This window comes from Pteropus medius, unplaced genomic scaffold (assembly GCF_902729225.1).
Source record: "Pteropus medius unplaced genomic scaffold, Ma_sr-lr_union100, whole genome shotgun sequence".
NCBI lineage: Eukaryota > Metazoa > Chordata > Mammalia > Chiroptera > Pteropodidae > Pteropus > Pteropus medius.
In genome coordinates this window covers 5,716,707-5,777,654 of record NW_024350325.1, presented here as the reverse complement: position 1 = coordinate 5,777,654, position 60,948 = coordinate 5,716,707, and the positions used below count along the sequence as shown (strand labels likewise).

At 36.8% G+C, this 60,948-nt stretch overlaps 2 protein-coding genes across 3 annotated transcripts in view; one reads left to right on the top strand and one right to left on the bottom strand.

The window, feature by feature from the left end:
* The first annotated feature begins 2,502 nt into the window (after positions 1-2,502).
* Positions 2,503-30,007, top strand: ESD (esterase D). Of its 2 annotated transcripts, none has more exons than XM_039839341.1 (10): positions 2,503-2,615; positions 4,120-4,167; positions 6,158-6,232; positions 6,804-6,892; positions 12,226-12,324; positions 13,759-13,883; positions 14,931-15,050; positions 16,446-16,544; positions 20,299-20,466; positions 29,792-30,007. In XM_039839341.1, the coding sequence occupies exons 3-10, from the start codon at positions 6,165-6,167 to the stop codon at positions 29,870-29,872; spliced, it is 849 nt and encodes a 282-aa protein (XP_039695275.1). In that variant the 5' UTR covers positions 2,503-2,615; positions 4,120-4,167; positions 6,158-6,164; the 3' UTR covers positions 29,873-30,007. The 2 variants fall into 2 exon arrangements, with proteins under 2 accessions (XP_039695275.1, XP_039695274.1); XM_039839340.1 differs by having other exon boundaries at positions 2,525-2,721.
* Positions 30,008-44,062: 14,055 nt separating this feature from the next.
* LRCH1 (leucine rich repeats and calponin homology domain containing 1) overlaps positions 44,063-60,948 on the bottom strand; it is a 179,489-nt gene continuing 162,603 nt past the window's right edge. Inside the window, exon 19 of the mRNA XM_039839339.1 lies at positions 44,063-46,528. Within this exon, the coding sequence (XP_039695273.1) occupies positions 46,418-46,528 (111 nt within the window). The 3' untranslated portion in view covers positions 44,063-46,417. The remainder of the gene's footprint in view (positions 46,529-60,948) is intronic.

Here is a 60,948-nt window from a genome sequence, read left to right as displayed (position 1 = left end):
CTATAGTGTGATAAAGACAGTCTCTTCAACAAATCGTGCTGAGAAAACTGGACAGAGAGATGCAAAAAATGAAACTGGATTACTTTCTTATACCACATACACGAATAAACTCAAAATAGATTAAAGACTTAAATGTAAGACCCCAAACCATAAAACTTCTAGAAGAAAATATAGGCAGTAAGCTCTTTGACATCAGTTCTAGTAATAAATTTTTTTAATGTCTCCTCAGACAAAGGCAACAAACAAACCAAAAAAATGGGACCACATCAAACTAAAGAGGTTTTGTACAGTGAAGTAAACCATTGACAAACTGAAAAGACAACCTACTGAATAGGGGGAGATATTCACCAATGATACATTTGAGATGGGTTATTATTCAAAATACGTAAGGAACTCATACAACTTAACACAAAAAAGACAAACAATGTGACTTAAAAATGAGCAGAAGACCTGAATAAACATTTCTCCAAAGAGGTCATACAGATGGGCAATAGACATATGAAAATATGTTCAACATCAGGAAAATGCAAATTAAAACCACAATGAGATACCGCCTCACACCTATCAGAATGGCTGTCATAAATAAATCAACAAATAACAAGTGTTAGTGAGGATGAGGAGAAAAGAAACACTTGTGCACTACTGATGGGACTGTAAATTGTTGCAGGCTATGGAAAACAGTTTGGAGATTCCAAAAAGTTAAAAATAGAACTAGCATATGACCCAGCAATTCCACTTCTGAGTATTCATTTGAAGAAACACAAAATGCTAATTTGAAAAGACATGTGCACTGCAAAGTTCATTGCAGCATTATTTACTATAGTCAAGAAATGGAGGCAACCTAAATGTTCATCAACAGACAAATAGATAAAGAAGAGATGGTATATACATACAATGGAATATTACTCAGCCATTAAAAATAAAATGTTGTCATTCGGGACAACATCGATGCACCTAGACTGCATTATGCTAAGTGAAATCAAGTCGGGCAGCAGAGAAAGAGAAATACTATATGATTTAATTTATATGTGGAATCTAAAAAACAAATGAACAAACAAAACAGAATGCCACTTACAAACATAGAGAACATTGATGGTTGCCAGATGGGAGGGGGGTTGGAGGGATGGGTGAAAAAGGGGAAGGGATTTAGATGTGCAAATTACCAGTTATAAAAACAGTCATGAGGGAATATAGTCACCAATATTGTAATAACTGCATATTGTGTCAAATGAGTAGTAGACTCATCAAGGTGATCACTTCATGTTATATAAATGTCTAATTATTATGTTATATACCTAAAACTAATACAATATTGTATGTCAACTGTAATCGAAAAACATTTTTAATTATTAATGAAAAGGAAAAAATACATATTTCCCATTAGTTCTAAACTATTTGTAAAGTTGGTTGGATATTTTCTTTTAGTTGTGAAACTCAGTTTGAAGAAAATGTTCGGTGGCTTATATTTTAAAATAGTAGAAAGTTAAAAAAAAGTTTTTCATTTCAATATTTTCTCAGAATAAAAACATTTTAATTACATAAATATTATCTTCAGGCTGAGTCCCAAATGATCTTCAGGGCTACAGGTTCAGTCCACAGGTTAGTTCATTCTGGGCCACAGGACTGATTCTAGCAGGTAATCTTCTGTAGTATTCATATTTCTTATATCAGCTCTCATAAAGGTTATTTTACAAACCAGTCTTTTGAGCAGGATCAGTCATATAATTTGCAGGGTCCAGTGCAAATGAAAATATGGTTTCCTTGTTCAAAAATTATTAATAAGACAGAAAAGAATTCAATCGAGCAGAGAATTAAACCAAATGCATGCCCTTCTGAGTCAGGAACCCTATTCTACTGTACAGGTTGAATCATCCTGCCACTTCAAACATCATTGCAATCTGTCAGTTTAGCTGTTGGTTAAAAAAAAAAAAGTTTTTTGTAATCAGAATCTTCTCAACAGGCATAGCACACTGACAATCAATTTGGTTAAATCAAGCAAAGGAAGCAAAAGGTCAAAGGAAGATTTGTTTTAAGTTATCAATTAACGACTATTACTCAATTCAACTAACCTTCATTGAGAGAAGGGAGAAAAGAGGACATGAGGGGAGCTCCTACAGCTCTGGAGATTTTAAAAACGGCCCTTCTTTAATTCTAGCTACCAAGTTTGTGAACTGGAAATTTCGGGGGTGGAGAGGAGACTTGAAATTACGTCCTGGTTTCTAAATAATCTGAGATTTACGTGGAAACCTCGTCTACTAGTGAAGTAGGGCCTGGGCCTCCACCTGCTGCTTCCAGCCAGCGAGGTGCGTCCACTGTCACTAGCTTGCAGCAACAGGAGGAACCTCCCCACTGGGCGAAGGGCGAGTTGAGGGAGTGGACGGGACCGTGGGGGAGGTGCTGTGGCGCGGGGCCGTGCGAGGGCGGGAACGAGGAGACATCTTAGGAATTAGGACCTGAAAGCCGGCAACTCCTTTGGAGGGCGGGGCCGAGGGTGGGCGGGTTCCGAAGGGGGCGGGGCCGAGACTTGGCTCGCGCGGCCATGTTGAGGTTCCGCCTTTCGGGTCCTACGAATTCTGTCCACGCCGCCGACGTCGCCGACGTCGCCGCCGCTCCTGGTAAGACTGGGTGTACGCAGAGGCCCAGAGGTCCTAGGCCTGCCCGGGTGTCGGTCTGCACAGGCGACACGGCGGGGCCTGGTCTGGGCGGACGCAGACTCTGGCGGTGAGTCCCGGAGGAGGGAGCGCGGAAACTGTGGCGCGGGATCCCTCACACGACCGAGCTGTGGCAGGAGGGCGAGGACCTTGTCGCGAGGCGCCGCGCCTCGTCCCGAATTCCTTTTCCTGCACTGAGCTTCGAAAAAAATGTGTAACCCAGGGCGCTTGGAGGGGAAAAGGAAAGGCCCACGGGAGGAGAAAGAGACAGAGTGGAAGAGAAAACGCCAGATCCTGAGTTTTCACTGAGGAGAGGATTTGAGTAAAGCGTTGCTCAGCAGTGTCATAAAACAGTGATATTGGGGAGACCTGTGCAGGTTGTTAATAGCCGGTGGAGTGGGACACACTGAAAATGAAGAAATCAAAATCCAAAGGAATGAGAGCAAAAACACAGGTTTTGGGGACTCATGGGAAGAAGGAAAGAATGGGTAAAAATACAGAGAACAGAGTTCTGAAGGTGGTTGATATGTAGCTTCAGTAAGTAATGGGAAGAAAAATAAGATTTGACAATTGGACCTTTTCAGGATTTTGTGCTTTGTGAATAAAGACCACTTCCTCTAGGTTTTACCTCATGATTTGGCATGTACAATGCACTGAGAGAAGCTTTCCTAAGAATATTGATGTTCATTTTATTGACTTTCTAGGAAAATTGTGTAACTCCCACCGGCACTGTGAAATTGTTTTTTGTTTTGGGGTTTATCTTAGGAAGGGAGTTGTTAACGTTTTTTGTTATTCTGTCCTACTCTATCACCCTATTTCACCCACAAAAGCTGTTCTAAAACCTAAATGAAATGTTTATAAGACAGATGACACTTAGTATGTCAGTTTTATCTGTTTGTTTGTATCGATCACTTGAGCATCATTCATAAGCCCTGTCAGTTTCTCACAAGTTCCTTTCTTTCTAGTCAACCCCAGTAGTCCTTAAGTCTTTATCCCTTCCCTCCGTTTTCCTCCCTGCATTGCAAGTTCCACTTACACCCCTTGGTCATACAGATCCAGGCTTTTTATCTTTCTCTACTTTTCCAGTCCCCACTCCTGTTTACTCTTGGGAGCTGACTACATGTCATACTTCCAAATGACACTTAAATTTTTTAAAAATTATTTGAAAGTTTTTAAAAAACTTTATAGGATTCTTATTCTTACTCCAGCAAAAGTTTTTGACCAAACACCAGGCCTTGTGGCAAAACAAATATTAAGGTAATTCTATTAAAAGGCCAAGGTGAAATACTGGTGCTGTTCCATGAGCTGTATTTTCTGGGCTGCTCATATCCAAGGTAGACAGTCACCTACCTCAGGAGAAGAAAATGTCTCTGTTGAGAACGTGTAGTCTATGCATGTCTGTATAACCTTTGCTGTGAAAAGTATGTCCCATTTATAAACCACTTGGTCTTTTTTTTTTTTTTTTCAGAATCATCCACCCTTTGGTACAGACAAAAAAGCAAGTAGTATTGGACAGGTAAATTTAAGTTTTATTTCTCATATATAACTCAGAAAGTTAAATGAGAAATCTAATAACTTGGTTTGAAACATTATTTTCCCAAAAAATTTTAATAAAAAATGTAAATCGTGGTGTAGAATATCATAAAAATCATGATACATCATATCTAGTTCTTATGTTATATTTCTTATTGAGCCTAATTTTTCTGGATTTATAATTAAAGCTGGTTTCTAAAATGGGTGGTTGATGAAAAAAAACTTTAAAAGCTTTTATTTTCTTAATTTATTCTACGATTTGAAAAACAGTATTTTAACTTTGTTTTCTCTGGCCAAATGAAAAGTATTTGATTTTGAATTTTAATTAAAGAACATTCAAAGAATAGAGGAAACAGATTAGTTGTAGTTTAATAAAACAGATGAATAACAAAGTATCGAATAATAGAGATAAAGGAAGAGCTAATTTTTAAAACTTTCACATGATTGGTAATTCAACAAATGATTATTAGGTACTTCCTATGTACTAGATATAGGCTCAATGTACCATGTTTTGGAAAAGCAGACATAGTAGTCCCAGCTAGGTTGAAGAAAATAGGATTTCCTTGTAGAATAATTCACGAAATAAATTTTATTCCTTGGTCTCATGTATATGTTAAACTTATGCATTTATCTCTGTTCATTATTGAAGATAGGATCTTAAATAATAGCTGAAGTTAATATTCAATAATAACATCTAATGAGCAGTTTGTTTAAGAATTTATCTTTTACATATTAAAATCATAAACCTATGAGTAAAAGATGAATTCTCTGTAAGTATAGTACTTCAGTCAATCTTAGAGTATTTCAAAACTCTGGGGAGGCAGAAGAACATAGCAGCAAAGAGTATGGGCTCTGATGTCACAATTTGTGGTTCAAATACCAGCTTTCCAACGCAAAGCTAAGTGTATTTATTGAGGAGATTACTTAAAGGTAGGATCGAAACTAATCTTATTTAAAATTTTGCAAAGATATCTCCAAAGTACGCTTTTTAAGATTATTGTTATATATCCTTGAGGAGTAACCCAAACACTACAACTGATCGGCTAATAGTAGAACATTTTACTGAGAAGACCACCAGAATGGTAATATCTATTCCTGATATTTTTTATTTAGTGTACACAGCTTACTGATTTATAATGAGGGGAAGGGAATCTTTCTTTGAGAGATACAAATCAGAATCAATCCTCTTTACTCAGTAGGCACTTATGATAAAGATGGTTTTACAATTTTTTTGTATTAAGAATACTGTGTGGTAGTTTAACATTTAAGTTTTAAATTATTTATGAAAATTTAAAAGATCTGTTTGAGAAAAAAAATTACCAAACTTCATAATTTCTTATTGACAAGCTGCACTTTTAATTCACCTAGAATAGCCTTATGTTTTACTTGTTTTTTTCAAAAGGGAAACTGATTTAAAAGTTGTGTATAAGTTTCTTAAAAAAATTCATAGGTTGAGTAATTTGATCTTGTTTAGCATATAGAAAAGTGCCTATCACGCTGTAAATGTTCAATAAATGTTACCTGTTATTATCAAAATCATTATTGTTTCATCACTTTTCTCCCATTTACAGTCAACCATAATCAGTCATACCAATTCCTTGACTCTTTTATTACAGTTAATAGGCAAGCAATTAACAATTTTTAATTTTCTAATGTAATAAATTAGTAACTTATTCTGCCTCTTTCTAAAAAGACTTTGGGACATTCCACACACACACACACACACACACACAGCTTGTTAATAAATTGGTAATGACATACCAAAGTACTAAAGTTTTTTAAAGTGAGTAACAAGTGAAAATGTGTGAATGAAAGTTAGTCTCTTAATATTTATTAGAAATAATTAGTATGCGAAGAAAAATTCTAGGTGAAATACATTTGTATGTTTGGATAGTTTATCTGAAATTAGTTTTATTTCAAAATTTTCAAGAACTAATTCTCTAGAAATTAATGAGATTAATCTTCACTAATAGGAAAAGAATGGCATTGAAACAGATTTCCAGCAACAAGTGCTTTGGGGGATTGCAGAAGGTTTTTGAACATGACAGGTAACTAAGAAGATACTATTTTCTCTCATTCTGCTTCCATCTTTCTGATTTTTTAAATAAGCCCATGAAGATCATTGTTGCATGAATTATTGTTTACATGTAAAATACCTGTGTTTTCTATCAAAATTATCTAGCCATGATGTTGGTGATTCTAATAAAATATTAGTGATGAAGAGCAACTTAAGGATGTAGTAGTACATTTCAGTGCCTATGAGCAAACATGTAATTTAAGACCTTTATAATTTATTTTTTTATAAAATTTCATACATTGTTTAAGAAATAGAAGCAGTTTTTCTTTTAATAATATTGGTGCTACATTGAGGATATTACATTTATTCTTTTAATTTATTCTGCCGAGAATGACTATGTTTTGTGCACAGCATAGGCTCAGATTGGTTAATAGATAACAATGCTGAGTTGGCCCCATTCTTTCTTTAAGGTCTAAGATATATTCCTTAAATGTTGGTAGGATCACTTATTTTGGACATTAAGTCATTTATTTTATCTTTCTGTCTTGACAAATAAGGAGCGTTGATTTTGTTGTTGTTGTCGTTGTGACTTAAAATTACAGTGTTGAACTGAACTGCAAAATGAAATTTGCTGTCTACTTACCACCAAAGGCAGAAACTGGAAAATGCCCTGCTCTATACTGGCTGTCTGGTAGGTGTTATGCATTTGAGTTTTATAAAGGAATTTCTTTTTCTTTTTAACTGGCTTATCTTACTCTTCTATCTTGACTTATTGGTGTGCTTTCTGGGCCATTTATAAAAGACTTTAGGAGCCTGTCATAGTCTCTTCTTACTTGATCTTGAGAATAATTTTAGACTTATTGAATTACATTTATTTCACTTCTTTTTCAATGAGAGTAAGTAATTTAACAGAGAATGTAAAGTTCTGGACTCAATAGCAAAATCTTAGAAAAGTTATTTACGTAGTTTATACCTACCCAAGCATTTCTTATAGAGATTTTACCACTCAGAACAATATTAAGTAAAACCAGGACACTCATGATACGCTAATTTGAAACCACAGACAAATAACTTTTTATAGTATTGTCTGGAATACTTTAATTGTGCTACATTGATCTTCTCTGGCAAGTCTGGAAAGTCAGAAATAACAGTAATGCTTCTCAATTAGTGGTAAATAATAAAGGCTGTAGAATGGATAATAAGAAAGTAAAGTTTTGCCACCAGTAGTGTTGAACCTCTATGATAACATTTCTTTCACAACATGTTGGCACTTCATCTTTGGAAGCAAACATTACAAGGAGAGGCTCAGAGAAACCAAATTATGTCATAGAGTGCTATCTTTGTTTCCTTAAAATTGCTTCGTATGACTTGATTTAATAAATTCTCCCTTATCTATGTTCATCAAGGATAAGCCAGTCTTTAAACATGAGAATAGATATTACATTTTAAAAGGTAAAAACTAAATGCCGATCTGATTTTAACTCAACAACCCATTTCTATGATTGAAAAAAAGCAAAACAATTTTGCTAGAAGAACATTGGGTATTAAAATACCCAGGCATAAATGTGAAGGACCTTTTTACTGAAAACTATAAGACATTATTAAAAGAAATTGAAAAGACATAAAGAAATGAAAAGATATTCCATGTTCTTGGATTGAAAGAATCAACATAGTTAAAATGACCTTATTAGCTAAAGCATTATACAGATTGAATGCAGTCCCCATCAAAATAGAACCAAAAATCAGATTTGTGTGGAAGCATACCCCTAATAGCCAAAGCCATCCTGAGAAAAAAGAACACGCTAGAGATATCACTCTGCCTGACTTCAGATTACACTGTAAAGTGACTAATCAAAATGGCATGGTATTGACAGAAAAACAGTATTGAGAGTCCAGAAGTCAACTCCCACAGATAGGGGCAAATAATTTTCGACAAAGGAACCAAAAACACACAATGGAGATAGGAGAGCATCTTTGATATATAGTGCTGGGAAAACTGAAAAGCCACATGCCAAAAATGAACCTAGATTGTTGTCTAGTACCACACACCAAAATTAACTCAAAATAGATTAAGGACCTAAATATAAGACCTGAAACAATAAGTTGCATAGAAGAAAACATAGGTACTAAACTCATGGACCTTGGATTTAGAGAGGATTTTATGAATTTGACCTCAAAGGCAAGGCAAGTAAAAACAAAAATAAATGAATGGGACCATATCAAACTAAAAAGCTTTTGCACAGCAAAAGAAACTCAACAAGGCAAAAAGGAACCGTCTGAAAGAATGTATTTGCAAATGCCTCTGATAAGGGCCTAGTATCCAAAATATACAAAGAACTCATATAACTCAACAATAAAACAATCCAATTAAAAAATGGGCAAAGGATCTGAACAGACACTTCTCCCAAGAAGATATGCAAATGGTCACAGACATGTAAAGATGCTTACCCTCACTAGCTCTTAGGGAAATGCAGATCAAAACCATAATGAGATACCACTTCACACCTGTTAGAATGTCTATTATCAACAGGACATGTAATAAATGTTGGAGGGGTTGTAGGCAAAAACAACCCTCATACAGTACTGGCGGGAATGTAGATTGGCACAACCACTATGGAAAACAGTATGGAGGTTCCTCAAAAAACTAAGAATCGATCTACCATCGGATCCAGCAATCTATTTCCTGGATATTTACCCCAAAAAGCTGAAGACATTTATCCACAAAGATAAATGCACCCCAGTGTTCATAGCATTATTCACAGTAGCCAGGACATGGAAGCAACCGAAGTGTCCTACAATAAGTGATTGGATAAAAAAGATGCAGTACGCATATACAACGGAATATTACTGAGCCATGAGAACAGATAAAATACTGGCATTTGTGACAACATGAATGGATCTTGAGATAATCATGCTAAGTGAAATAAGTCAGAAAACATTGAAAACCATATGATTTCACTCATACGTGGGATATAAAACTGAAAGGAACAAACGATAAACAAACAGACTCATAGACACAGACTACAGTTTAGTGATTACCAGAGGGAAGGAGGAGAGAGGGGAGGTAGGAGCAAAAGGGGTCAAATATTCGGTGACAGAAGGAAATCTAACTATGGGTGGTGAATACACAATGCAGTATATATACAACATACTGTTGAATTGTACACTTGAAACTCATTTGATTTTATTAATATCACCCTAATTTTAATTAAAAAAAGCATTTGGGTATTGCAGAAGCAGCAATACCAAAATTACATATTTAATTGTTTTAGAAACAATATTTTATAGGTAAAAAGTTCTTAGAAATCATATAAAATATATTATAAGCCCAGAGAAATTATATATTGCCCAAGATTACATTATGGGGTGAACAAGTCTTCTGACTCATAGCCCAGAGGTGTATTTAGTCTTTTCTCCTGTTCTTTTTGCTTTTTGTTTCTGGACAGAGCTACTTAAGTCCTATCTCTTGGTTAAAAGAATAATAACCCAGATCAGAACTACCATAGTATTGTGTAATACTAAGACCCTAAATTCCTAACCAAAATTGAAATCTATTAAGACATATTGAGCTTTATGAGTATAAAAAATAGAATGATTATTTACATCAAATGACAGGACAGTTTCCTTAGATGATGATGAACAGATTGGAAATTAAGTCTTGATTTTCTAAGAAAAGGTAAAAATGACCAGTACACTTGAGAAATAACAACAAAAGAATTTTAGGTTTCCTTCCCTAAAGTTGAAGGAAAACAATAACAAAGGTTATATCATTTGTTATATTTTTAAAATTAATAAATTAACTGAAATCAAAACGTTCAAACTGAAATTCTAGAAGATGGTCTGGATGTAGTGTTTTGCATCTTTCCCAGATCAGGGTAATCTTCAAAACAGTCCTTTATTAGCCAAAACTCACACACAAATGTTTGTATATTATACATTATTTATAATAGCAAAAAAAGTGAAAACAGACCAAGGTTCATCAGTTGATGAAATGATAATTAAAATGTGATATATCCAGATAATCTAACATGCAACATAAAAAGTAATGAAGTCCTCAAAGATGCTACAGATGACATAATGAACCTTGAGAACTTTATGCTAAGTGAAAAAAGCCAATCACAAAAGACTGTTAAATTTCATTTATATGAAATGCCCGTAATAGGCAAATTTATAAAGACAAAAGTAGACTAGTGGACTAAAGGGAAGGAGGTAGGAGAAAATGAGGAGTGTCTGCTAACTGGGTATGGGATTTCTTTTGGGGGTGATGAAAATGTCTTAAAATTAGATAGTGGTGATGGTTGCCTAATTATCAGTATACTAACTCATTGAGGTATACACTTTAAATAGTTGAATTGTATGGCATCTTATACCTCAATAAAGTTCTTAAAAAAAAAAATAACAGCTCTTCATATGGAATAAGTATAGTCGATCAAGTAGATATTAATTAATAACCATTTCCATACTCTTAAGAGTAATCCTACTAGTAGAATTATGTTCATTTCTATAAGTCTGCAATTTACTCCTTACTACCTTAATCAGAGAATTTGTATTCTTTGATTTGTATTCTAACTAGAAAAAAAAAATTTGTTTTCTCTGGTCTCCAAACAGCGTCGTCACCTTCCCCAAGTTCAAGACATTGTACTATATCCCAGACACAATTAGAAGCTCTTTATATGTTATCACATTTAATCTTCACAGCCATCTTAGAAGGTAAAAATAGACAATATTATGCCCATTTTTCAAATGAAAGAACTGAGGCTCAGAATATTTGAGTTGCTTGCCTAATTTTGTTTAGCTAATAAGTGACTGAGTGACATTTAGAACCAGATCCTGTCTGAAATCCAAAACCCATGTTCTCTATACTATTACCCTGCCTCCTTTGAACATATTTATGTTAAGGTCAGCAAAATTACTGACCTTTTATCAATATTTGGGGCAGTTCTCCACCATGATATGGCTCTAGTATCTCTGGAAGATGTACTGGAAAGGAACATGGTGGACAAACCAGGACCTTGTTCTCTTGCCATATCTAGTGAAAGTGTACATCTTAACAGTTTATTTAACCATAAACTCCCATAACACTTTATCCAGTGATACTTATAACTTTATATTTTATAATTATTAATTTAACAGTTCTTTCTTGGGAAATCATTTCATAAGTGTCTGTGCTGACTGTTAGGGGATAGATAGGAACTGTAAAAGTGTTCTGTAGCTAATTCATATTGCATCATACATATCAGTAAGCTTTGACATTGCTAATTATTAGATGTAGTGGGATATCTATCATTAGCCACTGGAAAAGGGCTGTTGGGTTAGGTGCTGTTTAGCTCAGGCATCTATTGCTAGTATATTCTTGGCCATTCTCACATTGTTATAGTGTTAGACTCCTAGAATTAAGTCGTTTCTATCACACAACTAAAAAGCATAGTGGTAGGAAAAATGACAGAAACAGTTGTAAAAACTGGGGCTAAAACTCAATTTAAGGAGGGTATATGATGACCATTACTCTCTCAGTACATTGAGGAATACTAAGATGAGTAGGGTGAATTTTGTTGCTGTGAACTACTTGTATATAAAAATATTAAATTATGTGTATTATGATGGCCATTATAATATTACCTCACTTATTGTCAATATCTTTGTTTTGATATAGGAATAGTAACATGTTTCAGATTAGCATGTTTGATGACACCTCACTAGGGTTTAATAACATTTGTTTTATGTTCCATATTGCTGTTCTACAACTTGAGAAATTCTGAATTCCTAAACACATATGGTCCTGAGGATTTTGAAACTTTAGTGAGTGATTTTTAAAGGACAGCTGTGGGAGCATTTAACCTATGACAGATCTTAGATTAATATTGTTATAAATTTTATAACAGGAACCTTAGTGTCTTCTTCAGAATTGTTTCCAAAAAATAAGATTTTTGATAATATCAAGTGAGATTGTTTTCCTGTATTTTAAAAAGGTTAAAGTTTATAACTCTTTGCAATATAGCATGACATAATATTTTTTATTTTCAGGTTTAACTTGTACAGAACAGAACTTTATATCAAAATCCGGTTATCATCAGGCTGCCTCAGAACATGGCCTTGTTGTCATTGCTCCAGATACCAGCCCTCGTAAGTGTTCTTGTTCCGGAGATCTTTGTAAAAATATAAATCTTTAAGACTAAGTTACAAGTGGATTAATACGTACTCTATAATATCCGTTTCATATTTTTGCTATTATCTTTATCTTTCAAGTGGCATCATGACTCAAATGCCATGCTATACACATTTTCCTGTGAATTTTACTCCTGACATCATTCTGATGAGGGGCAATAGTTTTTCTGTTCTAATTTTACAAGTTAAGAGGCTTCAGAACAATTTGATTAATATTTATTGACACTGGTATCAAAATGACATGCAGGTGCATAGATTTTTTGTTTCATAGGTAAATTTTTGTCATATGATAATTATGTCTCATCTCAGTTAACAAATAATCACATAGTTAAACAAGTATTAGTTTTAATATAAATATTAGAATGTTTACATTAGAGAAATGAGAATATCAAACATGGGAGAACTTAATCCATCAGATAGTTAAAACTCGTTTTGTGACCTTAGAAGTGTCAGGCAATGGAATATAAATGGCAGCTAAAACTATCCAGAAATTAAATCAATGGCTGACCTTGCAAAGTAGTGCATTTCCTTTCACAGGCCATGTTACACAAAAACAAGACATGTCTGGTTAAAAATGTAATAAAAATTTTAATCCAAAATAGCATCAAAAATACAAAAATCCTTAGGAATAAACTTTAAAAATATGCAGGTTTATTTTTTATAAATCAAAATTTGCTAAAGATAATAAATAAAGATTTTAATAGATGTAAAAATCTCATGTTCCTGGATGGGTAGACTGAACATTATGAAGAGGTCATTTCCTTCAAATTACTCTGCATATTACTATAATTCTATTCAAAATCCCAGTAGTTGACTTTTTAACTACATGCAAGTATATAAAATAAAACCTAATAAAAAAGAATACAAGAAAATCCCAGCGAGGAATGGATAAATAGAGGAAACATGATAGAATAATTTCAAAGAATATAAGGAGACATTTTCAGTTCATGATAGTGAATTGAGCACAAGCATTTGTCTCTCTCTCCTTCTAAGACCACAGTGACAAAGAGAATTACCTAAGTTGGTAATGGGGGAGGATCATCAGATAAGGAATCTCAACATTTCTGAAAGATAAAAAGAAGATATAATCCCTTTGACAGATAAAACAAAGTAAGGAAGTATATGTTCAAAAACATAGGAGGAAAGCCGGTGTACTCACCTTGGCAGTGAATACCCCAGGCTGGTAGGGCATTCCCTCTTTCACCTCATTGGCTAGAACTAGTCACAGGGCCCAAGAGGGCCAGGATGTACGTGCCCTAAAAGGCAGAGAAAGAGCCCACGATATTTGGTGAACAGCTTTAATACAAATGAACTTTTAGATTCATTTAAAAATATATTAAATATGGGCCATTATGACACAGTAGATGAAACCACAAGGTTTTTCCTTGATAGGCGGCTGCAATATTAAAGGAGAAGATGAGAGCTGGGACTTTGGCACTGGTGCTGGGTTTTATGTGGATGCCACTGAAGATCCTTGGAAAACTAACTACAGAATGTACTCTTATGTAACAGAGGAGGTAATTTAATTTATATTGTAATTATTAATTGATGACTGCCAAAAGCTTGATTTTGGACACAAAGTCCTTTTAGTCCTGAGAATTTTAAACTAGAGTACAGTATTGTTGAATCTACTTAGTACATATTTATTAACTATGTAATAATAATTATGAAAATTCCAAAGTTTACTAGTACTATAATCCTATTTACAGCCATTTTAATTAACGCTAAGTTAATTAAATTTGAAAGAGTTTAACTTTAAAGAATTTAATAATTATATTGATTCCTATGTGCACTTTTTATTTCTCTGGCAGCTGGTTCATTCAGACACATTTTATAGTGATTAATCAAGGCTTAATTAGAAAGTATAAAGTGGTAAAGCATTACTTTTATTAATAATATTCATGTGCAGTTTATGCATTTTAAAAATTTTACATGATTTTAATTGTTAATATATACTATATTATAAAAATTCAGAAACAATAATATAGAAGTTTAGTCATCCATAGTTCCAAGCAATAACTATGTTTTGGTATATTCCAGATTTTTTTATATCATATAATTGTAAAACTTATTTTATCTTGTTTTTTTTAGTTTCAAAATATTTTCCAAAATTCTGATCTATTTGTAACATAATTTTAATAATTGTATAATATTCTGTCATATGCCATAATTTACTTTTTCCTAATGTAAGCTATTTATGTTTTTATATATTTTTTTTTACTATAATACATATTACTACATTTATTATTTTTGTATAATTCTTTCCCTTAAGGACTTTTCCCTTAGAATAGATTCCAAGAAGTGAAACTATTAGAACAAAAGTTTAGGACATTTTAAAGATTCTTTCTGCATCTTGCCAAAGTTGCTTTCTGATGAAGATGTACCGTGTATTCTGCAGTGATGTATTAATTACATTGTCACCTGAGATTTTTTTTTAAATCTTTACTAGTTCATGCCATTATAAGACTGAGTTAGAAGTGCTGATTGTGTAATTATTTTATATAACTTTGTAAAAGTCTAAACTTTTTCTCGTATCTTTTATCACACTATTAAATTTTTTCTAGCTTCCCCAACTGATAAATGCCAGTTTTCCAGTGGACCCCCAGAGGATGTCTATTTTTGGCCACTCCATGGGAGGCCATGGAGCTCTGATTTGTGCTTTAAAGAATCCTGGAAAATACAAAGTAAGATTACCTAAGCTTCTAGTGACAAATATCTTTCTTGGATAATATAATATTAGGAACTGTCAAAGATTGAAATTAGGATATTATTGTAGTATTGGAACTAATCTTTTCTAGAAGTCTTGGGAATTTCAAGAGGTTATGAAGGAGGAGTATTAAATTTGACCACACAATGTATGCTACAGAATCAGGAGCATAAGAATTCAGTTACAGTGGTTTCTTGTTGATATATTGGAAGTATTATAAATTGTATCTTATATTTCATTGCTTCAATTCAAACTAGTTTTCTAGGCATTTTCTTTCCTAAATGTTATTGTGGCAATATGTACCATTTGTATATTTACCAAGACTATCTTTGTATAGTTAATTTTGAATTTCTAAGGGAGAAAATATCCATGATTCGCAAAAGTTTGAGAATTCTCTGTTCTTATTGCCTCTAATGAAAATTGGAATGCAAATTGATTGAAAAATATAACTCTCAGACTTTCTATTTATTTATTTGAAGCTTTAAAGCTTTACTTTTTATTTGTTTAAATAAACCAGGTTGGAATAACCAATATGTTTAAAGTGTCATACTGTGCAGAGCAGCATACCATAGTGTTGAAAAGGAAATGTTGAAGCAGTGATCATCTTAAGACTGCTTCTGTCTTTAAAGTAACAGGGCTACCACAGACCTCGAGATTTGTTTAATCCGTTTTCTTCCCTTAGGAAAAACTTCTTAATCATTTGAGGTATGTCACTGAGAAATGAAAATATTTCTCATAGCAGTTTCTTGCTGTGGCACCAAATATTTTCCTTTTAGTAAGCTTTATTGTAAAGTTAAATTAATTCATGGCATGACAGCAGGTTTTTAAAATAAGTTTTATTTTCGATTTTTGTGCATAAGGCAATTTATTGTGTTTGAGGGAGAAAATGAAATTTATTTCAACTTTTTTGTTTTTTAAAAAAACCTAACATTGATAAGCACTCTCACACTCTCTGCACCTCATCCAGTGACAAAAAAACATTGCACACAACACAAAATTATATTGTATTAAAAATTCTGCCATGTTTAAGGGCGTTCATCGCTTTTTGGCATGTTCAGAAAGGTAGTCATGAACTGTTTTATATTACTACACATTAATTTTAAGTGGAAAAAAGGAGTGGAAACTCTGAATATAAACTTCGATTTGTACCTTAATGAAAATGTGATGTATTGCTTTGTATTGCTTTGCTTTAGCTCTCTTAGTAGAACACACAAAGGAAATGGTGTTATGGTGAGACCTCCAGTATAGCAAAAGGAAAATTGTTCACAGGGGTTTTCATGGCAAATCAGAGTTTATAAGCAAGTTGCAAATATCTCTTTATATTTGATTTAGCAACATATAACTTGTTTCTAAATTTCTTTTGATTCTGCAGTCTGTGTCAGCATTTGCTCCAATTTGCAATCCAGTGCTCTGTCCTTGGGGCAAAAAGGCCTTTAGTGGATATTTGGGAACAGATCTAAATAAATGGAAGGTAGGTGCTAGATGGTTGTCTCAGTATCATTCTGAAGTTTTTAAATTTGATTAAAAGCTGTACACTACAGATATTATATTCCTAGCCCACTCAAGGATCCAAAGTTAAAATAATTAACAAGTGTAGACATATAACAGTAGCAAAATCCCTGCTTTCTAATTGTGTTGAATTACGGCAAATATTCTGAGACTACATTTTTTTTCCTGCTAATGGTCAATTTATATGTTTAATTTTAAATGAACATTACTTCTATATTAGCATTACTAAAAATATCACATATTATTACAAAGTTTAGACTTGCCGTTTATTAACTATATGCCCAGTTGTACAGTAAGAACCACAAGACCTGGCTTTTTAATTATTTTGTGTACCTATTTCAAAATCCAGCAGATCTCAGATTTGAATTGTAAATTCCAAATTTAAAAGTCTTTAAGGGAACGCAGACCTCAAGAAGGCAGGCCCTGGGAAAGGCAGGCCCCCAGGAGAGCGGGAGGGCACAGCAGGCTGAGCAGCATGCCAGCAGTGCCTCCTCTTTCTGCCCAGGGCCCCATCTCACAGACCTCATGCTGTGCCTGCAATGGACAGCATGGGGAGACTCCTGTCACTTCACCCCAAGGTTTGTGCCCTACAAAGAAGAGAAGATGGCAGTGTCAGGAGGGTGTAGCATCTGCCCGTCTGGCTAACCTGGCTGTGCCCAAGTGCTGGGGAGGTCCAGAGTATTGTGCTGGGCTCTTGTGTCCCTCACACCTCTCCTGTCATATGACTGTGATCCTGAACTTTGAGGACTCAAGCTACTCCAACATAGTACTGTGACACCTGAAGCTGTGGAAAGCTCCTGAAAGCACGATCTGTGGCATTCTCCCACAGGTGTCAGGGTCATCTCCTTTAGACTCAGCAAACCTGGGTGGTGACAGCTCCTTTCACAGTGTGACTCTGCTGCTGTCCGGGCAGCAGCACAGCCTGTAGTCAGCTCCCATTTACAGTCTGCTTGGGACAGTGAGGCTGCAGGTGCATGGTGGACACGACTGGGACCACCTTCCCCACAGGCTGTCAGGAGGATTTAATGAGATACTGTGTGGAAAATACCCCGGCTCCTGTGTGGCCCACAGGATGTGCTCTACTGGCTATCACGTTCATCTCCTTTTTACATGGTTGTGGTAGGTGGTCACTCTCAGGGAACAAGGCAGGCGCCTGTGTGTCATGCTGTGTTGCTCCGAGTCCTCTTAGCCTCACCCCTGCAGAGGTACCCTAGAGCTTCCATGCGCAGCAGCGGTCACTGCATCACTGAGCAGCTTTCCTCTAGCTTCTGCAGCTCCTTCTTCAAAGACCCAAGGTCCCCTGCTGTCGCCCCAGCACCAAATTAGGGAGGCCAGGGCTGGGCCTCTGTGAGTTCCCAGCATGTCACACCCATCTTCTCCGCTTACCTCAAGGGTGGACCCTGCACCTCAGCTAGGGCTGGTAGGCCTGGCCTTTCTGGGTGGAGTCTCTGGTCCTGCCCTGCTGAGTCCTTTTTGCTGTGTGGAGTTGGGGAGGGCAGGTCTCTGGGCCAGCTCAGCTGTCCAATTACCATTCTGGGTGGGGAGGCAGTGCCCCTCTAGGACCCCCACCTTCCTCTCTCCAAGTGCAGTGTGCTGTACCTCCATGAGAGCTGCTGCATCCATGACCTGGACCCTCCCTAGTGGCAGCCCATATCCTGCCTGCTGCTGGTCATCGTCCTGTACTACTTAAACTTGTGGAAGGGAATGAAGACTTCTGGGAAAGTTGTGTGGATCACAGCTACCATGCCCGGGCTTGCGTGGTCCTCTTTGCCTTGCTCTTGTGAGGAACCACTTTTCCTGGAACCATTGACGACATCAAAGTGTATCAGAGCATTGATTTCCATCGGTTCTGTGAGGTGTCTGAAGCTGATACTTGATGGTGGAGCACTACTGCTGCCCAGGACACAAAGGGATCCCAGTCACATCAGATCTGAAAACAAAGTCCAAAAAAAAAGCAAAGTCCAGAACCAGGCTGCAGATTGCTTCAGCAAGGAAGAGATGGTTCTGGGTTGAAAATCCAACCAGGCCCCCTATCTACTCCCCAGTCCACAGGGGAGAAAAATAGCCAAAACTGAAACAGGACTATTCATTACAAAGACAAAATAGTGGAATAAAATATAAGTTCAGTTTATTTTCTAACAAAAAAACAAAAAGATCTTTAAAAATAGATATTTTGTAATGTACATTGATGAGACTATTCTCAATAGCAAGATTGCTTTTTCAAACATGAGATCAGATGCTTCAAAATGAAAATAAAAATGGCTCTTCTGAGACACATTTTAGTCTTGTGTAGAAATGGGCCATTTGCAAACTCTACCAAGAGTGAATATTTCACAAATGAATTCATCACATGTAAAGTTAACAAGTAGGAAATACTAGAGTGGGGAAAAAAACCTTTCTGTCTTGTATTTTCAGGGTTATTTACATATGGACCTCTATTTTGTTTAAGATAGGTCGTTGAAATTCTAACACATTGGAGAGTTAATTCTTCACTCACTAGATTAGAGTTTTGTTTTTAGGCTTAGATTTTTATTATATTGGAATAGTGCTGAAAAGATTAATTTAGATACTTTGAGAACTGACAGTGCACATTCGTATTTTGCGTTCTCACCATGTGCTTAGTCTATGCAGTTTGAGATCTTACGTCACAAAGGTGATGACCCTTTCCTGTCCACAGGGTGTTTATGGTCTAATAGAAGAGTTAGGTAAAAAAAAAAAAAACAACTGATTGAGAGAAGGAAGAGGGAGGTAGAGGCACAGATAAACTATAAGGGATCTAATTACACAGTTTTTCTCCAAGTGGCAGTGGATTTTATTATCTTAATTATACTTTGTTTAGGCTGTTATTTAACTTACTGTTGCAATAAGGAGGGCATACAGAATGATGGAATCATAGAACTTAACAACTAGTTGAACTTTATAAGTCCCTTTTCACTCCTTTTAAGATTTAAGTCTTAAAAAGCATGGTATTTAAAGGGGAAATAATTTGTGTTTTTGTTTGTCTTCATCAAAGCATAAAAGTTGTGGTTAGAGAATAGATCTGAAATCAAGACTATTTAAAGGTGGATGGTAAAAAATATAATTGTAACTAATGGCAGCTTCTCAGATAATTTTGAGGAGTTGTTAATATGATTCAGATTATTAAAATCAAGTCTTTCTGAAAGTTCATGGAGATAGACATTTCATGCTGTTCAATAAATGGCAAAAAATAAGGCTGAATGTATTTATGTCTGGAATTAGAGCTAAAATGAAGAGACCAAAAATAGACTATTTATTTGAAATAGAGAATATTTGGAAATAGAAAAAGATAATAGAGTTAGAAGAAATGGTCAATTTGTAGAGAGATTTTCAAGGAAAAGAGTTATGTTTTTTTTTTTTTATTTACGGAGTTGATAGACCATTAAGAACCTTAAAGGTTTAGAAGAGAAAAGGATATACTATAAAGAATGCTTGAGATGATAGGATTCTTACCACTGGTCTGAGACTGCTTGAAAGTAGAGAAGAGGCTATCATTGGGAACCAGAGTTCTGAAAACCTTGTAAATAAAAACCAGTCACGTCAGATTTTAAGCCATCTTAAAAGCTTATTTCCAATTTAATCAGCTTTATAGCTTAAATGACTTTAAATTTCTATTTGGTTCTAGTATAGTATATTCTGAAGAATATCTTTCTGAACACTTTTAAATTTGTTTTTCAGTATTTCTCCTCTTTTTATAGGCTTATGATGCTACCCATCTTGTGAAGTCCTATCCAGGTTCTCAACTGGACATACTAATTGATCAAGGAAAAGATGACCAGTTTCTTTCAGATGGACAGTTACTACCTGATAATTTCATAGCTGCGTGTACAGAAAAGAAAATCCCTGTCGTTTTTAGATTACAAGAGGCAAGTACTAGGAAGCCTTAGCTTGTTCTAAATAACTATTAAAAAGCAAGATTTTAAGCATGTTTTAAATTTTATTTTAGTCTTTGAAATGTACCTCTAGTAAGATGTTTTTTACTAGGGCTAAGCTTCCACCTTAATTTATGCATACATCTTAGCCTCAGAAGCTGTGTATTGTTTCTCTCAAACACACATATGCACTTTATATTGTTTGAGTTAGATGTTAATCTCTCCGTTTTGCTACTTGGTATTTCTATTTGTTTAAGAATAATTACTGAATTTCCTTTTTTTAATTAAAAATTATTGGGGCGATCTATGAAATCTAATAAGTTTCAAGTGTACAATTCAACGGTATGTCATATATATTGCATTGTGTGTTCACCACCCATAGTTAGATTTCTTTCTATTACCGAATATTTGACCCCTTTTACCCCTGTCTACCTCCCCCAACCCCTTTCCCTCTGGTAACCACTAAACTATTGTGTGTCTGAGTCTCTCTTTGTCATGTTTGTTTGTTGCTTTCAATTTTATATCTCATGTGAGTGAAATCATATGGTTTTTAACTTTTCCTGTCTGACTTATTTTGCTTAGCATGATTATCTTAAGATCCATCCATGTTGTTGCAAATGGCAGTATTTTATCTGTTCTCATGGTTCAGTAATATTCCATTATATATATGTACCACATCTTCTTTATCCAATCATCTATTGTAGGTCTCTTCAGTTGCTTCCATGTCCTGGCCACTGTGAATAATGCTGCTATGAACATTGGGGTGCATGTATCTTTGTGGATAAATGTTTTCAGGTTTTGGGGGTAAATACCCAGGAGAGAGCTTGCTGGATCAGATGGTAGATCAATTCTTAGTTTTTTGAGGAACATCCATACTGTTTTCCGTAGTGACTATACCAATCTGCATTCCCACCAACAGTGTATGAGGGTTCCTTTTTACCCACAACCTCTCCAGCACTTGTTATTTTACATGTCCTATTGATGATAGCCATTCTAGCAGGTTTGAGGTGGTATCTCATTGTGGTTTTGATTTGTATTTCTCGAATAGCTAATGAGGTTGAGTATCTTTTCATATGTTTGTTGGCCATTTGCATATCTTCTTGGGAGAAGTGTCTGTTCAGATCCTCTGCCCATTTTTTAATTGGATTGTTTTATTGTTGAGTTGTATGAGTTCTTTGTATATTTTGGATATTAGGCCCTTATCAGAGACGTTTGTAAATATATTCTCTCATTCAGATGGTTTTTTGCGTTGTTGATGGTTTAACTTTTGCTGTGCAGAAGCTTTTCAGTTTGATGTAGTCCCATTCGTTTATTTTTGCTTTTACTTGCCTTGCCTTTGAGGTCAAATTCATAAAATCCTCTTTAAGTCCAAGGCCCTTGAGTTTAGTTCCTATGTTTTCTTCTATGCAACTTATTGTTTCAGGTCTTATATTCAGGTCCTTGATTTATTTTGAGTTAATTTTGGTGTGTAGTGGTAGACAACAGTCTAGCTTCATTCTTTTGCATGTGGCTTTCCAGTTTTACATGTACCATTTATTGAAGAGGCTTTCCTTCTTTCTCCATTGTATGTTTTTGGCTCCTTTGTCGAAAATTATTTGCCCATATATATGAGGGTTTACTTCTGGACTCTCAATTTGTTCCACTGGTCTGTGTGTCTGTCTTTCTGCCAATACCATACCATTTTGATTACTGTCACTTTATAGTGTAATTTGAAGTCAGGCAGAGTGAGTGATACCTCCAGCCTCATTCTTTTTTCTCAAGATTGTATTGGCTATTCAGGGTCTTTTGTGCTTCATACAAATCTGATGATTTTTTTGTTCTATTTCTTTTTAAAATGCCAATGGAATTTTGATGGAGAGTGCATTAAATCTGTATAGGTAATAAGGTCATTTTAACTATGTTGATTCTTCTACTCTGAGAACATGGAATATCTTTCCATATCTTTGTATCTTCTTCAGTTTCTTTTAGTTGTTAATCTAATTACTGAATTTCAGTTGATTTGCAAATTTTCCTTGACAAAAATATTTTTGACTATTTACTACTCACCTAACTCTATGCTAATCCAGTTGTAATTAAAGAAATTTTTTATTTTTAATTTATTTGTAAGCTTTGGAACATAATATAAATAAAATATTTCAGGATGAAAAATGAATACTGAAAATTATACATAATTCTGATTGTTTAAAAGCATTTTTATTCATGTTTAAGGGTAATGTCAGCACATTGATCTAAAACATGTAATTTTGATAAATGTTCAAATAAATCTAGATCAGTGTGGAATGTGGCACATTATCGTTTACAAGATGTTTTCACGCATTAGGTTATTTTATCTTTATATGACCAAATGAAAGACCATTCCTTTCTGTCCATCTGCTGATTTTGTTTTGTTTTTCAGTTTTTAAAATTGTACAATACCATACATAAATTTTACCATTAACTATTTTAAGTGTACAGTTCATTGGTATTAAACACATTCATAATGTTTTGCAGCCATCACTACTGACCCACCTTCATAACTCTTTTCATCTTGAAAAATTGAAACTATACCCATTAAACACTAACTCCCCATTTTTCCTCTCCCCTCACCTTGGCAACCACCATTCTACTTTCCATTTCTGTGATTTTGACTGTCTTAAAGTAGAATCATACAGTATTTGTTTTTGTGTTACTGGCTTAGTTCACTTAGCATAATGTTCTCAAGGTCCAGCCATGCCGTAGCATGTGTCAGAATTCCCTGCCTTTTTAAGGCTGAACAATATTCCGTCGTATGTATATTATGGTTATCCATTCATCTGTCAGTGGACACTGGGGTTGTTTCCATGTTTTAGCTATTGTGAATAATGCACTAATAAATATGGGTGTACAAATATTTCTTCAAGACCCTGCTTTCAGTTCTTTTCAATATATACCCAGAAGTGGAATGTTGGATCATATGGTGATTCTATTTTTAATTTTTTGAGGAACCTTCATACTGTTTTCCATAGTGGCTGTACCATTTTACAGTTCCACCAACAGTGCATAAGGATTACAGTTTCTGCACATCCTTGCCAATAGTTCTTTTCTTTATTATTTTTTTTTTATTTCTCTTTCTGTCTTTTTCTTTCTTTCTTTGTTTTTTCTTTCTTTCTTTCTTTCTTTCTTTCTTTCTTTCTTTCTTTCTTTCTTTCTTTCTTTCTTTCTTTCTTTCTATTTTTTTTGGTAGTGCAAGGTGATAGCTCATTATGGTTTTTAATTTGTTAGTGATGTTGGGCATCTTTTTGTGTGCTTATAGGTAGGCCATTGTATATCTTTGAAGAAGTATTGTTCAAGTCCTTTGCCCATTTTCTGATTGGGTTGCTTTTTGTTGCTGAGTTTTACAAGTTCTCTCTATATTCTGGATATTAGTACCTTATCACTTATATGATTTGATGATTGTTTTGGCTATTCAGGGTCCCTTGAGATCCCATATGAATTTTACGATGAGTTTTTTCCATCCTGAAAAAAATATTATTGGGATTTTGATAGAGATTGCATTGACTCTATAGATTGCTATGGATAGTATTGACATCTTACCAATATTGTCTTCCAATCCATGTATATGAGATGTGTTTCCATTTTATTGTGTCGTCTTTCATTTCTTTCAGCAATGTTTTGTAGTTTTCACTGTGTAGGTCTTTCACCTCCTCGGTTAAGTTAATTCCTAAGCAGCCTTAATACTACTATTAAGGTTTTCATAATTCTCTTTTCAGATTATTCATTGTTAATGCATAGATATGCAACTGATTTTTAGTGTGTGTGTTGACTTAGAATCCTGCCATTTTGCTGAATTCGTTTATTCTAACAGTTTATTTTTTGGAATATTTAGGGTTTTCTGCATGTAGAATTATATCATCAGTGAACAGAGATAATTTTACCTCTTTCTTTTTAATTTGGATGCCTTTTATTTCTTTCTCTTGCCTAATTGCTCTGGCTAGAACTTCCAATACTATGTTAAATAGAAGTGGCAAAAGGGGGCATCCTTGTCTTGTTCCTGACCTGAGAGGAAAAACTTTCAGTTTTTTACCATTAAGTATGACATTTGCTGTGGGTTTCCACATATGGTTCCTGTATACCTGTTTTACAGATGAGGAGACAGGCTCAGGAAAGTAACCTACTTATCTAAGATCACGCAGCTAGTATATGATGGAACCACAACTGGAAGCAAGGTCATTAGACTGCAAATACTGCCCTCTTATCATCTGTATAACCATTCCCAAGCAAGGTGAAGCAATTCTCCTGAGGAGCAAAGGATTGAAATTAGAGCTAGCACAAGGAGAAATTATACATAACCTACTACCTGTCTAATTTATGCAGCATATCTTAGCAATTTCCCCATTTTTTTAAATCTTTCTGCTATTTTGAATAGGCAAACTATATATAAAATACATTATATCTACCTCCTTGTTTCTTGAGTATCCATCTTTAAGTTATAGAATTTTTTAGATTAATAACCAACCTCGAGAAATCCAGATACCAATTTGATTATAAATAACAGCAGTGTGTTTAACTGTACTAACGATAGCTATAAGTGACATAACAAACCATGTTTCTTTCCGAATGACTAACTTTTTGGCGTTAGTGATACTGGATGCCTCTTCTGCTTCCCCCAAGGCTGCGCCAGGAAATCCTGTTACTACAACAAACTTTATGCCTTCTAACAAAGACTGAAAAATCTCTGGAGTTTGTTATAGAAACAGCATAGAGTTAGGACACTGATTAAATTCTCAAAGGGAAAAAATAAGTTAACATTTATTTCTAAAATGTTTATATCGCAGGCAACTGAAAACATAGTTGGCTATACTTACTAAGTCAAGACAAAGCATTTCAATTCTTAAAAAAAAAAAGTGAGAAAGTATTGAAATCCCCAGTCACAATCTTTAGCCCAAGTGCAATTTCTGTTTACTTTATTTCCATCAAGGTCAGGTTAAGAGTGAACTACACAGTCATCTGAAGCAGATTATGTTTAGGTTTGCTGTAATTGAGTAGGCACCTGAATGGACATGCCTGGGCAGTGGCTCCAGAGAGTCTACTTTCAGATTTTTCAAGCTGCCTTCCATTGACTTCAGGTTATCTCACATCTGAGAGTCTTATCTGCTTTATCATTTGATTATAAGTACAATAAAACTGTAGTTCTTCATGAAATGGGAACTGTGAACTGTTAAGTAAGCTGAAAATAACGGGGTTATATAAATAAGTGATCTAAAGTGGAAGAAATATTATTCTAATCATGTACATGGTATTCCCAACTTCATCTTTACCTCTTTTTAATGGTTTAAATGCTCACAATCTATATTTATATTCTATCAACTGTCCAAAAAATTGAGAGGGAAAGGTAGTGCATAGGGATATTTATTGGATATTGCCTCATATAATATTTTTTCTTTTTTAGCTTCAGCAAATCTAAATTGAAAAGTACAGGTATCAGAATTCTGATAGTATACAAAGTTCAAATCTTAGTCTAACGAGGGAAGGCCTGTTATGTCTTATTTTCAATTATTGAAGTTGCATAGTGAGGAAAAAAATTCAGTTACCTAATGGAAACTTCCAGAAACAACATCAAAGAAAGGCTATGCTACCTTCTCAAGTCTCCAGCCCTCTTATGAAGATTCAAAGATTGTTTTGGCCTCTGTACCTGCTTGTTAGAGAAGAGTAAGAACATGGCACAGATCTTCAGAAATGCAGGGATCTCTCACTCATCCCTGTATCCCCATGCTTAGCACAATTGTCTAATACGTAGACTCTTGGAAAGTGCTTATTAAGTAAACAAATGAATATCTTTCAACAGTCTTTGTTCTCTGATGAGACTTACCCAAGGATTCATATCTGAGCGTTTCCAATTGGATCTGGAAAATATGTAGGAAAAAACTGCCTCTTAGAATAAATGTTCATCCTAGCTGCTGGAGCACTTCTGCTTTTCCGAAAATTGAGTGAAGATTGAAAAATATGTTCATTTCTTTTTATACTCTTTAAGAGTCAGAATTTTATGATCGAGGATTTTTCCATTTAAAGTGTGAGGTAGAAGAGGAGAGTAAAGCCCTTCTGAGTGTCACTAAATGTATATAATCACACAGCCGCTTAACCTACCAAACTGACTCAATATAATGAAAGGAGCCACCTCCATTTTTTATTGATTAATAGAACTTGAAACTAATCAAGAATGACATAATTAACTCTAATTATATAAGCATCTTTTATCTACCAGAACACCAGTAGTTCAAATGTGTTCTCTTGCCTTTTTGTTTTGAAATTTACCTTTTTAATTTTTATTTTTATTTATTTTGTATGGTAACATTGGTTAACAAAATCCAATAAGTTTCAGCTGTACACTTTAACAATAAGGCATATATATATTTACACTTTGTGTTCACCTCCCATAGTTAGATTTCTTTCTGTCACCACATATTTGACCTCCTTTACCCTGTCTACCTCCTCCCTCCCCCAACTCCTACCCTCTGGTAACCACTAGTCTATAATCCATATCCATGAGTCTCTGTCCTGTTCATTTGTTGCTTTTAGGTTTATATCCCGCATATAAGTGATATCCTGTGATTTTTAACTTTTCCTTTCTGGCTTATTTTGCTTAGCATGATTATCTCGAGGTCCATCCATGTTGTCGCAAATGGCAGCGTTTCATCTCTTCTCATAGCTGAGTAATAGTCCATGGTATATATGTGCCAAAGCTTCTTTATCCAGTTGTCTATTGTAGGACACTTCAGTTGCTTCCATGTCCTGGCCACTGTGAATAATGGTGCTATGAGCATCGGTGTGCAAATATCTTTTTGGATATGGGTTTTCAAGTCTTTGAGGTAAATGTCCAGTAGAGGGATTGCTGGATCATACAGTAGATCAATTCTTAGTTTTTTGAGGCACCTCCATGCTGTTTTCCATAGTGGCTGTACCAATTTGTAGTCCCACCAGCAGTGCATGAGGGTCCCTTTTTCTCTGTATCCTCTCCAACATTTGTTATTACTTGTCCTGTTGATTATAGCTATTCTAACAGGTGTGAGATGGTATCTCATGGTGGTTTTGATTTGCGTTTCCCTAATAGCTAGCGATGTTGAGCATCTTTTCATATATTTGTTGGCCATTTGTATGTCCCCTAGAGAAAAGTGTCTGTTCAGGTCCTATGCCCATTTTTTGATTGAATCGTTTGTTTTTTTGATGTTATTGAGCTGTATGAGTTCTTTGTATATTATTGGAGGCGTTGCTTGCAAATATATTTTCCCATTTGGATGGTTGTCTTTTTACCTTGTTGACAATTTCTTTTGCTGAGCAGAAGCTTTTTAGTTTGATGTAGTCCCATTCATTTATTTTAACTTTTACTTCCCTTGCGTTTGAGGTCAAATTCATAAAATCCTCTTTAAGTCCACGGTCCTTGAGTTTAGTTCCTATGTTATCTTCTGTTCTCTTGCCTTTATGTTGATATTTTTAGAAAATCTTCCTTGGTCCCTCATGACTGTCATTTCTATTTTCTCATAAAGATGGATCTTTCATTAAATACATTATGGAAGTTAAGGATATTTGCTTTGTGTTTTAGGTGAAATGCGCTGTTCTCTTGCAGATAACCCCTGAGCACTCAAAACTCATTTTTTGAGTGCTCAGGGGTTATCTGCAAGAGAACAGCGCATTTCACCTGGGATTTCTCTAATTAAATAACAATAAATAATGACAACAATAATGGTGACTACTCACTATGGGCCTAAAACTGTGCAAGGCACTGAACATAGTGAAACTAAGCATAAAAATATAGCAAACTCAGTCACATTAGGGTTTTGTTACACAAGTGTTTTGAGGCATCTGTTTGCTTGCATCTGTGCCTATTTTCAGTCAGATCCATCTTTTCATCTGTGAAAAATGGCAGGTACTGTTTGGTACTGTATTTCACAGGTTTTATGGCTATGAAAATCATGGGCTTGTTTAACCTCTTAATAATTAAAGAATTACATGGGTGGAAAATACTTTTATTCAAGTTTCTTTATATAAGAAACTATCTTTTAGCTCTAAATTTAACTAACTGGGACTTGTCTAATCATTGAGAGATGTGAAACCAAATAATTCCAAAGCTCATCCTGAATTTTGATAACATTTCTATCATATTCACTTCCATAGTTTGGCCACAGAAAATAGAAGACAGATTGCTTTCAAGTTACTTTGACAACTTTAAACCAGAACTCTTTATTAACTGTCGTCCCTGGGATGTACATTGCGTACCTACCTCTGGAAGTAAGAGATTGAGAACATTTACTGATTCATCAAAACCTTAGGGTTCCCTGAAACCCGGGTGATATTTTTATTAGGTCTATTTTTGTTTCTTAAGGACTTAGAAAAATTCCCATTTTCTCCCCAATAGAGACCATTCAGTAAATTCAGTTAAAAACTTAAAAATGTTTTACGTTTCAGTTTATCCCACTTTATATTTTAATAATGTTTTTGAGGGGCTGTCTCAAAAATTATCTGGTGTTCAACACCCTTAGGTTCTTCCCACCTGAATATTTTTTCTTTTTCCTTCAAAAGCTACTTCTTGTCTTGTACTCAGAGGACAAGACAAGAAGAGAAGGATTACCTCTCCATTTACCTGTATCAGTGGTTTTAATTAGCCAGTTAGATCGATACCTGTTTCAACTCAACTACTTGGCACATTTACATTTTCTGTTTCATGTTAGTTTTCAAAAGAGTTTTACTATTTACCCAGTTTGGTTTATTGTTAAAGGATATCTGAGTTTAATGAATTATTTCTTTTTTCTTAAATAGAGATATCATATGCTTTTACTGTGTAGGAAATTAAATTCTTCACATTATTTATGATGGCTCTGTTTGACTTCCCAAGGATAGAGCATTGGGGTATTTTTGTGTTCATTCTCTATATCATTTATGTATGCTCATTTTGCGTTCTAACATTCCTTCTTTTACTGATGTTAGTGTTTCTTTTGTGAGTTGAGACTTCTTGTCTCTGTTTCTAAGGTCTCTAAATTCTGATTCTTTAATCCTTGTTGATATGATCACATGTTTATTTTGTACATTTAATTAATGTGTTTTTTCCTTCTTTTGCATATAAATGGCGGCATCTAGAAACTAGGCTGTGCCAAGTGTTTAATTTTTCTTCATATTTTTGCTGCTCTTTTAATATTTGGTGATAGTGTTGAAGTACAGTATAAACTTGATTTTGATTATAAACTTTCCTCATTATAATATTTTGACTACTTAAAGCAAATTAGATGACATGATAGGTATATTTAATGTCCCTAATATTAATGTTTCTGAATGGTAGGTAAATGTCTTATTTCTCTGTTTTGTCTTCTAGGGTTATGATCATAGCTACTACTTCATTGCAAGCTTTATTACTGATCACATCCGACATCATGCAAAATACCTGAATGCATGAAGTACTTCAGATAAGAGAATCTCTTCAGGATTCTAAAAATTGCAGGGAAAAAAGATTTCAAAACATTGTATTTCATAATGCTAAAAAATACTTCATTCTATAGTTGAATCACTTGAATAAATATATGAAACCTGCTTCTAATATAGTTATTTCAACAATGTTTACATGGGAAAACTTTAATTCTTTTCAGCTTTTTGAGGTTATTTGGAAATCATTATTATATTGACCTCAGGTCACAGAATATGAATGTAATCTCATTCAAATCATAGAATACTAACTCTAGAACAGAGGGTTTAAAGGTAATTTAGTCTGCACTCTTCACCTTTCCAGACTTTAAGCCTCTGAAAGCCTGGAATATCTTCATCATATTCATTTGTATATCTCTAGTGTCTAGCAACTGCTTGACTTCCAGTAGGCATTTAATAACTATTTGTTAGCTGTTGAATAAGGAGGCAGGCTCAGAAAGGTTAAGTGAATTCCCCGTCATCACACAGTTATTTGTGGGACGGTTTAAGATTAGCAGCCAGATTCCTAAACCCAATGCAGTGATATCTCTTGTCTTATCTTTTGAGCCAAATATATTTATGGACTTTGATTTTTGGGTGTCTCAAGAGACAAGAATTAAATAATAAGATTCGATCTGAAAATAGCTGGTAAGGAAACTTGTTTCATGTGTTACTGTAGACACAGATTTTTCCCTTGGTTACATACAAAAATTTAGCTCGGTGAGTTCACCAAGAAAAGTAATCGGTCTCTTTGTAATACCAAATTGTGTTCCTTTAAGAACTTAATGGACAAACTTGAAACATGATAGATGAATTCTGCTTGTTTTAAAAGAAATATGGTTTTCTGTTAAAGAGCACAAAATTTATACATTTTAAACTGAATAAGAATGCATATTACATAGCAATGGAAGAGGACATCAGGTTCTTAAAGTTATAAAATTAGTATTATTTAAATATAAATTGGATTGTTTTAAAAATTAGTACTCTTTAAATATCAGTGGTCAAAATTGAGCCCTACGGAGAACTACCCACAAAATGGTTCTAATCTTAACAATCCTGTGTCCTCTAATAAGATCATTTAATTCACAAATTCTTTGCATGTTGTTGGTAATTCCTTGATAAAGAAAAACAGTCATGCAATCCCAACATTGTATTAGATGAAGATTTAGAAAAGTAGACTAGTAGCAGATGTATATGTGTGTATGTATGAGTATATACATATACATCTCAATGTGCGCACACACACACACACACACACCACATTGAGAGATTTTCTACAAGGAATTGGATTATGTGATTCTGGGGGCTGACTAAGCAAGTCCGAAGCCCATAGGGCAAGCCATCAGGAAGGGAAGTTCACAACCAGGATGGAATTCCATGGGTGTGAGTTGTAGCTGTTGTCCACTCAGTCTTGCTTTTGAGGCCTTCGAACATTTGAGGACCACCAGATTATCCAGGATACTCTTCCTCATTTAACCCATTTCCCATTTGCCCCGAGAATACTCACCAGCAGTGCTGTGGCTGCAGCATGTACCCCGAAATAACTTGCAAATTACAGTCCTAACTTTACCCCCAAGTTTTGCCATGAAATATCTCGCTTTTATTATTAGTTTCACGTTGTTCTAGTATGTCGGTAGTGTTTGGAAACAAATGACATCATTCTGTTTATAGTATTCTGTTTTTACTGGTGGTATTTCCATTTATAAAATGCAGTGATTCTTGACTGCTGAAAATGTCAAATCCCAGAAAACGTAACATTCCTACATGTGATGTTAACATTCTCAGACGAAGATTCATTTGATGAATCTGATTTATGTATACATTTCTGTTACATTAGAATTAGAGACAAGTTCTGTTTAGAAATATCTCCAAGAACAGTTTTTATATTTTATTTTCACATTGAAAACCAGTCAGATTTGCTTCAGCCTCAAAGAGCATTTATGTAAAATTAACGCTGGCAATGAGTGAGCTGCCTTTTTTTCCCCCTAAACTCCCTTTTTTTTCTAAATGAGAAATGAGTTAAAGTCAGTTGATTAGGGACTTTGTATCTGCAAAATCCTTTCACAGCAACATCTAGAAGAGTGAATAAGTGGGAACTGTAATCTAGCCAACTTGGCACATCATTATAAGAATTGTTTTCCCTATTTGCAGAGTAAACAAAAATATTTAAATATTCAGTAAATAAGTGCCGACATACCCAATGTACTAAATATACTAAAGACAAAGGCCTTCAGTTACAACACAGAATTGACCTGTATATAGGAAGCCAATAAATTTGAGCTTGCTACAAATGCCAAGAGGGGGCGGAGGGGAGGGGAGAATCCGTATGTATGCTTAAATGTAAGATGTTTCCCGACTGGAAAATTCTCTCTCATAAGAAACCATCTCAATGACTGTAGTAAACAACAAATAACCGAAAAATGACCCCTTTATACTAGTTTTGTGCACTTCTAAAAGTCACCAGACAGAATCGGTATAAAAAGAGACAAAGGAATTGACAGATTTCTTGGTTTGATAGATGTAAAACTCTTTTGAAGATTCCTTTAAGAAACAGCACACAGTAAAACCACCAATAATAGTAAAAAGGCAAACCATAAAGTGGATGTAGATGCTTGCAATACATATGACTGACAAAGAATTTGTATCTAGAATATATAAAGAACTTCCACAAATTAAAAAACAACAGATAAACTAACAAATAAATGGCATAAAAGTCAAATGGATACTTACTTCACAAAATAGGACATGGATGACTGATAAACATATGCAAATATAGTTAACTTCCTAAGACCAGGGAAATGCAAATAAGTACAATAAAATGCCACTACACACCCCGACTGGCTAAAAAGTTAAGAGTAGAAAATCCCATGTCGGCAAGGCTGTCTGATGACCTGCTAATGGGAGTGTCTGATGACCTGCTAATGGGAGTAACTGGCAGGGTCTGCTGAGATGGAACATATGCATGCCCCTGCCCAACACTTTCACTCCAAGGAATACCAAGTGGAAGTGTGCTGTCAGAGAATGTCCAAGGCAGCACAGTTCATAATGGCCAAAATCTGGAAACAATCCAAATGTTCATGTGCAATAGAACTGGTAAAATTGGAGTATATTCATACAGTGGGCTGTTATTTTGTATCTGGATGCAGAAACATGGAGGGGCTTCAAATACAATCTTGAGGGAAGAATCCAGACACAAAATTATATACTGTGTGAATCATTTTGTATCATTTCATACAAGGTTCCAAGCCAGGCAAAACTCATGTGTGGTAGTAGAATCAGGATGATGTTACCCACAGCAGGGAGTGGGGATTGGTAAGTGGAGGGCTACTTGAGAGGGCCTTCAAGGCACTTAGTGTTGCTCTCTTTCTTAATCTGGGAGCTTGTTACATGAGTGTGCACCCTTAGAAAACTCATTAGGCCAAACACCTAAAGATTTATACACTTTTTCACATATTACATTTTAGTGAAGTTTACATTTAAAATATTTAATATTTTTACTTAGTAAAAGTATGTAGTAGTTTTGCTATGAATATCATAAACAAACTTGTATCTCATTTAGAAACCACTTAGAGGTGAAGGCAATGTGTGAAGCTTCAAAAAGTGGCTCTAAGTGATATCTCTGATTTTGAAGATGCAAATGAAGAGTGGGTAAAATTATTTCATAAAATCTTACAGTGGAAAAATTATAAACTAACATTTAAAAATATTTTTAATATATGGCTGTAAAAACTAACAAGTAGACATAAATTTTATACTGAAGAGTTCATAAATATATTTTGAATTAGCCAAACAACTCTTTTGGATATTATCAGAAAAACACAAATCCTTTCGTGTTCAAGCGGGTCTTGTATTTGAGCACACTGGGCATAGACTGTATATAAAATAGATTACATTGGTTTATGGAACTTCTGAAACCAAAACCAATTTTTTTTCATTTTCATTTTAGGATTGGGGATTGGGTGAAAAAAGTAAGCGCCATTGGTGATGCTTCAATGGGAAGGATGGCAACAGCCACAACTAGAAAGGAATTGAAAAAAGTGGTACAGCAAGTAAAGAGGCAGCAACAGCCACAGGAGCACAGGCGGCCATGAGGACAGAAGCAACGATTACATTCAAGATGAGGGACAAAGTATTAGAATCAATAAGAATTTAATAAGGGAGCTAGAAACAAAATTAGTAACTTTTCCTATAAACTTATATCTAACAAAAAAGTATAAAAGAAAAATAATCCTATTCACAGCAGCAACAAAACCCAAAAGTACCTAGAAATAACCCAAACAGGAATTGTATAAAATCTTTACTAAAGTAAGCCTTAAACAAATGGAGAGCAATATCAAGTTCGTGGAATAAAAGGCTTAATATTATAGAGCTATTAGCATACCCCTGATCAATCTATAGATGCAATGTAATCTTAATCAAAATCTCAATATTTTTAATGGAATTTGACAAGCTAATTATAAACTTTATATGAAAGATTATCTTGACAGTTTCGAAAAAGAACAAATTGTTCTACCACGTATTATTATAAAACTCTGATAATTAAAACAAATTTGCACTCAGAAGAGTTCAGTAGATCAGAGAAGTCCTGCTACAGACCTATTCACAAAGTGGTTGTAACACTATTGGTAGTGTTTCGAGTCAGTGAGGGGAAACATGGGCATTTCCTTAAATGCTTTTTCAACAAAACTATTTTCCAGCAGCTTCATGGAGAAAGACATACAAAAGGAGACCTGTGTAAGGGTGTGTGTTGCAGCACTGTTTATAATAGAGAAAATATAAAACAACTCGACATTCATGAATAAAAATTAATTCAATACCGTTATTTTTTTAAACCATCGAAACTATGTATATTTTCTATAGATACAAATACATAGGAAAATGTCTGAATGTAAATAATGTCAGTTACTTCTGGGAAGTAGAAGAGCATCAGAATGAGGATGAGAGTTAAGGGGCTTTACTTTCGATGGATGATGTCATTTTTACAGACACAAGTTGTTCATGTATATTTTGAGGTATAAAACACTAATTTTAAACATTAATGTTTAATAAAGGTTGAAAGCCAGAAAGAAAAAAATGGCACTTACCCCTGTGTCAAGGCCTAGAAACACATCTTCATGCTTCCTTCTTTTTTATACTCGTGAGAATTTAGGTCCAGATTCAAAATCACTTTTAAAAAAATAGAATTATCATAACTTCTCTGTGAAATAGTGAGGCTTGCAGAAGAAGAAAAGCTAATATGAGTCCTGCTTCCCTAAGGTACCTAGGGAAGGCCATTTCATCCTTCTAAGCCTGATTCCTCATCTGGAAATGGAGTAGACAAGTCCTGTACCACCGAACTCACAAGGCTGTGGAGCAGAGCAAAAAAGGTGCCCATATTAAATTGCTGTCATCCTATCCAGGTGTTGGTGAATAGGTGCATTAGTGCCAACGGACTCCAAAGTGCTCTCCTTGGAATGTGCATAAGACCATACACTGGAATACGATAGAGCTCCTATGTTTATTTTTATTTCATCCCCTCTTGTTCAAATGTCTATTTTTTGTACTCACTTTATAACATGCATAACAGATTGATATGGTAGTGCATACAATCATATATAATCATATATAAACAATATACATATTGTGGGTGCATGTGGCCACTATGAGAGCCTCTGCCCAAAAGTCCCCTAACTACAAATTTTTGAGTAAAAGAATTTGTGAGGACCAACACAGGATATTTGCTGTGCTGTTAATTTGTACTCTGCCTCTATCTATGCTGGTTGGCTGTAGAAATAACATGTTTTCCTGTGGAAGAACATAGCATGTAAACTTCACATCCTTTCACAGCCCTGGCCAGTGGAGAAGAAAATGTCTGTTTGGTTTTCAGAGATAAAAAGAATCTAAACGCTCATATTGGACCCAAGTCCAGGACTCCAATTCAAGAGCATGGACTTTCCAATTTCATTCACATCTCTTTGGTACCAGGTGTCAACTTTCTGTCACTGGTGACAATGAGCAATTCACTTTCTGGTGAACTATAGGTAGATAAAGAAGAGAATCCTACCATTTCCATTTTGCATGATATATTAGCATCATCTCATTGAGTCTGTTAGACAAATTCAAATACCACTATGAGGCATAGAGGTGGGAATTGAGTGAGGCAACAGACTTTTTTTTTCAATTTATCAAGATATATTTGGGGCATTCTGGTTTGGGAGTGTGTGTGTGTGTGTGTGTGTGTGTGTGTGTGCATGTGTGTGTGATTAAACCCTGCAAGCTGATCAGAACATTGAGCACAGCCCTTTCAGGTGGTGGATTGGAGGCATACTGCATTTTTATTCATGGCTGGTTAAACAGAATTATTCTTCTCATAAGATTAAAACCTACTCCTTTTGGGTCTCCTCTGAAATTATTTCTGTAAAAACACTGCCACCCAGTGTTTTGATTAGAAGAAGCACAATAGACTACACACTCTAAAAAATAAAGTTTTCCAGAATGAATTGCAAATAATTCTTTTTCTTAGCTATACACAAATAAGGCCTGACGGACTACAGAACATTTCCCGCCTTAAACATGCAACAGTCCAGCTGCATCCTGCTGCAGAGTGCATAGGGGCTATCCCAGCTGTCAGAATGATTGCTTGGATTTTTAAATATGAATTCTAAGATCATCTTGCTAATATTCCAGCCTTAATCAGTTGCTCTGATCTGGCACTGTGCACAAAGTCCAGGCTGAGAGATTTTTCACAGTTTTCTCCAGCACCCTTTCTGCTGCAGTCATATCCCTCCCATCCCTCAAGAACTTAACCTCCAGGACAATTCAAAGCAACCTTATATAGCAGCTCCCTCCAGCGGCGGCTACATCTGGAGAAACCTGTGTCCTGTGCCCCACCCCAGGATGGAGTCTAGTTCATTCCCAGTGCAGCCCCTATCTCTTGCCCTGTTGCCCCACAGACCAGTATCGGGTGTTAGAAATGTATTAGAATCACTCCAAGGAACACACATCAGGTTTTTCAAATCATCCCTCTCTGCGTAAAGGGAAGGAAGACCACCTTTCCCAGGGCAGGGCAAGGCTAGGGAAATAGACCATGCCCAACATCTTTCTCTGAAAACTTTTGGCCTCTTCATCTCTTCTTATACTCTTCATGGAGGGCATTGGGCAGAATTGTGTTTTAGATCTCCTTTGCAGATGGCTTAGCACCTTCTTTGGAAGACATGGAGGGCCTCTTACTTTGGAACCTCTGTCAAAACCAGGGAAGAAAAAGCCCACTATAACATCCTGTTACATTCATCTAGGAAAGAAGGATGACAACAGGACCTATCTCTTAGGGTTGACGTGAGAATCAAGTGAAATAATCCAAGTAAGGCTTTTAACTATTTACTCTTCTTATTTTTATTATTATTAGGTATTTGGTCACTGGTATTTGGAGAGTTAGCATAGACGTTACAGCATAATGGTTTAGAGACAGACTGCAGGAGTTCTGAATCCCAACTCTACCATTTATTATTCATGGGACCATGAACAAGTTGCCTCCCTATAAAGTGAGATTATTGCCGGTGCTACCTCACAGGGCTGCTGTGAGACTCACAGGCACCACTGCGCACGTAGCACCTGAACCATGCCAGTCAGGCAGTATCTACTCAGAAAGCATCAGCTGTTGTATTTCATTTGCTTTATTATTTGTATCTATGATTATTCCTATTAATAAAATTTCTGCAAGAGAACAAATGAATTATGGTGGGCCTTATCATGCCTGTTTTCCCATTAAAATTATTATTTGTCCAATAGGAGCTTGATATAAGGTTCACTGGTAAATGAACATTCAAATATAGCAGAACAGATTCTTTTTCTCACGATTACCAAAGAGGAAGAAATAATTGGCGAGAGTGGGGTAAGCTCATCAAAAAGAAAGGCATCAGCCCTAAGCCTTGAAGGCTGAGTAGCACTTTGCAAAGTCTAGAAGAGATGAGAGGACATTCCAAGCAGCAAGCATAGCTCAGGGAAAGAAGACATCAGAGATTCTGACAAGCTGTGGGAGAAGGAGACTGGAGAGGCTGCATCAGAGGATGCTAGCCCCAAACTATTAACAGACTGGAAAAGGGCATGCATGGTGCTGAGGTCTATTGGTTAAATAATAGTGAGGTACTACTGAACGTGTTTCCAGTAGGGATGAGATATGATACGACTTGTGCTTTATGAATATTATTGTGGTAGCAGGGGAAAATAGTAAAGATAGCAGAGAAAGGGAAAACAGAAGGACCATTGACTGCTCGTCTCAGGGAGAGTTGATGAGGACTGGCACTAAGGTGATAAAGACGAAGAGAAGATGCTGAGCTGAGAAATGTTTCTAAAGAAGATCTACATAGTTTAGTGATCAGTGATGATCGTACAGTGTCTAGCTTATGAGGCTGTAGAGATGGTGAAACCATAGAATCAGAAGATGCATGAGAAGAAGAGATTTGGAAAGGTAGATAAGGAGTTCAATTTTAAATACAGTAAGTTTGAAAGACCTAAAGGACATCCAAGTGTAGCTACCCAGAGAGACATCATTCTAGAATTCAGAAGGGAAGTAGAACCTAGAATTGTGAAGATATGTAGATTTATGAGTCACTGCTACTGGCACCGCCAGAGATCTTCAGCATGGATAGAAAAGCATCAAGCACTCCTCTTAAAATAAAGAGGAGACTATAAAGAAAATGGAAATAGAACACTCAGAGAGATTAAAAAAAAGAATAGCGCCAGTAGGGAACTATTGGGTTTCAAGAAGCAAGTGTTTAACTATCCCATGTATTACAGGAAGATCAAATAGAACAAGAACTGAGAAGAGGCCATTGGATCTGGCGATTGGGATGAGATCATGACTTTATTATGAGTGTTTTCTTTCTTTTTTTAAAAAAATTAAGTTTATTGGAGTAACATTGGTTAATACAATTATATAATTTTCAGGTGTACATTATCATTTGACATCTGTATATTCTATTGTATGTTTACCACCCAAAGTCCAGTTTCCTTCAGCTACCACATATTTGCTCCCCTTTACCCACTTCACCCTCCCCCTAAACCCTATATTTGACCCCCTTTACCCTGTTCACATACCCTCTCCTCCCCCACCCACTAGTAACCACTAGTCTATAGTCCATGTCCATAAGTTTCTATTTGATTGTCCTGCTCATTTGTTGCTTTTAGGTTTATATCTCACATATAAATGATATCATGTGATTTTTAACTTTTTCTGTCTGGTTTATTTCGCTTAGCACAATTATCTCGAGTTCCATCCATGTCACAAATGGCAGTATTTCATCTTTTCTTATGGCTGAGTAATATTCCATTGTATATTTCATTGGCTTCTTTAGCCAATCGTTTATCATAGTACACTTTGGTTGCTTCCATGTCCTGGCCACTGTGAATAATGCTGCTATGAACATCGGTGTGCAAATATCTTTTTGGATATGGGTTTTCAACTCTTTGGGGTAAATACTCAGTAGAGGGATTGCTGGATCATATGGTAAATCAATTCTCAGTTTTTTGAGGAACCTCCATACTGTTTTCCATAGTGGCTGTACCAATTTGCAGTCCCACCAGCAGTGTATAAGGGTTCCTTTTTCTCCGCATCTTCTCCAACATTTGTTATTACTTGTCCTGTTGATTATAGCTATTCTAAAAGGTGTGAGATGGGATCTCATTGTGGTTTTGATTTGCATTTCCCTAATAGCTAGAGATGTTGAACATCTTTATTATGAGTGTTTTCAATGGAGTGGTGAGGATAATAGAAAAAAATGAATGGAAAGTGAAGGCATTTGTTCATTCATTTATTCAACACATATTTATCAAGCACCTATTAGTTATCAGGCACTGTTCTAGGCCTTGAAGATACACTGGTAAACAGGACAAAGACCCCTGAAGTCACAGTTTGCACCCTAGCATTGTTTATAGAACACTCTTTAAATAACAGTCGCTAAGGATTTGAGAAGACAAGAGACTAGACAGTGTTTTGGGGAGAAAGTGAAGTCAAGGGGAGTGTTTCTTATAGGCTGATGAAGTTTGATCTTGTAGCTGAATCACTATAGGCAGAGAGGAGAGGTTGAAGAAGGAGATGAAGGGAGGGAGGAAAGAAGAGAGAAAGAGTGATGGAGAGACGAGAGAGATCAACCATACAGAACCCCCCATGGCTATGGAGTTAGTGTTTAGCCTTGGAAAGGTGAGGGGTCATTTATTACTCCAAGACAGTAAATAATTTGACCATTCACATCTAATGGCCTCCATTTTCCCTTTAAATTAACAGATAAGCTGAGATCAGATTGAAGGAGATTTGAGACAACAATTTGAAGAACTGAAGCAGGAAGTACGAAAGAACCAAAAGGCACAAAGTCAACATTAACTTCCAGGCAGAGTTGTATCCAGTTAAGCAATAAAAGAATGTGACAGCCAGCTTAACTCACCACACACTCGTCCATCTCCACTGGAGGCTGTGTGGATATTCCTCAGGCATATCTTCCTCATCCTTATCTCCCAGCTTTTGGGGCAATAGCAGATATTTATGTGGAGATCAAATTCCAAGAGATCAAAAACTTTCTTTTACATGTCAAAGCAATAGTTATTACTGAGTTTATTGGCCAAGTACTCAATTTGATTTCCTTTGGCATTTCTAATCACAGTGGAAAGAAGTCAACCTACTCTTCCCTGCTTTTCATTCCCAATCTCACCCCACTACCCCATTTGATCTCATAGAAATACCAATGAATCTGCCCCACTGCAGATTTTCAAATCCTCACAAGTGTTATTGAACCAACTGACCTTCAAGTCCAGCATTCAAAAAGCACAGAGAATGGTTAGATGGATTTTCTACAGTTAACTGCCACCCATTTCTTTGGTCTCATCACTTCTCTGATCTTGTCAGAAGAGGCCTCCGACTTTCCTCCTGGGGACATTTGTCCTGCATTCTCAATGGCAATGTGATTAATGAAACAATCCTAAGATCCAGACCTGCCTGACAGGGCAGTATCTTGTATTCATAGGTTTGTTAACTTCTTAACAGAAAGATCTTTGGGTTGGACACAACTGTCTTAGCCCTGTGTGTATATTGTCACAGTTTCAGTGCTGCTGGTGGAAGGTTCTGCTTACCCGTTTAGATGGTTCCCCTCAAGTGCCCCCTGCCAGGTTGATATTTACCCATTAGGGGCAGAACAAAGAAGCCTGGCCTGCTGATGACCAGGGGACATCTAATGGCCAGGGGACCCATGTCAGCCCAGCACTCGACTCTGATCTTGGGTTTCTTTTACATGTGGTGCACAAATACAAAGTGTGTTATCACTTCACATTATTTTACTTTCAACTTGTCTTTATATTTAATTGTGTCTGTAAAAATATAGTTGGATTTTTAAGAAAACCAAGCTTCCTTTTAGCTGTCTAGTTAGTTTATTAATATTTATTATAACTGCTGATATATTTGAGTTTAATTTTACTCTATTATTTAGGGCCTTTACATTACTCTGCTTCTTTTTCCCAATCCCCTTCCTTCTTGTCACTTTCGGAGGGACTTCCTAACTTCATATTTTCTTCTTTACCAATTTGAAAGTAATAAACTCTCTTTACTTTCCATTAAAATTTCACATCTTCATCTAATATAGTTGGAAAAAAATCAATATCTTTACGCTCCTGCAAAACAGTACAAGGAATTAGAATATTCTAACTTTGATAATGCCTTCCTGTGTGTGTAATAAACAGCCAATACTTTCTTTCCATTATCCTTTTATCTATTTACTTTTTAGCAATCTCTACCCAAATTCAGATATTAATTCATTATTGTACAGCCAAGGTTTGTTTGGATATGCCCACATAATTACATATTTATTTGTTGACATTATTTTTTGGATTTTAGACTTTCCTTCTCCCTGAAATATATCATTTAGTGAAGGTGTAGTGATGGTAGATTCAGTTTTTGTCTCAAAATATTGTTATTTCTCTTAGCACTTTAAAGAGATTACTCCGCTGTCTGTTGGCTTCTGTTAAGAAGTCTGCTGTTAATCCAATCCAATTTATTTTCTTTTTTTGTAGGTAAACCGTCCTCATTTTCAGGATTGTCTTTATCTGCAGTTTCACTGAAGATATAGATTTATTTTTACTTAACCTGCTTGAAATTTACTCTGCTTTCTAAATCTGAGCAAATGCTTTATCAATTCTTTATATAGTGCCTCTCCTGTATTATATCTATCTATTGTCTTCAGAATGGTCACACTGAAAGGATGAATAAATGCTCTAAGATTCCTGCCAGTTTAAATTGAGTCTTGCCTCTAAATAAGTTGCAAAAAAGCTTTCAGCCTTCAATTTCAGAGCTTATTTCCCTCTCTGTTTAGAGATCATAGAGATTTACTTATTTTGTCTTTTTATTTTTCCCCTAATTCTCCCCCCTTCCCCCCATTTCTACTCCTGACCTATGGATGTAGCCATTTCCCCTTAAGAACTGGATCTCTGAAGGCAGAGCGTCTCCTCCCACACGCTCACGGTGTGGACATGGAGCCTGCCACCCCCAGCGCACTCAGTACACTCAGGGGGCTTCACACCTCCGGGGCCTGGTCCGTGGCTCCACCTGAGGTGCGAACCCAGGACCTTCTGCGTGTATAGCAGACATGCTAACCACTACACTATGGAGCCACCCGAGATTTACTTTTTTTGATATGATATCCAAATCATTTCAATGGGTATATATGCTTATTTTTTAAAGTACCTCTAGGCATGTTGTTGAAGGAGGTTTTGTGGGGATATAAATACCTCAGCCCCATCTTGGGAGCTTGGCTGGGATGATTCTAAGCTGTGAGATGTTTGTTCCATACTGTTTGCCAGAGCTTCCTCCAGGTTTGAGCCTCTGCCTCACTGTGGAGCTGGTCTAAGAATGTACTTCTATTAAGAATGTACCACCTTCTCTTTCTGGAGGTACCTCCCAATTGCCCTGTAGGCTCCCTGTGCCCACCAAGGCCCTTCTTATTTCAGGATGTCCTCTATTATCCTGTTAGTGCTTGTGCAGTGAACCACACTTTTTTTTCATCAAACAATATTATTCAGGGGAAAGTACCTATACTCCAACATTAACAAGGAAAAAGGCCAGCACGTAAAGCTATATTATGTACAAATGCATAGGAATATGTCAAAGAAAATATTTCAAAAGTTTTAACAGTTCCCACTAGGGACACTGCTGCCCAGGTCTCTCAGATTTACCCAGGAAAAAATGGGAAGTGCTCAGACGCAGCTGTTGGCTAGAATTTGATCTCTGGGACAGTCCCCAGCTGTGGCCAATGTCCTATGCTGAACTGCATGGATGACCCAAATGCTCCTGCTGCCGTTCCTCCCTTTGCCCTTCATGCATTCCTCAGTTCTAGCCAACTTACAATGCAAAGTGTCTGTGAAACTCTGGACTTTTGTAACACGCAGAGGACTAAAATGACTATGGTTTTGGAGTTTGGCACAGAAGCGGCATTCCCAATGAGAACATCATGGGGCAGGCATAGCTTTTCTTGACTCAGTAGATAGAAATCTTAAATGTAGAGGACCTGACACTGGTCACTGCAGTTCTTGATCAGGCAGATGGTTTCGGGTCTGTGTGTGTTGTGTGTGGGTTGGGATTAGAAGACAGAAACGATCCGTCACTCTTTTCACTTGAATTCCTCAAAGAAACTGCTCTTCTACCAAGATAGGCTGGATGTGTGCAGAACAGGAAAGTACTGGCTTAGATCTTTCAGAGGTGGAATCAAAACAGCCACTTTACTCTCAAGTGTCAGATGCCAAAGGCGGCAGTTGAGGAAAGAGGACAGACCGTGTGGTTTTACAACATGCAATACAGGGCCTTCAGGCTTCCTCAGAGATACCGCTGGAGCCACCACTCCAGGGACAGGTGGAGGTACCTGAGTGTACGCCTCCGTCCCCACCCTTATCCCACCATAGCAGCTCTGCTTTTAACTGCTGTATGTTCTGTGGTTTCATTTTGAAAAGTCACACACACACACACACACACACACACGCACACGCACACACACGTGTGTGCGCAGACACAAATGACTGCTATAATCTCAGCAATGACGCCCTATAATTTTAATCATTTATACTAGATAATTGCTATAATTTGTTTCACCAATGATCCCCCAGGATTTCTTTTGTGATGAGTGTGACGAACCTTTGCATCACATGGGTAAGTCAATCAGAAGATGGTTTGTTTAAATTCAAAGTTTTAATGGCTGTTAAATTATAAAAGACTATTTGTACTACATACATTCCGTCCACTGATGCTGACCATGCACATTTTATTGCACATATAAACAGTGTACAAGGATCTTGAAGACAGCTCACAAGGACTGCATTTAGAGGGGAAAAGCCATTATTACAAAGTTTCAAAGCCATTTGTATTATACAGCCAACTTCAAGAAAATACTGAAAATTAGTATCAAAAGAAAAATTTTAATTTTGAAAAAAATCTCTCAAAACAAGGATTACAGAGGTTCATGTTGTCATATGTACATGTAAAAAAATATTTCAGGACCCTGCATTCTGAATGCCCGTCAAGGTGCAGCAATCAAAATTCCTATTTCTCTAATCAACCTCTGAAGGCTGCTAACATTTGAATACACTCTGTTCAAATGTCTTTCGCTTTACATCATTATGCTATTTGACAAAACAGGTATTTGTGCAGTACAGGAACATATTAAAATATATTTTAAGTTAAAGTGCACAGTACATTTGATAGGAAATAAGTGTGAGCTGCCGATTCCATGTGCCGTTCTCAGCAAGCCCTCCACCTTGCCTCGAACAGAGGGCGGCCGTGCACTTGACCAATGCGACTGTGCTCAATGCATACTGACTTCCTGGTGTCTTCTATGTTCAGCTTTACATTTGTCCTAAAAATCATGGTTGCCGTTGTTCTAAAACCTTACAACGGCTTTTCACAGAGGTGAGGACGCAGTCAGCATTCACAAGACTGTGAAGGATGACTGGCTGGGTATCTGCAACTGCAAGGCAAGGGTGCAGGCACGTAACTGCCTCCACGTAGGTCACCGTGTCTAGGAAGCCTTACCTGAGTCTCTCAGACCAACACAGGTCCCTTTCCTTTGCTGGCTGTCTTCTAGTCATGTTTCATTTCACCTTGCTCCCTTCTAGGCCACTCAGCTTCACAAATGCCACTTACTTAACCTTCTCCTCAGTCCGTCTTGGTGCTGCAGCAGCTGACCCACCAATTTACTGACTACTTCTGTATTTACACACCAGAGACCATGAATCTCGCAGTGTTTTATGGACTACTTCGAAAGCCACCAACTAAGTTATAATAAAATGAGCACATCTACCTTTCCAAATCCCTTCCTCTTTTTAAAACTGGCAGTTGTAGGAAGTGCCAGTTTCCTGATCCGGGTCCTAAGTGCCTTATGTAACTCTTGATTACGCTCAAAGCTGCCCTTTAAAAACTTTTTGGTTAATAAACTCTTTATCATCTCCACTTTCCTATAACATTTCTTTATTATCTACCTTTGGTGCTACTTTTAAAATTACCCAAGTTACAGTGCAAAATTATACTTCAAGACACATGATGCTAACAATTGTTACTTCTTTGTGTTAAAATGTGAATGTTTTGTATATAGCAAAATAAGTATGAATCCAAAAAAAATAATTGTTCACATTTTCTCTTCAAGTTTAATGTCTTTTTTTTTTTTCCATCACAACTATTTACAAATAACTTTGGGGTGCTCTCTTGATTTCAGTCAGTTTACTGTATCAGGGGACAATAGGGCTGCTGGAATGTAGGAAACTGGATGGAATGCAGAAATATAAATAAGACCAATGTTTTATAAACCAAAATGTAAATAATGCCTCCCCAGAAAACAGTTTTTGTCATGGAAGCACCTGTTTTTTGCTTAATTTTTTTTTTCTGAGTCATATATACAAGAAAACATGATTACTGCTACTGCACACCAAAGAAGATAGAAAATAACTCAATATTTATAATATTAAAATAAAGTGTTTAACCACAAAAAAGCAGTAATAAAATAGTTTCCTAATTTACAATTTGCATCCAAAGGATGAATAACTCACTAATAAATAATATTTATATAAATATTTTGTATGTCGAAAATAGTTTTCTAAAAGGCAATGGTCTCAAGAAACTTCTTGAAAAATTTGGTGGTGAAAAGCCTGATTGAGTCACCCTCCCCCCAACTAAATATACAATAAGTTGGGTTGTAGTAAAACAGATGCATTCTGCTGCAAAACAGTTGTGCTTGGTGGTTTGGTAATGGCAGTGGGTGAGCATGAGGGATGCAAGAGGTTGTAAAAGGCATTGATGTGCTGTTCAGTTCTTTGTAACCAGCTCCTTCACTGGCTTCAAGATAAATACCTGTCACATCTTAATGTCGGAGGTCAGTTCTAAAAGGTAGAAAATCTTCTCGTATGTCCTCCCTTAAATGCAACTAGAGTCAGGAACTGACAGGCAATGAGTGGGAGGGTGGGGGGAACAGGTGCTGAGAGCAGAGTTCAGGATCTCTGATGGGAGAAGGGTTTGAGCCGATCCGAAGGAGAGGGGTTGGTCTCATGTGAACAGAGCCTTCGTTATGGTCACATCTAGCAATGCTTGAACAGTAATGCCCACTTTGACCAGGCCTTTCTCTTCAAGAATATGATGGGGCAGACATAGTTTTTCCTAAAAGGAAGAACAAACATCAATTTTTAGAACATAAAACATACAGTCTTGCAACACCAATGATGATTGTTAAGTTGAGCTCTGTTATATGTCTGTCTGATCACCTCACACTGTGCTCCCTCCCTTGCTTTCAGCCCATTGCAAAGAGCTTTTCTGTGTTTGCAGAGAAAATAATGATTTTTTTACAAATGAGAGTTGTTCCAGAAAGGTGCTCAATCAACCTGAAATCTGCAATAGATCTAAACATTTAAGGAACCTTTATGCTAAATAACTGAGCAACACACAGTCAGCTAGAAACCACATACCAAGAACATATCAGCTGATATTCTTATAAAGCAAAATTGCAAAACACCTTTCACACATTTTAAAGAAACTCAAAAACTCATTTATACAGGCCACGCCCTGTTCTACTGACCATAAACTTTGGCTTAGCTCATTTTACTTCCTGTGATCTCTGGAATGGAGGCATGCTGGTGGACTGGTATCTTTTCTTTGTGATTTAGGAATAGCCTTGTAAAACGTCATTTTAACCGCAGCTTTCGACAGCCTCTCTTTAAGACTCTTTCATACAGCTGTCAAAGACATAAATGCCCTGCTACTTTCTCATGTTGTATTTTTTGCTCTTGGGAAATGTCTAGCACGCACAACACAGGGAAAATAATTAACGCAAGTCACTCTATGTGTGTAGACCCTTGCATGCTCAACAAAACAGTTTACAAAATAACACAATGAGGTATTTTTACACCTTTGTCACTTGGCCCTGGAAGTGAGGGGACTCTCCTTCCAAAGTGTGTCTCCTTGGCTTGGCAAAGACTCCACAGCAAACACTCCTTCTAGTCTACTCGATGATGGTGTGTTCTTCACAGTCCAATGACAGCCGTTTTTAAGGAAAATTTAAATGGGATCTGCATCATGCCCCAGGAGGTGGAGACTGTTTAACGTGAACAAGACAGGTCTCCAAACAGACTCCTTCCTCTTCACGTGACTCTTGCTTGAGAAACAAGATCTTCCTATTGCCTCAGCACAGCACTCTCCATAAATTACTACAGACATGTGTACTCTGGTCTCAAAAAGATCTCCAAAGGACATGCCATGACACCTTCGATGACTTACTGTATACCTCACGTCAGTTTTCTTACGCTCTCTCAACCATCGCGCTACCTCCACTGCTAACTCCTCCCCTAACTTGTAGTAAATTCAGAGTATCTCAGACTTTAACTCTAGACCTTAAGAAACAGCTACCTGCCAACATAAGACAGCACATTTTTAACCGTTATTTCATATGGCTGCTGTGCATTGAAATAGAATAAACTTGTCATCAACGGCATACTAGGTGGCCGAGGGATATGCCCAAGGGACTTTAAACAAGATATTTTGCTCTCGACTCCAGTTTTTACTTATGTTCAGTCCCAAATGTTCTCGAATTCTAGTACTAATATTTCCACAAGGCCTATCTCTGTGTATAACACAGCTTTTATGGGGCTAGATGTCCTGTCCTGCCTGATAACGGGACAGGTCTGCATTAATAACTGCCCCGATCCTGCTAATGAGTGATGGCTCCAGTGGTCTGCAGAGGTTCCAAACTACAGGTCATGGTTGGGAAGGGCTGGGGGCTCCAGAGAGACAGGGTGGGAAGGTACTGGGGACTCAGCCTCCTGCTTACAGGGCTCACAGACCGAGTGGGCTTAAGGTCATCGTCTCTCCCAGCCTTTATTTTTCCAACCAGCATTTCTTCCCTTCCTGGTCTCCTCACTCCTAAACCAGGTGCAGAGTTCAAGATTCTTCCCTATGCCCTTACAGCTGGCAATAAGGAACAAAAAGAAGCTATAAAAATGTACCCTTTGCATCCTTGATGCCTTTTCCCTTTCATTTAGACCTCCTGAAGAACAGGAGTGCTCTCAGATTACTTTGATGGAGTTGGAGGTACCTAAGAAAACTAGCATAACAGAAACCTTATAAAAAACATGGCAGTTCTGGTTATTTTATCACAGGACTGGGTGAAGACTCTGATGGGGAGTGCGGAGTTGAGGCGCCGGGTGGCAGGGTGAGCCTGCCAGAAATGAGGAGGGGCAGCGAGGCCAGCCAGAAGGCCATTTTCCATCACCCTGGTCCTGCCGCAGAGGAGGGTGTCCCTGGTGTGAGCTATAAGTTGGAATGAGGAGGGAACTGCTGTAGGTTCCTAGCTGGATGAGAAATGACAGAAAAAGGTCACCTCACCTTGAAGATAATGAACTTAAAGCAGAGATCGCTGGATATTTAGATTGACTTTAAAAGCATTTAAACTTCAATGTTAGGGAACCCTAACGGCTTTCCTTGGGAATATGGCAGCGGACCATTCTAGTATAGAGCTTCTTTTGTTATGTTTCTTTTTAAAGCATATAATAGAGTCATAAAATACTACCTTGCATGAGAACAATGTTTCTGACTCCCCCTGAAGAACTCATGCTTTGTTCTTTTTCACGATGGAATCAATGAGGTTCACTCGCATACCCTCGCCCACCCCTCTTCCTAATCACAGCAAACAGGCCTGGAAAAGGCAGGCAAGCCACGAAGACTAAATGCTAACTTAGAAAGATTTCCGGGGCACCAATGCCTGGCACCAATGTTACAGATTTGCATTGGTTATTTCTTTGTGACAACCTTGTAAGGTAGATATAATATCTTTATTTTACAGACAAGAAAACTGAGATGTAGAGAGTTTAAGTAACATTGCTAAAGTCGTACAGCTGGTAAGTACCAGAACCAGGATTTGAACATGTGTCTCATCTTTGAGCTGGGGCCCCTTCCAGACATCATGCTGCTTCCCATACTGTCCCTGATCAATAAGCGAGAACGTGTGGTCTTGTGCCCATGAGATAGGAAGAGGCTCTGGACTCTGAGTCCTACCCAGGCAAGACCCAACACACTCAAGTCAGGTGGGGATCAGAGAGCCCTCAACTCGGTGAAGGGCATCAGCCTGCCACTCAGCTCATTTGGCTTCTCTTCATAGCGAGGGACAGATATCTCATCCTTTCAGAAAATGCCTCGAGGGAGCAGGCAGACTGCCACCACTGCCACTGCACACTCTCCTCTCTCTACAGTTGCTTCTGCTCCCAACAGCTGCATGACTGCTTTTAGGCCAGCTGCTGAAAAAAAGAGTCATTCATGTCAGCACGGTTCATCTTGTTCAGTCTCCAAAACGTAAACTCCTGGCACTAAACTGACTGAACCTAAAAACAAAATGGTCTGTGTTACTTTAACCTAAGAGTCTGACATTCCTGCTCTGCCAAGTGAGACTCTGAGGGTCAGCTTCTTCCAGCGTAAAATGCAGACCACGTCAAACTCTTACAGAGATTTCTTGTCACTCTTCATTCAATTCCCTTTCCAGCCTTGCTACCTTCTACCTCTGCAGAACACTTCATTCTCCACACACATCTGCCCCTTCTCTCACCTCCCTACCCCGCACCCCTTTCATCTGGTTATTCTTACATGTCTTTTATGTTTTAGTATAAACATCATAGTTCCAGGTCGGCTTCACAGACCACCTACTTCCCATCAGGGTCTGGGCCAGAATCCTGCACCCGATCAACCACAGGTCTTTTGCACACTGAATTCTTCTTTATTTGTCCACTAGATCCTGCATGCCAATCCTTCCCATAGCTGTTTTATTGGAAAGCAGCCACGCTCATTCATTTATGAATCCTTTATGGCTGCTTTCACACTACAACAGCAGAGTAGTCATAACAGAACCTGGATGGCCTGCAAACCTAAAATATTTACTATCTAGTACTTTACAGAAAAAGTTTGCTGGCTCTTGGTCCAGACTGTAGCTTTTTTGAGGACAGGGCCAAATGTCACAGTGGCAGTTTTACCCCCAAGGCCATGGGGTCTTGCACAAAGAGTGTTCATTCAAAATTTGAGGAATAAATAAACAAACACAAGCATAAACACAATTGTGGTGGAAATCCAAGGATAGTCTTAAAGAAAAAAAAGTACCACTTAAAGAAAAAAAGCACACAATCTATATACCTCAATAAACTGTACATTGAGAACTAATTCCAATCTGAAGCCTAATTTTAAAAAACAAATCTCCTAAATAAAATCACGTTAAAATATTTTTCACCTAATTCAAACTCCTTTCAGGCTCCTGAAATTTTAATCTATTGTCCGTTACTTTTACCCTGAAGGTGAAACATCTTCTGTCCTCAGGACTTTTTCTCCTTATAACACGAACAGGCATGGGTTAGAGAGGTAACCCAAAGCACCATACACTCACAGACAAAAGGTATCAGGATATCAAGTGCATTTATGTATCTACTCTCATTGATGGCATTCTTATTTAGTTATCTTACTTTTGAGTTCTGCAAGACACCTTTTCACTAGCCCCATTTCTTAAGTGTCTCTCTCAGAGGACAGTGAGCTGCATACAAACCACAAATCCACGAATAGAGTGAACTAACAGAAATTAGTTCTTACACATCGTGGAAATCTCGATACTACGTGGCGAGTTGCCATCAGTTGAGAGGAACTGGAGAAAAAGAGCTATTTAAAATAGATCTTTCTATTTCAAAAAGAAAATGTAAAAAAATACTTGGTTCTTTTCATCAGGTATTGGAAGAAAATACTGAAAAAAAAAAAAGATCTTTCTTGTAAGAGGAAGGAGGTTTAGTGTGCACACACAAATCACACAACTAAATCCCTGCCCACCTGACAGATGACAAGGTGTTTGGCAGTCACACTACAATGGCAGCACCACGCTTGCCTTTGACGGGAACCTTGGAGAAGAACCACGAAGCCACTTAATATTCCGAATAGAAATTAACAGCTTGACAATAAGTGAGGCAGTTCACTCAGTGTTTTGCCTAAAGGGCTAAATTAATTGTGTTCTGCTAGCTACTATACTATTTGATGAAAAAATGTCAATCATCCAACATATCCCAAGAGGAGCAGCACAGTAGGGTACAGATACAGTAATGGCATGAAAAATAAAAGTGTGTCCAAAGATACTTTGGACACCAGAAATGAAATATGAACATAGCTTGAGAACAATGTCAACATGAAAATTAAATCGGATCTCACACGATTGTTCTACTCAGTTTTTTATTGATAGAATTTTCTTTCAGGTGGTCACCAGTGAGTCATCTCTCTCCTCCCCCTTAGGCCCCATAAAGAAGAAAAAAACCCTAAGGGTGGTGATCATTAATGGGAAGACTCAATGCCCTGCAAAGACAGATGGAAATGCTGAGCACTACTCTGGGTGTGCACAAATAAATGTACCGATGGGACGACAAAATCTTGGAATAATTACCCCAAAGTGTTTATTAAGCAACTTATGGCTCAATGTGCTCTTCAGACATGGTACAAAGGGATTTTATTGTGTTACAGATTGAAGAGTACAAGATAGCACCAAAGTTGATTTAGTACATCTGCAGGTTATCTATACACAATGGAGGTTATTCGATAACTTCCACATACCCTGTATTTCACCAGTCAATACAAAATCAGGAGGAAAAAGCTCAGTTAACTCAAGATATTATGTCAAGAATGTTTTCTGTTAGAAAATCTTAGCTGATTTAACAACAAAGAACATTTATAAAGATACTCTTCCATGGGTGTTCCACATTCTCCAGTAGCCTGGATTCATAGAAATATTCAGAAAAATACAATTATCTTCTCAGTAGCTATCTATGATGACCATTTGCATCTCAGTAAACTTCAAATTTATCTTGATGAAGTTAACTCTATCAGCTCGCTAATTTAAGAAACAGTATTTTGCAACCAGACGTAGACTAAAGCACAGGAGATTCCTTAACCTTGTAACAGGACACTCTCTTATTAGAAAAAGACATCCCAAAACCAGGAATATCCTGGCCTAGATAAGATTCTACTGGTTTTATCTTTTAATTACAAACTGACCACAATGCTATAAAGCAGATATAGTTAATCCACAAATAAAAGCAGCTTGGTAATGTCACTGGAAAACAAAGGTTAAATGGAAATTTCAATTCGTCAGAGAAATTACATTCTTCTAAAATAAGAGCAAGCTTATTATTAGCTCCTGCCATAGTAAATCCAAGCCCCGGGACCAAGAATGTTCCATGACTCATGGCTTTGTTTGAAAACAACTACAGTCAAATCCATCACATTCTGTACCTGCCATTACGATGGGATGCAGCAAAAGCCAAAATGACCTATTACATTATTTAAAAATAGAAATCTCTTCTGGAAAATGTTTTTCTAAGAGCCTCTGAGTACAGGCTAATAAGTAAGAAGTAAAAATACATGGAAATTGGTGCCGAGCAAATCCTCCATGTGGTGCTCTAACAGCAATGGCCCCTTCCTTGCCCAGCGCTGTTCTGCACAGCTTAGTCTCATGCTGCAGGGCAGAGGGCCTGGTCCAGGGTAGAAGCTGGTGGCAACTTTCCCTGGTGCCCTTCACAGCTCCCACTGCAGAAAGAAGGGAGGAATCCAATGGAAAGGCCAGGCAAGCAGTCATTCTCCAGATGGTATTTTTCAACGTGGTCAATGGTGCTTTTAGTAAGATTTGTATAGACTGAATTGGGCCCAAATGCCATTTTTCTGTTTCCTCTGCAAAGTGGTCCCTCTATAGTTCAATTAAGTGGGTTTTGACTTAAACACTGAAAAAGAAAAATTTCCATATGATAAATCCCCTTTGCTCCTGTTCTGAAACTCTCTTCCATGCCAGTCAGCACAGTGACGCTCGACAGAGAAAAGGAACTGCACAGTACTGCTGCGGGCACTGTGCGAATGAGGAAGCGTGAGGTATGAACACACTTTGTTGTCACTGTTTTTCAGTGAGTGAGAAAAGTTACTCAATGGGAACTGCATTCTATAAAGTTTGTGCTTTTGGAAAATCTGATTTGTAAATGTTCAGCTTTGAAACTCGAGGGACTACTGGAGAGATAACAAGGATGGAAGTTGCAAAGCAAAGGCTCACATGAAGGAAGGACCCCGTAATGGATCTGGGTGACAGAGCAGAGTGCTTGGACGCACATGCAGACATTACGTGGACAGAGCATTCCAGTGGTAAGTGACATAGATCAGCACTATAAAGAAAGTATGGACAAGACAAAAGCTTATTAGGTCCCTGGAGCGAAAGGCAGTAGTTGGTTGTGGGGGTTTCTCCCCGAGGGCCAGAAGAGTGTCAACAGTCTTTCGAATGTGATGAAAATCCAACTGCAGGATGTCACACGGAGAGCAGAGGTCAGCCTATTCCGAGGGCAGCCAGCAGAACAGAAAGAGACAGTGCATACAATTAAAGATACACAGAAGAACAGCTGGAAAGAAACACATTTTTGGTTACTAGCAAATAGCAAGAGTAACCTCTTATTTCAAGCAGGTAAAATCCGCTCCAGCAAAGATTTAAAAAATTTATTTGAAAAGAAAAGTAGCATACCAAACGTGTTTTATGCAAAGATATCCTTCACCCATAATCTTACTATTGAGGAACAGAAAGTTCTGCAATTTATATATCATTCTGGCATTCAAACAGTTTTAATATTCAAGTGGTATAGTGTGTTCACCAATGGCATAAAAATAAGAGCTTTTCACTTGGGACCTCTAGGTCTTAACTTTAGCAAAGGAAAAAATATAAGACTTTAAAGTTTAATCCCCATCTTTCCTCACAGTTCTCTAAATGCTTTTTAAACCCTGGTTTATGAAGAATGAATAGAAAGTTTTTCTCTCTGTAAGGTAATACATACACCTAATTTATTTTCCTTTTGGGATTACTGATAAGCTCTGAAGAATGCTAGTTCTAATTATGTCCTTACATGTGTTAAAAACTAAATTAAATGTCATGTTTTTGCAACTACACATAAACCAAAAATCTAGAGGCAGCTTCTTAGATGTGAGGTTAGAATAAAAGTGCATTCTCACATAGGATTGCTTTGTAAATTTCTTCACCACTAAACAAGTATGGTTTGGGCTGGGGCACAAATCTCCATGCACGTTTTATCTACTTTATGGTCATCATATAAGGAGGCAGAGCTCCTATTTTATCAACTAAATGCAAAAATAAGATGCTTATTCTTCTGAGTTGACCTCCAGATATCTATTACTGTCAGGAAGCAAAGAGTTTTCTGATACACTGAATTCCTGAACTGGGAATGACAACAGCTTAAAATTTACAGTGATTATAATTCATATGTCAGTATGAAAAAAAGTTGTAGCTTTGTGTCCAAATTAAACAAGGATTGAAAATATTTGTGATATATGCAGCTTTATTTCTAAATCAGGCAAAGCATTTAAAATATATAGAATATATATTTTATAACATACTTTGATACAATATTGCCCTTTGTTTTAGCCTCATGGCTAAGCAGATGCAAATCATGGAGCAACTGAAAGATCCTGAGAGTTCTGTCTTGCTTGTGTCCTCTGACGTTATCTTGATGCCCTCAGGTAAGTAGGAATACTACAATATCGAGTGGGTTGAATAAGATGAAATTCTCATTTTAATTTATGAAGGTAGAGATACTCAATAAAAGGTTTTTAGTATAATAAATCATGTTCTATCTATTCAGATTAGGTGTCATTTTTTTCCAGTGGATTTGGAGGAATCAAGCTACCACTGTTATTTTCCCAATAATTAAAACAGCTACACATAGATTGGATTTCACTGAGAGAGATGCTAGTCAAGGATTAACAGATGGGGAAACATCTAAGAGTTCTCCGCTGCAATGCTGTGCTTAACCAGTGAAATCCAAGCAAAGCGGACACAAGACAAAAGGCATCCACAGACGGAAATGTGATTTTCACAAAAGTGGTATTTCCAGGTTAAAGGCAAATCATTCTATCTCCGTATATATTTCAATACATTTCCCAGACCTCCAGCAATTGCATCAGTGAACTTGAGTCAGATCACCTTTGCAGTTTTCAGTGTACACTTCTCACGCAGGTAGGCACCACAGACTATTCTGCTTATCCTGGAAATAATTTCATGCTACCATAGATCACAGGCTTAATTCAGACTAAAGTGCATTGGGGCTAGATTCACAGTCCATGGTGACTGGCTTAAATTAAATCGCTATCTCTAAAGGGAAAGGCATGGATCTAAGATTGTCTGGTAGGCAAAAATCTGAGTCGCCCTAAAGTGTGGAATGGGGGCCGCTGTGGTCCTCTGAGCCATGCTCTGAGTCTAGCTGACTCACAAACCCCCTGCAAAGATGCTACAATAGGAACCGGGGCTGAAACTGCTAGGGAAACCTGGGAGTTTTCTGACCTTTGAGCTTCCCAAATTTCAGTCTTTAATTATAGGGATTTAGAGCTTATATGTTTTTTTCTTCCATAAAATTAAAATAGGAAAATACTAAAAAGAAAGGAAATTTAAAGAGGCAAAAGTTCACTAGTATTTACAAAGCATTAGTAATTACTGCAAGGCATTTAAAAAACACAGTGAATACAGTCAGAGTCCCTAGAGGCAAGTGCAGATGCTAATTCTCATTATGGTGAACAGAAATCACAATTGCTAGAGGGTAGCGGATTCTCTTAGAAGCAACAGTCAGTGTGTAACTGAGATCACTATTAAAGATTGGCTCAGATTCCCCAAATATTACAGACACAAACAGAAAGATAGATGAATCTGGCAAAGGAGTTCAGAGTGTAATTGAGTCTTAATTCTAAGAAATTTAGAATATATTCAATTTATTTAAATATAATTTAAAATTTGAAAGTCAGTATGCTTACAAAGTATTTTTTTTAGTCTAAAATATCATAGCACAGAATGTTCACGGTCATCTGAAAATTTAAAGCCCTAAATGACAAAAAAATGGAGTGAGGTGGAAAAGGGTTTCCAGAGTTTTCTCCAAATATTTAAGAATTGTAAATTTTACGAACTTAGAGGATAACTCTAATATTGGTAAGCTAATTTATTTAGGAATGTAATTTAAAACTCCTTGAATATATTGCTTCTAAAATGTTTATCCTCAACCACACACATATGAAAGGCTGTCAGACTACTGACCAGAAGTCACTCTGCCACCAGGAAACACACAGCGGGAAAAGATTCTTACATGAATGGTAAGCGTATACTACTTATAAGAAATGTGACTGACTTTACAAGCTAGAAACTGGTTCTTTTTAATTACGAATTTAAAAACTGATGTTAACAAAATAATAAACACGTCAGTCTGCACCCCTGATTATTCGACCTCAGAATTAACCAATATAAATGGAAAATTAAAATAAATCTTGTAAGAAGAATCTCAGCCTCCCTCCAAAAGTACTCATTAGTTATGATTTAAATTGATACTAAAGCTATTGATTTGGGGAAGAAAAAGAGGCATAAGGCTCATTTCTCCTATTCTCAAAAAACGAAAACGTACAATGGCTTCAATTTATAGAATGTCTTCCAATAAAAAAAACTTCAGATCAGTTACATATGTATTTTTTCCTAAACCCTCACAACAGATGTAAAGTAGGAAAGTTGTTAGTATTACTTTCAAATATAACATCTTATTATAAAAGACAAAATGCAAATATGAAAGCTACTGAAAGCTAGACTTAGCCATATTTCCACTATATCAATGTGATCATTGTTAGCATCTGAATGTACTCTATTTGGCTGATGCAGAAGCTGAGGGATACCAAGTGACCTGTCCTTGTGGCACAGAAATAAAATCTTCCACCTTCTATACTACTGCAAGGATCCCTGGCCCCTGTGCTGCCCAGGCAGATGGGGCCTGGATTGCCAAGATGTCTACCACTGTCAATCGAGTTTCTGCCCTTAATCCTCTTCTCCATTTTCCCTCTGGAAACAAAATGAATATGAAGGGCTGGGCGGTTAGAAAACAAAGTGCATTTCTAGTCTAAGTTCCCTCCTCATCTAAAGAGGGCAAGTCTGAAGAAATGGAGGCTTCCAGTCAAGATGGAGGAGAAGGAATAAACTGTGCACTGGCCTTTTCCATGACCACATCAAAATTACAATTAAACTACAGAAAAAAAATCTTTGAGAACTGCTGCACAACAGCAAATCCACTGCAGTCACGGCCAGTCCTCAAAACCAATCGGCCTGACGGTCAGTTCCTCCCATTGACATTCAAACAGCAACCAAGGCTTAACTACACAATGCACACAAGGTACACACCTGAAGTATCTGGTTCAGATGACCAGGGAGACTGTGCTATTGGGCCTCACAAGACACCTACTACATAAGGCTACTCTACTAAGACCAGGAGACAACAGCTCTACATAATACACAGAAACAAACACAGTGAGGTAGCCAAAATGGGAAGCCAAATGTCCCAAATGAAAAAACAGAACAAAGCCCCAGAAAAAGAAGTAAACAAAATGGAGACAGACAAGCAATCTACCAGTTGCAAAGTTCAAAACACTGGTTATAAGGATGCTCAATGATATCAGTGAGAACTTCAACAAAATGTTAAGAATCATAAAAATGGTGCTAGAAAACATAAAAAAGAACCATTTAGAAATAGGAATACATAACTAAAATGAATAATATAATAAACGAATTAAAGAATACATTAGAGGGAATCAACAGTAGAGTAGATGAAACAGAAGATCAAATCAGCAATTTAGAAGATAAGGTAGCAGAAAACAGCCAATCAGAAAAGAAAAAAAAAAATGAGGATAGTTTAAGGAGCCTCTGGGACAACATCAAGTATACCAACGTTTGCATCATAGGGTACCAGAAGGAGAAGAAAGAGAGCAAAGAATTGAAAGCCCATTTGAAGAAATAACCTCGTGTAGTAAATAGACATACAAACCTAGGAAGGACATAGAGTCCTAAACAAGATAAACCCAAAGAGGCCCACACCAAGACACATCATAATTAAAATGACAAAGGCTAAAGACAAAGAGAGACTCTTAAAAGCAGCAATAGAAAAGCAGTTACTTACTAGGGAATTCCCATAAGACTATCAGCTGATTTCTCAGCAGAAACTTTGCAGGCCAGAAGGGATTGGCAGGAAATATTCAAAGTGATAGAAAGCAAAGACTGACGACCATGATGACGCTACCCAGCAAAGCTATTGTTTAGAATCAAAGGACAAATAAAGAGCTTCTCAGGCAAGAAAACACTAAAGGAGTTCATCAACATCAAACCTGTATTACGAGAAATGTTAAGGACTTCTTTAAGAAGAAGAAAAAAGATAAAAACATATGAATAATAAAATGGCAATAACTAGATATCTATAAACAATTACTTTAAATGTAAATGGATTAAATGCTCCAATCAAAAGACATAGGGTAGCTGAACAGATAAGAAAACAAGACTCTTACATATGCTGCCTACAAGAGACTCACTTCAAATTGAAAGACACACACACAAAACTGGGGTAGCAATACTTATATCAGATGAAACAGACTTTAAAACAAAGCTATAAGAAGAGTCAAAGAAGGACTCAGTAATCCCACTTCTGGGTATTTCCAAAGAAACACAAAACAATACTTTGAAGGGACATGTGAATCAATATGTTCATTACAGTATTATTTACAATAATCAAGATATGGAGGTAAAATGGGTGTCCATCAATGGATGAATGGATAAAGAAGAGGTGGTACATATATACAATGAAATATCACTCAGTCATAAAAAAATGATTGAAATATTGCCACCTTCAACAACAGCGATGAACCTAGACAAATGCCATATGATTTCATCTACTTGCAGAGTCTATAAGAACAAAATAAACAAATAAAACAGAAACGAAGTCATAGATAGAGAATATTTTGATGTTTGCCAGATGGGAGGGGGGCTGGGGGATGGGTGAAAAAGGGGAAGGGATTAAAAAACACAAATTGGTATTACAAAATAGTCCTGGGGATGTAAAGCACAGCATAAAGAAAATAGTCATTAATATTGTAATAACCATGTATGGTGTCAAATAAATGGGTACTAGATTTGTTGGGGTGATCACTTTGTAAGTTATACAAATGTCTAATCACTATGTTGTACTTCTGAAACTAATATAATATTGCATGTCAACTGTAATTGAAAAAATATTTAAAAAATGAAATGAAATAAAGAGTGCAAACTTGTTAAATTAAGGACTTGCTCCTTATAGATGTCTGAAGCTAAAGCTACTTATTGAAAATCAAGTAGAAAAATTTATCTAGTGAACCAAATAAATATCTACTTTCTAATTTGATGCTTCATAAAACAGAGATTTCTTTCCACCTGAGACAATTTAAAAATAGCCCTAAATTTGGATCAATTTGGAAACCCCCAACAGCCAACCATAAAACTTCTACATCAAGGTCAGAGGCCAGGAATAGCCAAGCTGACTTGGAAAAGGCAAAAGAAGGCTCAGTATGTCCACAAAGAGCCCCATGACCCCAATGCTTAATTGGAGTGAGATTTCTCGTGAAACAAAGAATACATCCTGAAACATTTAGAAGCCCACCAAAGGTAGGCCTGTCATCAAGATCAAATTGAAGCTTGACCAGAGGCCACTGACGATTGCAAAATCTGACCACTGGCATCAACACTACAAGGGGCAATGGGATAGCAGTGCCAGCAACATCATCCAATCCCCAGATTTTCCAGGGTGCCATGATGTGTGACTCCTACAGCTCAGCAACTGATGAGGGAGGAAAGCAACTGTGGAGCTGCAGGACATAACAGCTTTCATGGAATATCAGAGCTCAAAGAAACCTTACGGGTCCTGTGATTTTCAAACTATGTTCAATAAAACCCTTTCTCCCTCCCAAAAAGAAACCTTAGCTGAAAATCCAATGTATACCATAGGCAAAAGAGAAAGTGCTCTGGCTGAAGCAAGTGAGTGGGAGTGATCTGTAGGCCATTCCAAAGGATCAAGGGCTCTGAAGTATGCTGTTTAAATCCACTGCTTAAGTCTAATACCCGTACTTCGCAGAGCAGGGAACTCAGTCACAGAGAGCTTCTGTGTGACTAGAAGAGGGGGGCTCTTCACGCTGGCAGATCTGGGTTCAAGCACCAGCTCTGCTGCTTACCAGCTTTGAGTACAAGCTTAGGAAATTCTTTAACTCTTCTGAACCTCAGTTTCTTCACCGTGTGGTGATGAAATATTTACCTCAAATTCTCAACAGTGAGCATTTGAGATGATGCATGTATAAGATGTTCTCAGTAAATGGTTAACTGCTCCTAATTTTAAGGCGTTCGCCCTAGGGCACATAACTAAGTAACAGCACAGGTGGGTCTGATTCACCCATACCGTTGTGCATTCCCTCACTCTGCTCACAGACACTCCTCCCAGGCCAGGTTTATTCAATTTGTGTCCCTTTAGTTGGGCAAGTGGCTCCAAACAGAAAAACAAACACAAAAATCCAAGAAATGGGCAGCAGTAGAGGAAGTGACCTATGCCGAAATAACTATCCGAATAAACACTGTCCCCATACCAAAAAAGAACCTTGCCGATGAGTACCATTTCTGGTCCATTTCAATATTTCCTTGGCATTGTCCTCAATAAACCTCTTCCTCA

Bases quoted from the DNA above. Each gene is read 5' to 3' on its own strand.
- ESD (XM_039839340.1), top strand. From the start codon at position 2,540: ATGTTGAGGTTCCGCCTTTCGGGTCCTACGAATTCTGTCCACGCCGCC. The intron at 2,722-4,119 runs GTGAGTCCCGGA...TTTTTTTTTCAG, and splicing joins GGCGGACGCAGACTCTGGCG to AATCATCCACCCTTTGGTAC. The intron at 15,051-16,445 runs GTAAGATTACCT...TTGATTCTGCAG, and splicing joins AGAATCCTGGAAAATACAAA to TCTGTGTCAGCATTTGCTCC.